This window comes from Scardinius erythrophthalmus (genome assembly GCF_964197995.2).
Source record: "Scardinius erythrophthalmus genome assembly, chromosome: 11".
Taxonomy (NCBI): domain Eukaryota; kingdom Metazoa; phylum Chordata; class Actinopteri; order Cypriniformes; family Leuciscidae; genus Scardinius; species Scardinius erythrophthalmus.
The window spans coordinates 36,565,455-36,637,543 of NC_138231.1; the positions used below are offsets into that span (position 1 = coordinate 36,565,455).

The 72,089-nt window shown below is 38.5% G+C and overlaps 1 protein-coding gene across 1 annotated transcript; it reads left to right on the forward strand.

The window, feature by feature from the left end:
- Positions 1-13,819: 13,819 nt before the first annotated feature.
- On the forward strand, positions 13,820-32,298 carry moxd1 (monooxygenase, DBH-like 1). Its single transcript, XM_081379470.1, has 12 exons — positions 13,820-14,253; positions 15,608-15,754; positions 16,047-16,214; positions 16,669-16,752; positions 21,880-22,059; positions 22,140-22,242; positions 23,427-23,593; positions 24,397-24,588; positions 25,194-25,253; positions 26,475-26,617; positions 30,503-30,671; positions 31,370-32,298. Exons 1-12 carry the CDS (start codon positions 13,984-13,986, stop codon positions 31,529-31,531), a joined length of 1,845 nt encoding a protein of 614 aa, XP_081235596.1. The 5' UTR covers positions 13,820-13,983; the 3' UTR covers positions 31,532-32,298.
- Positions 32,299-72,089: the final 39,791 nt, after the last annotated feature.

Consider the following 72,089-nt stretch of genomic DNA (forward strand, 5'->3'; position numbering starts at 1 on the left):
CACCCTACATCAAGCCCTCTGCCCTTCTGAGGTGCACATTTGGGCTGCGTAATGGCTGATAAAGGTGTCCAGCCATGGGCATAAAATAGATCCTAAATGCCGCATGCTACCGGAGAACAGACTGCCACTCAGACTTAACTGGAGTCTTATTAATTCGGTGTTGGAGTTAATTTTCATCTCAGCGGCCTGAGCGGAAACAGAATGTAAATGACTCACACATGTCAGGTTTGGTCATCTCCTTCTCTCTCTCTCTCTCTCTCTCTCTCTCTCTATTTCTATCACCTCTCTCTTTTACCTGTTTTTTTGTTTGTTTGTTTTAAATCTAATCTAATCCAGCCACTTGAGGAGGAAAATAAAATATGACATCGGTCTGTGTCATTTCAAAATCTGTAATAGGCATTTCCAAAAACATTTTGGTGTCTTCAGGATGAGTTTGAACCAACAGTACACTAAATATGTACAGTATGTGATTCTCATACTAAGTTGCAGTGCATTCGATATTTCAGTAACTCTTTTTGCAGGTTACATAGTAGCATCAAGAGATGGTGACAAATTACTGTTTTTATGGGAAAATTAATTAAATAATTCATTCAAATGATTCATTTTAAAACACCAATTCATGCAGGAACAATGCAAGTAAGTCATTTGAATCATTCACTCAACTGATTTATTCAAAAACACCATACCTTCATGCTTGCTTATTCACTGCAATTAACAAATCATCTGAGTTGCCTCATGGGATAGTAAAGTATCCATTGGATGTGCACTTCAGGGTTACTGTGATATTACCAAGAAAGACAAGTTCCTGGATCAATATATTTTGCTGATCCTGGAACAACACCCTACCCACAACTTAAAAATCAGAGGAAAATGACAGCGGATTAACACTGTAGAAGCACCTGACCCTGGTTGTAAGTCTAAACTTGACTAACTGTAAACTTGATTGGTTAATCCAGTCTCAACAAAGATGTTGATTCAGGAACATGTTGCACTTGGTGAAATCATGTTCACCTATACGGTCTGCACATTCGGATGCAACCAACTGTTTTTATGACTCTGTACATGAGTCAGTACAATGTGTTTTTTTAGCTATTCCCATTGGCAGAGCAAAAATATACAAAGTGAATTGCAATATTTCGTCTGTTATTGTTGTTACTGTTATTAACATCACATAACATTTGCAATACAGCTCCTGCTTCACAGTATAAATATATTTTTTGTTAAAAAAAATTACTAATTGAAAAATAGCATCTAAAAATACTATATTTTACTATAGGCCTATTTAATATTTGATAATAAAGATAAAAGCAGCACATTGGTTTATAGTCTTCTTGGGGCCTTAGGAAACATAAACAATAAAGGTAGAAAAACACTGACCTTCAAAATCAAATACACACACACTATCATCCACACTGCACAACATCTGTTCACATAAATCATTTCTCTCATATAGTGTGTGGCATTATACTATATGCAGTAAAATAATATAATAAATAAATATTGAAATTCTCTTCGTGGCAGTGGAAGGTTTAACCTCATCTCCAGACATTAGGACTTCTAGCATGGAAAACCCCAGCTTATCTGTCAAGTTGGCTAGAGCGGGCAGCACATGTTCCTGTGGATTCAGATGGCCAGTCAAGGAGATCTCTCAGCAGAGAACCCCTCAGACTGACAGTTGCATGCTGGGACATCACTATGAATCAACCCTCACCAATGCTTTGATGCCACCAAAACACGAAAGAAACTCTTGTTCTTGATAAATTGCCTCAAGAAAAAAAAAAAAATTTGAACATGTTGTGGAGGAAGAAAAGTCATAGGAAGAAAAATTACAGCCCTGGCATATTATGTTTTACTCTATTTTTGCCCCTTTGTTCCTGTCACAGAAGTTTGACAGATGTGCTTTAAGCTTGCAAAATTACATTTTGGTCTGTTTTTCTTCACATACTGTAGAAGTAAGATGTCATTTCTGATCAAATTAGGCAAATTAAGTCAGTTACCCGCTGGTCAAATTCACCATCTTCATCTGTTCTCAAAACAGGTCTGGTATTAAACAATGCAGTGTCTCCACAGGATAGTGTTAGGGAGGCTGGTCTATGTGTCGAACTGACCGACCAGTGTCCCCTGGGGCTCCTTTGGTGTAACGGAGCTGATATCTGTTACTGGGGCTTCTCTCCCTGTCAGTTAACAGACAGATAAGCTTCGGCACACTGTCCCTGCTGAGGGCAATCAAACCCTGAGTGGCTTCTCAGAACACTTTTGGACCACACCGGGTTGACAGTTTCAGGGGGAAAGAAGAAGAGGAAAAGAGAGGAGAGAGAGAGAGAGAGAGAGAGAGAGAGAGAGAGAGAGAGAGAGAGAGAGAGAGAGAGAGAGAGAGAGAGAGAGAGAGAGAGAGAGAGAGAGAGAGAGAGAGAGAGAGAGAGAGAGAGAGAGAGAGAGAGAGAGAGAGAGAGAGAGAGAGAGAGAGAGAGAGAGAGATGAAATAAGCTTAAGAAAAAGAAAGGAAAAATGTACTCATGCCAGACATGTTGGTTTCGCTGAACCTGAGAGCCCTGTCATAAACTGACTATAGCCGGTCCCTATAGAAAACCTGCTGAAGGATAACATAGTTCTCTCCAGCTACTGCAGTACAGCTCGGATAGTGTATATGGTATACTGACTGTCTTGTGCACTTCAACTTGATATGTTGATTCTCAGAGGAGTTCTGATATAAAAACATACCTCAGAGACGAATGATATTTTTTTCTCAGAGCACCTAAAACAACTATTTTCTGTAGTCATATACTTTTTGCAATGTAGGGACACTCTGCACCTGATTCATTATTATGATCCATTACTATGTAATGAGAAAAGACTATGTAATCTAAAGGGCTTTTTCACACTGCGCTTGACCCCGGGTTATCATCATTTCACACGTAATTTAAATGCGGGGTTAGCACCGCTTTTTACCCAGGGTCATGAAACCCTTATGAAAGGTTTTGCGTTTTGTGTTCAGTCACTTTTTGTGAATACCAACTGGCTCTTGATTCAGGGAATATTTGTTTAAAATGAAAAGTGTTGCTGCATCACCAAGGGATGGTGTATCACCAACACAGTGATATTTGGAACCTAGAATTGTCTAATTTTTCGAGCAGAGTTAGATAAGGTGCAACTAAACACATTTGACTGTTAGGTGACAGTAAGCAAATACACTGCAAAAATATATATATTTATATATATATATATATATATATATATATATATATATATATATATATATATCTTACTCTGTATTTTTGTCTTGTTTTCCCATAACAAATATCTAAACATTCTTAAATCAAGATAGGCTACATTAACTTGATAAGCAAAATTACATAACATTTTGTTTTCTGAAAAAATGATCGTATGAATAGTATACCAAAAAATTTTAATTCTGTCATAATTTACTCACCGTCAACTTGTTCCAAACCTGTATAAATCTTTGTTCTGTGTACAAAGAAATACAAAGGAAGATATTTTGAAGAATGTTTGTAACCAAACAGTTGTGGGGCATCACTGACTTCCATAGTAAAAAAAAAAAAAAAAATGGCATGATAGATTATTAATTAGCCTATATTTCGTCATAAACACACATTGCTAAACAGGTAATGAACATAATCTAGCAAACATTTATAATTAATTTAGGGCTGAAATGTTGCATATGTAGCGGTCAAACTATTTATTATAATGTAGTTTAAAAATGTAATGTTCTGACTTAATCTTTGAGTTTGTTAACTTAAAAAAACTTGATGTAAATGATTACCGCAATTTTTTGAGTTCTGCCAACTTATTGGGGTTTACAGTGTAATACGTTTATTAAATACACTCTAAATTCTTAGTTTGCAGAAGCACATAACTTATCAACATTGTTGTTATTAATGGCCTACTGTATCCAGTTCCATACAAAATGTGGATTTTATGTGGATGACACTTGAAGATAGTTATATAAAGACAGAAGTCGGTTTCTTTACTCAGCTTCTCTCAAATGATTTTTCATCTGGATTTCATTTATGTTTTTTAGTGCATTTAGTGTCAATAAATGGGCTCTTGAGTCTTTCTGATGAGGCAGTGGGTGTACATAAGAGAAGAAAGAATCTCTGGACCAGACATACCGACAGACATTCATGGTCAAGTGGAGACAGTTATTAAATGATAGGTTATTCATGATTTTTTAAATAGTTAAATGGCAGCAGCTTTCTTTGCACAAGTATGAAAGGTAAAAAAAAAAAAAAAAAAAAATATTCAGTTAATTTCTGCTATGGCATTGAGAAAATTCCAGATATCCTGACATAATGCATCATCTTCAACCCTTCATAACTGAGCTGTTTTAATGGCTACAGAACAAAATTAATGACTCCAGAAATCAGATTCCCACGCAGACAACCAGGGACAGTTTAAGTCGTTTTCTCCCCCACCCATTCACTGCATCTTTCCTGTGACAGGAAAAGTTGTGGTGTTGCTGACCTTAATTTCATCTCCTCATCATGCTGCTATAGATCTCTGTGGAGCGATTCACCGTGCTAAACAACGACTTCTCCCGCATAACTTATCTCCCTCCCACACACACACACCTCGAGAACACCAGCGTCGGCCTAGCAGCACATTTCTACAACTTAGTGCCTGCCAAGAGCATCACTCACAATGAGGTCTACGGCGAATGACTAGTAATAAAAGGCAGAAGGTTTGGCTTCTGGGTAGATGTGGGAGGACAGTGGTACAAGCTGAATAGAAACTCATAGATGTGCAACAAATAACCATTTTAACCTCAGTAATCATTTGCAACTCCATTAGATTTATTAAATTTAACATATATCTGTAAAGAATATTCTGTACAAAAATAATTGTCATTATTGTATATATAAAAAATGTATATATTCATACTGAATATAATTTCATATAGTCACTATAATAAAAAATATATTAATATTATTATCATTATTTAGCTTATTCCTGGTTTTTACAGTTTTTTTGAACATTTTTTCAAGCTTTACAATAAATATTTTTATTTATTATTATTATTATTATTATTATTATGGAGCACATTCCTGGTTTTTATTCTGTGTTTTATAGAGACAATATAGTCCATTAGTTAACTCTGTAGGCCTAACATGCGTATTAAAGAGCAAAATCAATTAAAAATGTGAACTGGTAAATTTGTGTTTCTACCCAAATGCCATGCTTAATTGTCATGATTGAATAAGGCATACATTATTGTTGTTGTTGTTGTTGTTATTATTAACACAGTTCTGGTTTTATACTCTTAGAGACATAGATTAGTAGGCCTAATATGTAAATTAAAGAGCAAAACCAATTAAAGGAGAACTCCGGTCAATTTTAACATTGAGCTCATTTTATTTTAAATTTGGAGTGCTGTCAGTACAGAGAACAACGACAAAAATCGGTGTTTCTGCCTACACCATGTTATCCTCTTTTTAAAATTTGCACCCTGTTGACTTCAATGGGGCAAGTTTTAAACCTGCTTTTAGCCTCTTAACATCCTTGATGTGTCATTACAAGTGCACTGCTAATGTGAGTGATTCCTTCAGAGTGATCACGGATGAATCTGACTGCAGTAGATGTGAAAGATATTAATAAAAATGATGTTATTTCAGCCAGCACACATACCTGTATTTTCTTCCTGTTTTCGGTCGAAGTCCATAGTAATCGATTGTCGAGTTCACGCGCGTGATCATAGGTAACTAAACCTATGCGCCCGAACTCGACAATCGATTACTATGGACTTCGACCGAAAACAGGATGTAAATACAGGTATGTGCGCTGGCTGAAATAACATCATTTTTATTAATATCTTTGTAATGACACATCAAGGATGTTAAGAGGCTAAAAGCTGGTTTAAAACTTGCCCCATTGAAGTCAACAGGGTGCAAATTTTAAAAAGAGGATAACACGGTGTAGGCAACACCGATTTTTGTCGTTGTTCTCTGTATTGACAGCACTCCAAATTTACAAAAAAATGTTAAAATTGACCGGAGTTCTCCTTTAAAGTGTTTATTACATTTCCAAAAATCTTTGGTATTAAATATAATCATTTAATAGGCTATATTAATTTATTATTGAATAATTTATTAATCTAAACAGAAGGCATCAAATAATATTAATTATTACTATTATTATTGAGTGCATTTCTGGAGTCATATAGCCCAAATTAGTTAACGCTGTAGGCCTAATATGCAAATGAAAGCGCAAAAACCAATGCAAGTTATGTGTTTCTACATGCTCTCCTCTGTGATTATATTTCAAAGAGGCACCCTCTTAATTTCTAAATCACTGAGAAAACTCGACCTTATTTCTTGAAAGAATGTCTACACATGAAAAAAGCAACACGGTCTTTGAAGTCTAGAATTAGACACATGAACTCTTGCCCCTCCTTTAGCGCAATGACGCCTTATCAGTTCTGCTTCTTATTTATTCATAATCTGACTTAATGCTTTTGAGGCATTCAGACAATTGATCCGCATCAAAACTCTCCACAAATAAGCGTTTGTAAATGTTAGGACATAGGCCTATATTCAAAGGTAGCGATTAATATTTCATATCAGCCTTCAGGATTAGAAAAAGTAGGCATATCGCAGTAACGCAGATGAATTGCCCCAAGACAAAGGTTTCTCACTTTAATGCTGCCGTTCCCTTAAATATTTAAGATAATAAAGTGCCGTTTATTTTCACAGTATAGATAGAACAACGGGTTTAGCTGAATAGCGACCATTTCGAAACAACTTCACCGAATGTTATGTGAATCAGTCACGCTTAATGGCCACTTTGCTGCCTAACCATACTAGCGAAATAATGTGAAAGCCACCAATTGTGCTGTCTTTGTAGTCTCCTGTAGGAAAGTGCAGACTATGAAAGCATTTATTCTTTCACTCAGCTCGAGCTCGCAGCTCCTCAGAGGAGACAGCGGGCAGCTGAAGGACTGTAATTAGCACCTGAAGGCTAATTCTCACTTGGAGTTTATTTTTCGATTAAGGTAGCACAGTGGTCTTCTAGGTCACAGTGGACATTCATTTGGAAATGGTTCAGATTTGATTTATGCACATGTCTGTATGTCTCATACGTGTGCTGTAAATTCCTTTCTCAGTCACTTAAGTTGAATACTAACAATCAGTGACAAAATTAACAAGCTAAAGACTACAGAAAGAAGGTGTCAAAGAGAACGGAATGAAAAAATGTGCTGATGTTGACTCAATGTTAACAGCAATTACATAATTACCTCTAAACGGAGAAAGCTGGGAACACCTATAGTAACAGCTTTGCGTACGGGTGTTAATGTTCCTTCCCTCTCCAGCTGTTGTGCTCTCTCACCTGCTATTGTGTAGCTTGTAGTGTTACAATGTGCCTGCAGAGGGAGACAGAGTTCATTGTTAACAATTTGATCCTAGTAAACCTACATGAACTTACAAAATACATACAAAACATCAGAGCATCAGAGTTTAAAAAAGAATATAGTAAGTAAACATGAGTTATCCTTCCAGCATAAACTAAATCTTTAGCTTTCGCTAAAAAAGTTAAAACTTCAAAGGTGCATCAGGTGTTTTTTCCTCATTAAAAAAGGGTTGTACAAATATTCATATAGAAATTAATAGTAGCCTACAACCTGTTTAAAATCATGCACTTTCAAACTTAACATAACAAAAAAGCTGTTTTTATTATACATTTTAACTGTACAGAAATCAGATCACAGCTTAATATCACTCATGGTCATGTTCAGACTGCCAGCAAAAATCAGGGTTTTTCATATTCAGATTTTATCTAGATGGAAGAGAAAAAAATAGTAGTAGTTTTATCTCACAAGCCGCAATGACCTTTTTTCTGTGTCGGAAACAAGCTTCATGGGATTTTGATAGTTGTTGTGGTAAGATGTTGATGTGCTATGTGGTTAGTGGATCTCTAGGTGGGGAAATCAACAGAAAATTGTTGGTTTCCGGGACTGGCAAAAGGTGACGGGAGTAAACGAACAGACAGAAGCATATTGTGGTCCGTCTGCTAGTGTTGAGCTTGAACATGGCACTTAACCCAACCACTGGAGTGATGCACAGCAGCTGACTGTGACCTCCTCTGTGTGCTACTTGAAGGACATGCAGGACTCTGCTCATGCTTTCAGTCCAATGGCCAAAAGCATATTTGTATGTAATGCACATAAACATTTACTTTTCAATGGCACAATATAATCAAATAACAATGTTTTTCTCATTCTCAAAACATAGGTAACCGTACTGGCGATTTGCAGGACTTCTGCCAGTTTAGCACTGTGTGAAATGCAAACCCCATTATTTTAGGCCTGGGTAATCTTGCTAGGTGGACACAGTAATAAAACCTCCCAGCATAAGATGTACTATACTAAGCATTTATACACACTCACTGAGCAGCCCAATCTAACCTGCCAGAAAGCCATTGTTTAGATGTTTCAGTGTGTGAGCGGCCCAAATGAAAAACTGCACAGATGGAAAATTGTTTCTTTCTTTTTTTACATTTTATTACCAAATGTTTCTTTAGCATTACATAAACAACCGTTTATGTCCCTCTTCTTTTGTTAACATCACACACTTTTAGGGGAGTCTCATGGGGTACAAGAGTTTGAAATGCATGCACAGGTATTTTCAATTATACGTGGAGAAACAGATGGTAAATGAAGTTGATTGTTGAACATTAAAACAACAGTAGTTCATGGTGACACCATATAAGAGACAACAAAAATTAAAAAGTTCAACTCACATTTCATGTACGAAAGCAGTACGACCGAGTCTCCTCTCGCAGAGAGAGTGTCCCCTGAAAGCTGCTCGTATTTTATCCACTCTGAGGTGATGGAGGGATATGCCTGGAGGAGAGAAATGAAAAGGATCCGAGTGAAAATTAAATGGCTCCGTCTGGCAGTCATCTCAGCGGGGGCCTAGGGTTAATCAGAGGGGGTGAGAAAGAGAGAGAGAGGGAGAGAGAGAGAGAGAGAAACACTAGGAGGACGACAGTAATGCAGACAGACTGGAAAGTATCAGGGAGACAGAAACAGAGCAAGAGGAGAGACTAAGAGAGCAGCGAGTGTGAGACTGAGTCAAAACCAGACAGAAAGATCCATCAGAATGGAAAGGCACAGGGACAGGAGGCATGTTTAGAGAGGCTCGGCTGCCCTCAGAGACCTTTTGAACCGTTCGCAGAGGGTCTGTCTGTGAGTCAGCACTACATGAGGTGCTGCTGTATGTGTGTGATGTGCATCAGTGAAAACACAAGTGTGAGAGTTGAGGGGAGGAACTTTTTCAATCTCAGTATCTATTGAACGTCGCCATAGGTATGGGAATATGTATTTGAAATCTTATTTAATTGTATAGTTAAAGTTATTTGGCCTACAGCTTGTTAAATATACGAGTACAGAGATACAAATTGCAGTTTTTATATTAAGTATAAAGTGTGTGTGTGTGTGTGTGTGTGTGTGTGTGTGTGTGTGTGTGTGTGTGTGTGTGTGTGTGTGTGTGTGTGTGTGTGTGTGTGTGTGTGTGTGTGTGTGTGTGTGTGTGTGTGTGTGTGTGTGTGTGTGTGTGTGTGTGTGTGTGTGTGTGTGTATGTGTGTGTGTGTACGTACAAAATTTTAGCAAAAGAACATAAATATCCAACACTAGGTATTATGTACCACTATATATGTATTAATGTTACATATCATATACAGTGTTATATATTTTCTGAGAGAATGCATTTTTATAGCATTTAAAATAATATTATTAATTTAGATAGATAGATAGATAGATAGATAGATAGATAGATAGATAGATAGATAGATAGATAGATAGATAGATAGATAGATAGATAGATAGATAGATAGATAGATAGATAGATAGATAGATAGATTTAGAATTAAAAATAGAATAAAAAATATTATATACATTACATATTTTAAAAATGTAAATTCACCCTATCTGGAAAAAAACTAATTTTGAAATATGGGCAGATTTCTGAGTTTAATGCAAAATGTAATATTTTACTTTCATTATTTTCCTTATTGAAAAATTGCATTCCACATGCTCATTTTACAAGGATGGGCCAGCTTGCGTCCATGTGCGTATGACAGTGTGCTAATCTCGGTCAGGGCAGCTGCTTCTAGTGAAGGCTACATTTCTTCAATGTGATATATGCTGAAAGTTCAGCTGAGTAGTCAGAAGCCATTATCAGCAGTTTAACTCTGCACAGGCTTCTGAAGTCAATTATGCTGCATATTATATGCGACTGAAAGCACCCATTTGACATAAAGTACTTACAGTGTCTATATAAAATAGCTGTGCAAATATAATAATGTCTTTTGGCCTAATATCTAGGAATATGGGTCAATCATGAAGAAACTCTCAAAACGCTGTTGGAGGCCTCCAGAGAGGAAAGTTGCATCACCTGAAGAGAAAAGTACCTTTTTATTAAAGGGTTTTTCTAATGCTGCATCAGGCTTCTCGATGAGGAAATTAAGGAAAGTTGTTTGTTAACAACTTTGAAACTTTGGTGGAGGAGTATTCTACATTTCCAAAAGAAAAGCAATTTCACGCTTCATTCCAAGATCCAAACACTACCTTATTGGAATTAACACTTATAGGCTACATACCAAGACTCGAAACCTTTGTTAGCACATTAAAACCACTTAATTAGTATGATAGCACATCTTGTTAACAAAACCTCCCATAATAATATCATCAATAGCATCAATAATACCTTTTGAATCCAAAATAGCCATTAAAAACAACAATTTCGACTCTTAAATGTATAACTGCATATAAATACATAGGGGTCTGTTTGGTTTTGAATTCAGGAAGCCGAGCTGACAAAAAGATCTAAATATACTTGCGCAGCATTAATTCTGATTAAAACGACGACGATTTCTGAAGGATATATTTAAGGAAGAGTTGAGCCAGCACGTAGGAAATTTATGTTGGATCCTGAACACGTCGTTGGGAGTTGCAGTCATGCCACTGGGACGAAAGTACAGGTTACCACCGGTTACCATGTTGTTGATGCCATTCAGCTAATCGTTGTACTCTACTGGCCTCTAGTGTCGTCAGATGAAACTACAAAGTAGATATTGTAAATGTCCGTGGAAAATTATATGGAATTAATCAGAGGATCATAACAAACAAGCCTCAGGTGTTTCCAAAAATTTGTGATACAAAATACAATTTCCTAAATATATTATGCCGATAGAAATATCGTTAGTTTTTCGATTATTTCGATAGAAAAATAATTTGTTTTTGTTTTTTGAACCATCTCGATCTGTTTCCAAGACATCCAAACATCCAAAGCCACTGAGCTAACATACACTTACCACTTTTCTGTCCACGAATTGATGTCAACGGCAATTTACATGTATTAAAATGGCCTAAACAATGCCCAGCCAGTGAATCTATTTAATAAAGTAATCCATACTATTTTGTCTTTCTAAGATTCAGATTTCAATAATTTGTCTAAAACAGCACACGTCTATTTTGTCAACACTCTGAATAGGATTTGATGGATGATTTGAAGGATGAATATGACTGACATTTTTTTTCCAAGTGTAGGCCTACTCAATGCATTGTCACCACTAGATGGCAGTCATCTGTCACACATTTAAACCCTTAGAGTTTAACCCCCTAGAATAGAATAGAATAGAATAGAATAGAATAGAATAGAATAGAATAGAATAGAATAGAATAGAATAGAATAGAATAGCTTTTGTTGCCACACAACCAAGGCTAGATGAAATTGTATTATTACAATTATTGGAACTTTCACAGGTAGGCTAAAACAAAGATCTCCAAATCCTTTTAGAGTCAATAATATTACTTATTTTTAACTTCAAACGTCTAGAGATGCAGAGGTCTTTAAGATCATGATTTTGCATATCCAAACAGACAGAACCTGCTAGATGAACCTGCCAACACTCATTTAGTTGTCTAACTTGTCTTCTACTCTAGCACAAAAAACAAGGTACAGTAATTAAACTACAGAAAGATGAGTCACTTGTTTTTCTCAGACGAATATATGTCTGTATAAATATGATGTTTTCCCTTGCTCTGCTGTAAAATCTTTTATTATAATTTCAATCAATAATTCAAAGATGTGCAGTTCCCAGTTGTCTTCACGAATAAATAATGAGCAACCGAGATGTTTACCCAAGTGTGCCGCTCAAGTCCTGAAAAGAAAGAAAGAAAGAAAGAAAGAAAGAAAGAAAGAAAGAAAGAAAGAAAGAAAGAAAGAAAGAAAGAAAGAAAGAAAGAAAGAAAGAAAGAAAGAAAGAAAGAAAGAAAGAAAGAAAGAAAGAAAGAAACCACGCCCTCTCCATGTAATCTAATGGGACGTGAGACAAAGTATACAATCAAATAATTATTCATTTTTAATAATTATTTTTTTTTTTTACAAATATTATTTCTGTCATTTTAGGTAGTTTTTATCATTACGATTAATTCTAGGTTTAAGGAACTCCCATATATGTACAAAAAACTGAAGTTTCTTAGTTACTTAACACAACATTTTAAGGCAGCCAGGTTACAAATTATTTTTAAGTTGAATGAGCTTGTTCATTTTTACAGTGCACACTGATATAAGTTCAAGTGTTGTTGTTTTTTTTTTAAATAAGTTTGTTAGTTTTGTGATGCTATAAAAACGGGGGGGGGGGTTGACGTCATGATTGACAGCTTCTCTGAGTGAAGTAGGCACCTACAGACTTTTTCGGGAGGAAATTGGAGCTTCAACTTTACATTTCCATAATTGTTTATTTCACACCGACATAATGAGTTGTTCTGCAATAAACTGCACACACACACACACAATTGTGCTGTAATACTAAATATTTGATGTCTACACAACAATGTTGCTATTCAGAACAATAACATTGTGTGGTATTGCTTAATTAGCCTATTTGTAAATGAGACTTTTAACTTTTATAATCTTACATTCGCTGGCACACTTCAGAATGTCACTGGATGCGTATGGTTCTCAACCTTTTTGACATTGCCGGCAGCAAAATTGGAAGGCCCCGGGATTTTTCCCGATTTTCATGATCTACTGGAGAGAGAGAAAATATGGAAAAGGATTTAAAATATATTTTTTTCACTCACAAAATTTAACTTGATAAAATATGACATATTCATTATAATAATTCCCAAACAAATGGGATATAATATTTTACTAATTTACATGACTTTTCAAAGTCTAGAAATATGATGCTTATGTTTTTTCATAAAAAAAAGTCTTATGAGGTTCCTCAAAACAAAAACAAAACAGTTAAGAGGGTAAATTAAAACAAGAAGTATAGATTTTGTTGTTTTTGCCTTGTCTTTTTTAAATGAAGTATTCTTCAGGATGCCTCTGAAGTTTGCTTAGGCCCCCTAGTGGGCCCCGGGCCCCTGGTTGAGAACCACTGCAGTAGAGGTCATGAAGGTATTGTTCTCATGTTTTTATATACAGTACACTGCACACTGATACCCTACTGCTTTTTGCATACTAAATATTAAGGAAGTATGCATATTCCCGAAGTGTTGCTGGGCTCAAGGCCTTTTCCACTTACTGATGAAGAAATGAATCAGGCTATCAGTTTTGTTATAATTAGCCTACATTTGAAGATACATAACAGAGAAAAATAGCCTAACCAACACAAGTCCATTCAAGTGATTCTTCACTCAGTACTTGAACTTCAGTTTAATAGTGTATTGTAATCACGCCGTTGATTATAATGGCAGCTTGACTTGTGTCGCGTCGCGTCGCGTCGCGCGCTCGTAGACACGGTGTTCAGCTCTACATGTCTTCCACATCAAAGGGAAATCACACAAGTTCCAACAGTTCAGCGGTGGGAGGCTGCCAGCGCTTGAAAGGATCGTTCGCCTCCAATACACCAAAGCAAACAAACACTCTTGCCCTCGGAAGTTGCATATTTCCATAAACTGCTCTATGGATAAAAAGCGTCCTTGAGTGCCGTCAGTGTTGTTTGTGATTCAGCTCGATATGTCTGAAAATCAGCCTCTTTGCGCTCTGGTTTTCTTAACTTCACTCTTCTGCTCGACATGCTCACAGGGGACACGTTTCGTTCATTCAGCTGCCCTGGATGCGGATGGGAGATACAACATTAAGTGGGGATTTGACGAGTCCACGATAACTTTTGAAGTAGAAGTGGAAACGAGAGGATATATAGGATTCGGTTTGTCACCGACCGGAGCTATGTCTTCGTCTGATATCGTGATAGGTGGTGTGCTCAGCGGAAGTTCATATCTGATGGTAAGTGTGTGCACGCACCTTTGGGTGTGAATGCATCTCTGATTATACACTGCTCACAGTTTAAAATTAGCCTGCTGCATTTTGACTTCTGTAAATGTTGTGCTGGATTGATTATTATTATTTCAGTTTTAAGCAGGTTACTGAAATGATTTTGTCTTTTGTAATTGTATCAATTTTTATGGATCTGTGATGGGGGAAAAAATCATTCACAACATATTTGCTCCCATCCATTTACTGTAGCTTAAACAACAACGATATGTAAAAATGAAAGAAAAAAAAGTTTTTATTTTTATTTTTACTTTCATTTGTTTTACCATCCCATAATGCCACTGTGCATTCAATAGGAAACAACATTAGTCACACGACTGGCGAAGTAACTGATTTAATGCATAATTTTTGCATACTTTTTGCATCAATTCAAACAAGACATTTGTTATGAGCATTTTAAACTTAGTAGTAATAGACATATACGCCAAAACATAGATCAAAATTCATCTGCACTGATTTGGATCACAAAACAACTTTACATAGATACAGTGCATGGATACAGTATTGTTTTATTAATTATTTGTGCCAATAAAGCAGAAATAAAACTGCATGTCATTGTCAGATCATCTGCATTGGTAGTGGTCGCAAAAACTATATTATGTAGTTTCTGTCAGTTTTTTTATTGACATTTACATTTCACTTAAACATAGAGTTTATAATATAATTACACACTTTTCAAGAGTGTGGGCAACATTAAAGACCACTGTCTGAACATTTAAATCTGCAACTAAGTTTGTTATTTGTGTTCTGAAATCTGTTGCAATGAGATCATCAACAGTAACCCACTGACCTGACTATAATCAGCGGCCCGTTTGTGACCTGGATTTTAATCAGACAGTACTCGCACAGTGTACCTTTTCAAATAAAAAAACAGGGCAATATTTGAATGCATCCACCCCAGCTGTCCATATTCTGCACATTATAATCCCCATCCAGCTGTGTCTAACTTTATGATGTATAGAATAGTCCAAGATGTTTATGATTAGTGTTCAGCACAGGGCTATTCATCAGCATTGTTTATTAAAGACTCTTTTATACATTGAAGTTTTAGTTTTGTAAGCATGAGTCATGACTGTTTTTGTTCCACAACTTAGCCGTAGTTCTGTCTGAATGCATTGGACAAAAATAGAGCATTTGTGAGTGCAGCTGACCAAACATTTTGATCAAAGGTTATCAAATGTGAAAGCATGCAGACCAAAACCAATAAGATTCACTCACATGATCCCAATACTCCATCAAAACAGGTTCAGACTTAAAAGATGCAAACCTGAGATGGACTAACTTGGTTTCTCCTCACTCTGCTCAGGACTACTTTACAGACTCGAACAGAAAGGTCCACAAAGATCCACTGCAGAGCTACCAGCTTCTGTACGGCAGAGAGAATGGCACACATACTGTCCTGGCTTTCAGCAGAAACCTCCAGACCTGTGATGACAATGACAAAGTCATTACGGTAGGTTTGACTACATGCATCATTACATCTGGCTCCATAAGTCTAAAAAGAAACAGCTTTCAGTGTCAGGGTTTATCCAATTTTTGTGATAAAGCTTTGTAACTGCACTCTCAGTTGTAATTATAATGTCAGAACATAGCCTTTTGTTCAAGGGAAAACAATAGTATGGTGTTTTATTGAGGAGTTCAATAAACTCAATTCCCTAAAATGTTGTCAAATTATTACTTATATTATAAAAAGCCTATTGCACTTACAGTAAGCTTACAATTACCCATAATTTGTCACTGAGCAGGGCAGTACAGTGAGAGTGATCTGGGCGTTCCATGAGGAGGACGTGGGAGTGTCAGGACCAGTCTACCATGGGATGAACAGAGGCAGAAAGAGTCTGCGATTACTCAACCCTGGAAGCAGCTCCAGCATCCCAGCAGGAACAGCTTTCTTTGACCTTCAGAACGAGGAGGTGAGGAAAGTGCGTGCAGCAGACTGCTGGAGCGTTTGATGAGCTAAGAGTGACATAGAACAGCTTAGCCTAAGGCAGTGTTATTATGCCAACTGTTTTGTCTATTTGTGCATAGTTAAAAATCAAGGTCCTTAATGTCAAGGTTTTGTGGTTACATATGAATCCTTTTAAAATACAGACCCTTTTGCATGCTGATTGGGTATTTTCAGCGAAAACAAGGCTCCTTTTATGCCTGTGGGATACTGCCAAATGCCAGATTTTATAAGAGTGTACATATTTACAACCTCATAACAAATGCTCAGCATTGAATAGGAAGAAAAAAATAGGAAATGGGATTAATAAAAAGCTGGAAGTCCACACTCTCCAGTCCACAATGGAATATTGCTGGTTGTTGCCATCTAGCTGCTATGTTTAACTGTTTTGGGAATTTTGTAAACATTTTTCAATATTGCAGGTTCATGTGCCTCATAAGGATACAACATACTGGTGTCAGATCTATAGATTTCCAGAGCTGAAGAAGAAACATCATGTAATCAGAGTGAGTAATGCCAGAGCATGCCTATCTTAATGAAATCATAATGTTTAAAACACTTGAATTAATTGAAGTCATGTTTTAATCCAGAGATGAGATAGCTATTCCAGAGATGCATGTTTAGGTAAATTATAGCCTTGTACAATTTCTACAATTTAATCAGTGCCATATATTTTACTGGCATCATAATAATGTGGAGTTTTACGTTGAAAGTATCAAACTTCAACAGGTAAATTTACACTAAATATGACAACATGAAACATGAAAATTGTTTCAAAAGGTGATGATACACAGGGCAACTTTTTGAGCAATGCCGCTGGGCAATGTTGCCGTCAACGGGCAACCAGATGAGACATAGGGCCCATGACCAATCTAAATTATCCAGATAGAAATGTATTGCCCATTTTCAATGGGAAAGTGCCCAAGCAACAATCGCTCGACAAGATTGCCCAACAACATTGCTCAAAAAGTTGCCCTGTGTATCATCACCTTAAGAGAGGACCATTTAGGATGAACTGATTCACTAGACTGAATCGGATCCAATGCTGTACAGTACACTGTATGACAGAGAGGATGAGACTATACAATCTTTACTGATTTAATAGCTGATATCCTTAAAGGAACACTTCACCCATTTGCATTAAGCTTTGTATCATTAGAAACCCAGTCATATTTTTGAATGGTCGTGCATTATTCCCTCATTTTCCCCTGAGACGGGAGAAAAACGGATTTCAGTGTTGCAGTTCCTTCTTATAATGATGTAAAAATCATAATTTTGCGTCATTCTAAGCAGGAAGTCCCATAACTTTGCAGAGGGGTTGAGACTACAAACACTCGTTCCTCATTTTTCCAGGGGGTGAGACCCACTCACGCTACAGAACTATTACAGATCAGTGGATGGGACTTCACTTGCAGAAACTAAAAGCAATATCTTTCCTCATTCAAGAGGCACCAAATTCGAAATTTATGTTACATTTCGACTACATACATGACCCACTTTCAATAAAGATTTATGTTCCCACGGATGAAATGCTCCTTTAACTCAATCTGCTAGGAATCACATTATTCTCTATAGGGCACAGCTGATTGGTTCCTCTTGCATCAGCAGCCAATGAGCTCGCTACTCAACTTTTAAAAATTAAAATACTTGGTCAGTGTTTGCTGTAGCAGTGCAGCGCGCTTTCAGAAACCCTCCACCTTCCCCAGCTCCACCTGTATGGATCTGCTATGGGTAATTCATGTATGCTATATTGTACAGCAGCAGCATGTCTTACATGATCACAGCAGTGTGTTTGTGTATGTATTGGCAGTAGCAGGTCCCGTGCTTACTCTGCAGAAGCAATAGCAGCAGCGTAGCAGATCTATTCCGCCAAGACCAAATATATCAACGTTGTCATATCCATTACAATACCAAACACTCAGATTTTCATGACAACTACTGTCATGCTACTGAATAGCTTAAAGGAGAACTCCGGTCAATTTTAACATTGAGCTAATTTTTTTGTAAATTTGGAGTGCTGTCAGTACAAAAAACAATGACAAAAATCGGTGTTGCCTACACCGTGTTATCCTCTTTTTAAAACGCGCGTGAACTCGACAATCGACTACTGTGGACTTCGACCGAAAACAGGAAATAAATACAGGTATGAGCGCTGGCTGAATTATTTTTATTTTTTTATTCATATCTTTCACATCTACTGCAGTCAGATTCACCGTGTTCACTCTGAAGGAATCACTCAACATGGCTGGGCACTTGTAATGACACCTCAAGGATGTTAAGAGGCTAAAAGCAGGTTTAAAACTTGCCCCATTTAAGTCAACAGGGTGCATATTTTAAAAAGAGGATAACACGGTGTAGGCAACACCGATTTTTGTCGTTGTTTTCTGTACTGACAGCACTCCAAATTTACAAAAAAATTAGCTCAAAGTTAAAATTGACCGGAGTTCTCCTTTAACCATTTGTACATAAATTAGATTCCACATGCATGTATGTTTTACCTCATATTGTTTGTTTTTACATCAGTTTATTTTGCTATGTTGTCACCATGCAGTCGGTTTCCATCTCTTTCTGTCTCTCGCTTCTATTTTATGTCTCACCTGCTTATTATTGTCTTTTGCAGCTGCTATTTGTAGATCAGACATGCTACTGAAATTATACTCTCTGACCCAGATGAAAGAGTCTTCCCTTAACTAAGCTTTTCAAGTTTTAGTTAATTAAAGGCAGAATAGGTACTTTAATCATATGATAAACTACTACAATTAAGCTTCATCCTTTCAGGCTAATTTTTCAGATGCACCAACCTTTAATTTAATTTAACTGTTTTAGTCCCAGTTCGTGCCTATGTAAAATTCAGCTGTGGAAAGACAGGCGTGCATTCATCTTCATGAATTCATCACTATGGCTACAGCTCCACGTTTTTAGCAAAAACATAAGCGCCGCACATGCAGAAGTGAGCAGCACGCAGTATGAATGTAAGCCATTTAGTTTTCTGCAATGTTCAGCATGTAGTGTGATGGACACAAAGACTCTATACAGTGAATAGACTTGAGTAGTCCATGTTTTACAAGATGATGAAACATACAGACAAATGCACACTTGCATTCACTAGTCAGTGGCGTGCATACTTTAGTTGTGGCCTAAATCAAGCAATTGTAAATGACTAAAATACTTCTGGAGCATACTGTAAGTCATATCACTTGGGTGCATGTACTGTAAATGGACCATATTACATTTAGCCTCAAATCAACCTTTCATTAACATCAACTGAACACATATCAGTTAAAACCAACAAGTGAATAATTACTGAGACCCCTCTTCACCCTCTCCTTTCTACATACACTAGTCTGGTATTTGTGAAGCTCCAGACTGTGTTAGTCTGATGCCAGCTGCCTCATATAACCACAGCAGTGTCTGAATGTTTCTTGCTCTGTTCCTGCTCAGTTTCAAAGAGCAGATGTTGAACTGTCAAACAGGAGCAGATTTTCCAGACTCTATGCTCTCACTGTCTATATTCAGGCTATATTGTCACTGTCCTTATTCAGTCTAAGCCTCATGCTATTTGATGCCTGATGAGGGTGTACTTTATACAGTAAGATCCCAAATAAAAGGTAGTTCATTTGCTTGTAACAGATTGCATGCACGCTTTGTAGGCATATTGCAGATTATTTACTAATAATAAAAGCACAACTGGTCACCCATATTTAAATTAGACATGTGCTTGTAGTAATTGTCACAAATGTTTGTCATCCAGCTCATTTTCTGGGCTCTGTGATGAGCATTTAAATCAGAATTCCCTGATGCAACATTTTTGAACGATTGCAAGCAACAAAACACAATTTTGTTACCTATACAAAAAAGTGCATCTTTCATACCAACTTAAAACAAACCTTTCAACTGAAGACAGAAGGAAGTTCAACACTCTTATTTCTACTGTAAATCTAATCTAAAGTCTTTTTTGCTTATTAGTATGGTTGAATTAGATCACTGAAGGTCAGCAGCAAAGACATTGGTTAATAAAGTGAAATTAATTACATAAAGTACATTTGTGTAATTTAATATAGTTAATCATACAATTTTTGTGTAAAATTCTGAGATTGCATTTTACTGTTTTTATTCATTTTGAGGAATACTGAATGTTTTCGTGCAAGTGAGATGAGTAAATGCATGTTTACATTTAGTCTAGAACTAAAATAACCATCATGTTTACAGAGTGCACACAACACCTCCTCACTTCAATAAATGTGGAAAAAGTAATAGCATTACTTATTTAAAAAAGCAACTTAGATATTTTGTTGTAATTTAAAAAAGTAATGTGTTACTTTACTAGTTACTTGAAAAAGTAATCTGATTACATAACTCAAGTTACTTGTAACGAGTTACACCCACCACTGGATGGATTAGACATGCTGTTATCAGTTAGATACAATGTAATACTTCTATACAAAATGTTACATGTTCATTTAATTTTGGGATCTCAAAAAACAAAACTGCTCCCCATGGTTAAAAAAGAGGAGGTGGAAGGGAAATAAAGGAATGTTTGAATATTTATCCAGCCACTGTTTGGCCCTGGGTCCCACTGCTTCAGGCAGAGGCCCCTGGAATAGAGGACACAGTTCACTCTGTTGGAAATGCTTTTATTTAGAATTCCAGTTCCGACAGAAGAAGCCCACTGTGAGGAGAAAAATAATTCTAAAATCCCCCACTTCCTACTCCAAAGACATCCGAGCTAGTTTTAGCTCAAGAATCCACACACACACACACACACACACACACACACATAAACACAGATTTCTTGTAGAGGATCAAAATAGAGTGTTTTAAAAAGATAACCTACTTTTAAAAAATCTTTATGGCTGATCCCTTTATCAAAGCTCTGGACAGCATGTGTAGTGGAAAGTGTTCTTATTTAGGATTTACACTTTTTTTTTTTCACAAGGACAAATTAAATAAAAAGTGACATTTACAAAGTTCTGAAAATAAATTCAGCTTTATCATCGCAGGAATTAATTACTTTTTAAAATATATTAAAATAAACAGTAATTTTAAATTGTAATAATATTTCACAAGAGTACGGTTTTTGCTGTATTTTTGAACAAATAAATGCAGTGTGGGTGAGCATGAGAGAAAATCTCACAAACCCCAAACTTGTGAACAATAATAAATATTAAAGGGTTGGGTTATTTTCAAAATGTATGTACAATTTATTCCCTTTGGAACTGTTTGAATTTGCCACACCCATTAACAGGATCGTTAAATTGGAATTTGAATTGGTGTAATCGGAAGTCAAATGTACTGAATTTTGATTCAAAATATAAATATTGATTTGAGCTAATTGTCATACATATTGACAGGTTCAATTTATAATGATATAAATGCACTAATAATAAACAAATAAATGCATTTTATACTCCATTAGTCCTTAATAATAAGGTTTTTCTGTACTGCTAAGTGAGAGGGCTATTTTAATTTAATACCATTTTAATTCCTTAAATTCAAATTCAAACAATTCTGCACCCTGTTTGCTACCTCAGTTCAAAATACAGAAATGAAATTCAAAAGGCATTCTCAATTCAATTCTGAGTGGCGCACAACCCTGCTATTCATATTCCACTCTCTTTGTTTGGTGTTTTCAGATAGAGCCATTGATTCAGAAAGGTCATGAGAATCTGGTTCATCACATTCTGCTCTACCAGTGCGACAGCAATCTGAACAAGAGTGAGATCAACAGAGGACATGAATGCTACCATCCAAATATGCCAGACTCCTTCTTCACCTGCGAAACCGTCCTGTTCGCCTGGGCTATTGGAGGAGAGGTGATCATTTCATAAGTTCATATTCATTTGAAATAATGAGGGTTTCAGATATTGAATGAAAATGATTGTATATATTGCAGGGCTTCACCTATCCTCCACATGTTGGAATGTCTTTAGGAACCTCAATAGACCCAGTCTATGTACAGATGGAGATTCACTTTGATAACCCATCTTTACAAAGAGGTACCATATGTTATATATATTTTTTATTTAATACCCTAACAGTTTAAGGACAAACCTGCCTCACTTAGAGACCTATGACATGGTGCATTTTGTGTCGGTTATTATATTTGATGTATTTGTGGATGAAATAATCAATAATAATATAATAATCAGTGCTATGCATAAGTTTAGACACCCATGCTAAAGTTGACTAAAAAGAGGAATAAAAAATCATCTTTTGGAAATTGAACTTAATGCCTTAATTAAAAAAAATTAGGAAAAATCCAACCTTTAAGGACACCAATTTTCTTTGTTAATGAATAATGTATTGTAAATAAATAAATGTATATAAATAAATAAAAGGCCAGTTACTTCATGGATCCAGGATACTATGCATCCTGATAAAGTTCCCTTGGCCTTTGGAATTAAAATATACCCACATCATCACATAGCCTTCACCATACCTAGAGATTGGCATGGTTTTATTTCAGTTAGCCTAATAGCTAGTTTGATTTGCATTGAGAGATGATCTTATGGAAAGTACTCCATGCCAATCTCTAGGTATGGTGAAGGCTATGTGATGATGTGGGGCTATTTTAATTCCAAAGGCCAAGGGAACTTTATCAGGATGCATAGTATCCTGGATCCATGAAGTAACTGGCCTTTTAAAATAAAAATCTTCCTGCCTCTATGGGAATTTAACATAGGGGTGTCCAGACTTATGCACCCTGTATTTTAAGGAAGAACATTTATTTATTTACGATACATTATTCATTCACAAAGAAAATTGGTGTCCTTAAAGGTTGGACTTTTCCTAATTTTTTTAATTAAGGCATTAAGTTCAATTTCCAAAAGATGATTTTTTATTCCTCTTTTTGGTCAACTTTAGCATGGGTGTCTAAACTTATGCATAGCACTGTAGTCTCCATGGTATACTAGAATGATTTTCAGCCAATCAATAATGAGCTTTTCTGTAAGGGTCGAGCCAACACAATCCCATCCTGAAATCTGGTAAATTGGTGGCTAAGGGTGGGGATGCTTTCATGCTTACTCTTTTTTTCGAACAATCAAGTTTTTGTACGATTCTCGTCACACCAATTCATACGAAACCGCCACCTCGTAACATAGGCATAGTTATGTTTTCCCATGAGATCGGGTTGGTTAAGCCTCAAATAGCTGAGCTCAGAGTTTTGGTCTCTCCACAGGGATAGTGGACAGTTCAGGCCTGCGTCTGTACTACAGCCCCAGCCTGAGGCGCTATGATGCTGGGGTCATAGAGACAGGAGTGTGGGTCAGTCTTTACCACATGCTGCCCCCAGGTATGCAGGATTATATTACAGAAGGACACTGCACACAGGAGTGTCTCCAGGAGGTGAGACCGCAAAAACACAGGAATTATAGTGGTTACACTCCATTTACACTCTATGACATGATATTTGATAGCTACACTACCATTCAGACATTTGGAATCACTATGAAAGAAATCAATATTCTTATTCACCAGGATGCATTAAATTACAGTAAAGACTTATATTATTACAAATGACTATTTATATAAATAAATGCTGTTGTAAAAGTATTTTATGCATACCAAGGCTGCATTTATTTGGTCAAAAATACAATAAAAATAGAACTATTGTGAAATATTATTACAATTTAAAATAACTGTTTTCTATTGTAATATATTTTAAAATATCATTTATTCCTGTGATGGCAAAGCTGAATTTTCAGCATTATTCCTCCAGTCTTCATTGTCACATGATCCTTCAGAAATCAATCTAATATTCTGATTTGCTGCTCAAGTAACATTTCTTTTCATTATCAATGTTGAAAACAGCTACTAGAAACTGTGATACATTTTTCAAGATTCTTTGATGAACAAAAAGTTTAGATTAAGAACATAATTTATTTGAAATAGCAATAGTTTGTATCATTACGAAAATCTTTACTGTCACTTTTGATCAATTTAATGCGTCCTTCCTGAATAATAAAAAAAATTGCATTGATTCCAAACTTTTTTAACAATTCAATGCTACATTGCTGAACAGACGCTTTCATTTTCTTTAAAAACAAACAAAAAAATGTCTTATTAGTTCCAAACTTTTTAATGTTAGTGCAAGTTTCTCAAAACCCAGACCAAAAAATAAAAGTATAACGTGTCTCTCTTCCTGTAAGTCATTAGACAGCGAGATGCCCAGTGGAGTTCATGTGTTTGCAGTTCTGCTCCATGCTCACCTGGCAGGACGGGCTATCAGAACCAGACACTTCCGCCAGCAGGTCGAGCTCCAGCCACTTGCCGTCGATGATCAGTTTGATTTCAACTTCCAGGAGTTCCAGCCGCTCAGCCAGGAGAGGATCATCCTGCCTGTCAGTCACAATCCATTTCAGTCTCATAATCTGCATTGCTCCATCTGAGGGTGAAATTGATGTGTTGCATTAATCACCAGATACAGTGAACCTCACAGTTTGCTTTACTCATTCATGGAAAACCAAAAAATAGGTTCTGTGGTATTGTGCTTTTATCTCTCACAGTCTCATCTGGGTCAAATTAAATATGACATTTACTCCGACTAAATTCTTTACACTGTTCTCAGGATTTAGAGCTTATAGCTGAGGGATTGGTAGTATTGTAGTAGAACAGTATAGAGCGATTATCATTATCTGCTCCAGTGTCCATTTTCAAACACTTTGTATTACCTAAGAGAGGTGTAATGAATTCAACATGTAAACAGCGCACATTGTGCATCTGTAAGACTGTTGTCTATTTAAAAGGGCCTACAGGCGAGAGGTGACTCATATGTGAGTTGTGACCTGTTCTATTCTGTGATAACAATCAGCAAGGTTTTAAAGGTTTATACTCAAATGAGTTTGAATTACCTATTCTGTTTGGCTAACACCCAACAGTGAGCATAACAGATAAGCAAATGTTTTTTACTAACCGCGCATTAACTTTCCTGTTTTTCTGCCACCAGGGAGATTCTCTAATCACTGAGTGTAAATACAACACTAAAGGCAGAATGAACATGACCTGGGTAAGATTAAAGCTTGTGAAGTCTTGTTTAATTTTTTAACAATTGTATAAATGTGTGTCGTATACAGAATTATTTATCATATTAATCCTGGATAATAGCAGACCTTAATAATACTGTAATAGAGCTGTTCAGTCAAGATGTCTGATTTGTAGGCCACCCCGAGCGGTAATTTGCCATGGCTTCCTTTGGGAATTTCTAATGGGATTTTAAAATAGCATTTCTTGATGTATGACTTAAAAAAGTCTGTGGGGAATATTACTCGAAACTTTATCATTTTGTTCACCAACTTAAAGGGATAGTACACCAAAAATGAAAATTCTGTCATAATTTACTCACCTTCATGTTGTTCCAAAACTATGGCTTTCTTTCTTGTGTGGAACGTAAATGATAAGTATGTTCGTTTCACAGAAGAAGTTGTACAGATTTTAGACCAACATGAGGGTGCAAATGATGACAGAATTTTCTTTTTTGGGTGAACTATCCCTTTAAGTTTACAACCTTTTACATGTTGTAAGGTACACAACTACAGTAGTCCGAATTTATCAAACTTGTAACTTTAAGAACCCTAATATAAATATATATATATATAAATATATATATATATATATATATATATATATATATATATATATATATATATATATATATATATATATATATATATACGTAAAAAAAAGTTTTGTTTTTTTTGAATGTTACGTCTTAAATTACACACACACACACACACATATATATACACACGTGTGATTTAAATTGTAAAATTCAACAACAACAAAAACTGTAGAACTATAAACTAAAACTATAGACTTTAGGACTACAAACTGAACAGCTCTATTAGAAACACGTCTTTGAATCTCAACAGCAGGCTCTTGGCTAAACAGTGTGTCTGCAAACAGCTGCAAGTCTGTGGAGATTGATCCAGCTGCTGACGCTTGCCCGTACACATGAAGCCAGTGAGCTGATAGGCTGAGCCGAGCTGCTTTTTCTCTGTAGACAGTCCACAACCCATAAACATCAGGGCCAAATCACTGGTGTTTTGGATTCATATTAGAAAGATCAAGATATATTTGCTGCTCTGTGCATGTCAGTTCAGTTTTGCTCAGTACTGGGCATAATTTGTCACAGGCCTCTGGCTGTTACAATGATTCAGATGCATTATGTCAGTGTAATATTCCAAGGTCTTGACCCTAGTAATGTGGAATGTCTTTTTTTTTTCTACAGGGAGGTCTTAGTACACGCGATGAGATGTGTTTGTCGTATCTGCTGTACTACCCCAGGGTTAACCTAGCCAGGTGTGAGAGTTTACCAGAAATCACTGGCCAGCTCAAATTCATTGGGGTCAAAGAGATTCAGGAGCCTGTAACGTAAGTCTGAAAAACCACCTTAGAAAAGGGCTTCTTTGTTAGTGGTTAATATACACATATTAAGTTCATAACAATGAATAACATTTATTGCAAATGACATTGAAGTATGAGGCTGCACAAAAAAAACATCCAAATTACCTGAGAGATATGACTGTATTAGGCATCCTGAAATAACAGACATTTGTCTGTGACAGGCTGAGACTAGACTCTAGATTTTTGTGTGTAGCCAATCAGAAGACTGAAGGTTCTATCTGCCTGTCAATCATTTTGCATTTAGCTATCCAGCCATATTTAGTAATTGCCAATTGTTACTTTAATATTCAAAAGCGCTACTGCTATTTGCTACTGTTATTTTTGACAACTTTGACAGGATAGAGATGCTACTACTCATATGCTCCATTCACCACCAAGTACAATGTATCTTTCAAGGCGGGGTTTTGGAAAGTCTAATTCATTGGCTAAATATACTTCAGTTTTGACACGAATACTTAACTTAGCTGAATGCATAGCCTATCAAAGTATAATCCGTTTGATAGAGTGCTTGATAGACATCGTTTAAACTAGAGTTGCGTATCCTCTGAAAAAGAAACTGATGAGGCGGAACTACAAAAAATTAGTTTAGAGACACTCGCAACTACGCAAAGTGATCAGTCATAACTTCTGGAGAGAAATAGCACAGAAAATGGACAAAGATGAAACTTTCTAGAGCGCAAGTGTCAAACAACTGTGTTTGCACACGCTATCAACTTTGAAAGACTTCAGATTCATTAGCCACTAATAACTAGAAGAAAAACAACATGCAGTAAAACAATTTGTATTAAAAAACCAGTGTGTTTATGATTACAATAATAAAGAAGAGGATGGAAAGGCGTAGCGCCAAACATTAGACCCAAACTGATGAGTGATATCTTCTTGCGGTAGATCCAAAAGTGAATCAAAAATAAGAAAAAAAAGATCCGCACATGAATATAGGCCAAAAAGCCTGCGGGATTTTATTGTCCAGAGGCCACAAATAAAGTGCAAAAAAGTGCAAGAGTGCAAAACATTTACAGGCTCAACCCTTCATCACTGTTATGTGTTACCAAGCGTACACCTGCGGTCATTTAAACACTGATTACCGTAATCCATGTAACATACCGTAATCTGATTTTATCCCATATACAAATATTTACATAGTCTACATGATTATATATATACATATCACAACAATCCTCTATTCAAAAAACATTTTGTTAACTTTTTTTAAAAATCTGATCATCAATAGGAACATAATTATGCTCATTCCCATTATTGAATATCACAAAAGATTATTCTCATCATCCCTACACGTCATACGATTAGACATTGCAATGCATAATGAAACAACATTTATAGAAAACAATTGAGAGTATATTCCTCATTCATGCCCAAAGGATATAGACATTTTAGGTCAAAAATCCATTTACATTCCCTCTGCAAAAGTCTCCGCTCCAAATACCCACCCCTACGTAACTGTGTTATATGTTCTACTGTATAACAACGAAATTTAATTACGAGATCGAATGGGACATCTCATTAAAATGACGCGCAACTGGAGGTAATGACAATAAGAAATTAAAATAATATTGCAATATCAAGCATGATAACAGACTGTTCTGTACAGTCTGTAAATAAATGGAAGCGGATGGGACCGGAAGCCTTGTACTTTCAAGTTTTTAGACGGCTGGACCCAGTGTTACGTAAATAAGGTGGATACTTTTGGTTTTTAATCTGGTTTCCAAGTTCCAGAACAGCTAACACTTACAGCTCCTTTAAAATGAAATTTAAAATGACAAAAGTAGTACTAAGCAGTAAGCTACAGTAGGTTATGAAACAGAGAGAAACAGGGTGAAAAACAATGGAAAGAAAGTTCAAGGACAATATGTTCATTTTAATGGAACAAACTTGAGACAATTCTTTGAAATGGTAGACCTTCCAATGACAACTTGGTTCACATAAGACTGGTGTCACGTAATAGCTTAACAGCGGTTGATTGATGGCCTGCCGGGTAGTTAGATGATCAAGTGAGGATAAATGTTTTCACTTATCATCCAAATGTTCTTGCTGTCATGTCAGTACAAGAGCTTTACCAGAAGATGTGCCATCTTGCTTCCATGAGAAAGTGCAAATTGTTTGTCCGACCAACTGGAACATCTGGTATGGTCATTGTAAAATGTGTTTGTCTCATTCTAAGAGAGCCAAAAGACAGATGTTATCAAATCTAGTTTGCCCTTCTTGCGAAACCCAGTTTGCAATTTTCATTGCTGAGATAAAACAAATAATCAATCAATCTTCAAGACTTCTCTTTTACATGTTATGCTAAACACATCATCTGTGGACATCATAACATGTTGTCCTGTTGAGTAACCCATCAGTTTAGGAACACATTCAAACATGGTGGCTCTCCAGCAGTCATCTAGAAAGATAAGTGGTTCTTAGCTAATTGTATAGGTGGAACTATACTATAGCTCTTCGAGATGTTATCGCAACCATGGTATAAATCTAAAAACATAGTATATGAGTTTTAAGGGAGGTCCACATCTCAGAGCAGCCGCGTGTTTTCGACTCTGTGGGCGTCTGCTGAGCTGCTGATGTTTTGTATAGATTCCTTTCACTAGTTTGTATAGGGAGAGAGAGATGTGTGGTTTGTTATGTCCGCACATGTTTGTTTGTGATGTTGTGTGTGAGCAGGCGAATGTGTGTTTTGGATGGACGTGGGTGTGTGTGTGTACGTCTAAAATGAGGAACATCTGAAGGGCCCTGCTGGTGGAGTGTGTTTATTCGACCCCCTGAGGCTCAGAGCAGTATTGTGCTCAGATGCTGGAATTAGGGGGATTAAGGGAATAGACCTGGCAACTATAAACAGATTTAGTTTCAAAAGCTCTGCCCCAAGCGCCCTCTGTCTTTCGGTCACTGCTCACACTCTCTCTCTCACACACACACACCTATAAAGCTCACTGAGGGGATGTGGACCCTCTGGCGTATCTGTGATAAGTGAGTACATTTATGACACTCAAACCATCATATATGATATGGGGAATACGGTAAACAGTACCATAATTAATATGTTTAAAATTCATATCTGTATATATTCAGTACAATTTCACAGATGCATTCCTTATTCAAGTAGCACATAAGTTAGAAACATTATATATTACCCTAAAACCTGAATATAAACTGATATTTGCATTGATATGTATAGACTTATAAGCCAAGCATTAAGTGTTTAAAAATTAAAGGAGTAGTTGACCTGAAAAATGGAAGGGGGAAAAAATCCATCATTTACTTACCCTCAAGTAGTTTCAAACCTGTATGACTTTCTTCTCTGAAACACAAATGACAAATGTAAAAGAATTGTGCTGGTTGCTGTTTCCATGCAATTACTCCACACTGAATGAAACTGAAGAATTTAGTACACAACCTGAAAAGTATCATAAAAGTGGTGTGTAGCCTACTATTTAGGTTGGGAATGTAGGTTGTTGTGCTCTAAACTGTGAACAAATCATTCAGTTTTGCAATCGATTCATTAAAAGATTAATATTAAAAAATGATCAGACCACTACTTCTCTCATGAACACACTAAGAGAGCTAGGGATGTCTTCAGTAAATAGCAGATGCTTCATATAATCTAAATTCAAATTCAAAAAAGTAATATGGACAAGTGTCATTTAGTTCAAAAGAGTCATGGAGTCCTTTTTATGTGCTTTGGCATCCTCTTAGATGACAGCTCCAGTTCCCATTCCTTGTAACTGTATGGAAAATATGTATTGGAAAGACTTGGGTGATCAAATGTGGATAGAATTAAGTATGGTTATGATATTAAGTAAATGCACTACACCTAAACCATCTCTTTTGCTTTTTTTGAAGAACTTGGCCATTTGTGATTAAGAGCCCTAAGAAATACAGCAACCTCTCCTTCACGGAGGCCATGGACAAATATAAGTGGACGAGGAAGAGAGGGAAAGCGTTCAACAACATTGTACGGAAACTTCCCATGAACGTCCGCTGCTCCAAGATCGGCCAGGATGAGTGGTCGGTGAGTGATTTTGGTTATGCGGTATTCTTTTATATTCTTTCATTTTAAAGTCGCCCTCAGTGATTGTTTTGTATATGTGGCTAGTAAGGCGCCTTGGATGTATACTGACACCTAGTGATGTGGATGCCGAATAATACAAAAGAAGCAGGGTTTTTTTTATTAAATATGCTGTTCACAGGGGAGGATATTCAGATAATACTATGATTTGGCTGGTCAAGTGATCTTAAACATTCTATTTGTTTCTTTATTGTATGTGAACAACTTTTTATTGTGGAAATACCATTCAAAAGTTTGGCTTCAGTAAATTTTCAGTAGCAAGGATACAGTAAATTGATCAAAAATATTAAGCAGCACAACTGTTTTTTATAGTGATAATAATAAGAAATGTTTCTTGAGCACCAAATCATCATATTAGAATGATTTCTGAAGGATCATGTGATACTGAAGACTGGAGGAATGATGCTGAAAATTCAGCTTTGCCATCACAGGAATAAATTGCATTTTAAAATATATCAAAATAGAAACCTGTTATTTTAAATTGTAATAATATTTCATAATGAAATATTATGCATCCTTGGTGAGCATAAAAGACCCCAAAAATCTGAACAGTAGTGTCCATATGATGTTTTTTCAAGTGGTCAGTATTTTCAAGAGGTTTCTAAAAGGTTGATTCAAGTTGTTTTCTCTGTCTCTAACAGATTCAAGGGATGATCGTCTCTCCTCCGGAGCTAAAGTTAGAGCAGACGTCTGCTGCTGTCGTGACCTGTAGGAACATCTCAGAAATTCACTGTGAAAGTTCCCTCGCTCTGCTCCTCACTGCTTGTCTCTTGCTCATACTGCAGTCCTGCTTTCACCTCTAATGTCTGCTGTCATCTCATCCCATGTACTCATAAACACACATACCAACAGCAGGTTCCACTGGGCCTAGTGTTTTCCAGCAACAGTGAAGCTCAAGATTTACACCTTGCAGACCGAATAGAGTAATTGCACTGTGTGACACATTCTTACTTACCTAAATCAAGTTTATCACTAACACTGACCACAATGTGCTGTATTCATGTAGGCATCATTCATCCTTCTCGTGGAATCTCCTTTGGTTAGTACACTGTGGTTTTGAAAGCCTTTCTAACAAAAGACTTGCATATAAATCTTCAAAATGTCACCACATCCCGTGTCTTATGAGTTAAAGGGATAGTTCACCCAAAAATGAAAATAACATTTACTCATTCTCATGTTGTTCCAACTGTATGACTAACATTCTTCTGCAGGAACTCTCTGTTTTTTTGGTCCATAAAAAGCCAGTGAGGTCTAATATTGTTTTGGACCCCATTGACTTTCATTGTATGCAATGAAAGCAGTTAAAAGTACTTGTCATGCAGAACTCCTCAGAAGTGGTGTATATTTTTTTAATACATTCATCTCATTCACACTGGTAGTTTTATTAAAAGTGAAAGCTGCCTAAAAAATAACACATGCAAAAGCGTTCAGCTCTGCGAACTGTGTTCCTCTCATTATAAGCTAAATGTGTGTTTCATAAATGAATGCTGGCATTATATTCAAAACCATTACATTTTTATATGCTGTCTATGTCTTTTAAGCAATAAATGTTTATTTCTTGTAAATATTTACAGCTGGAGTTTTTAATGAAATGACACTCATGGCTATTTTATATTACAAATGTATTTTAGGTTAACATGTTTATTTATTTATTTATTTATTTATTTATTTATTTATTTATTTTTAATTTTGTGCATTATTAAATTTAGTTTGCTTGTTTGCTTTTAAGGTTTAGTTCATCTGAAAATGAAAATTATTCCTCTGTATAAAACAAAAGGAGAAATGAATGTCCTATATATATATATATATTACTGTAAAATGTAATATATATATATATATATATATATATATATATATATATATATATATATATTAACAGTAATGTAATCTGTTACATTATACATGGGTAATTAATTAATCTTTAGGTAATTAATCTGATTACTTTTGACAACTCATTTATCAAATTGATTTTAATAGAATAATCTTGCAGCATATTAATTTAAAATGCAAAGAGAAAGAAAAGTTATTCCACTCTTTATCAACAATGTGAAGTGCATTAAATATGGCAGACTTTCTCAAACTGGAGTTTGTGTAGGAACTTCGTGGTTCATAAATTGATGAAAAGCTAATCATAAATTAAATCTAAAAAAAAAGTTAAAGAAAAATATTTTAATATAAAAAATCTAGATAAAACTCTTACTAGACAATATTTTATTTGTTTATAATGTGTGTCCTCTCAATTTTCCATGTAAATATAGCTGCCTTACTAGTGGCTGTTTTTCAGAGGTGAACAAAGTAGGCTACACAACTTCCTTACTTGAGTGAAAGTACAGATACTACTGGTCAAATATTACTCCATTTCAAGTAAAAGTTGTAAAGGCAGATTTTTACTTAAGTAAAAGTACAGAAGTACTTGTTTTTAAAAGTACTTAAGTATCAAAAGTAAAAAGTAGCCTAAATATCAATGCATTGTTTTATTATTGTTGCATTGTTGTATGTAATACTTACAGTACCTTATGCCTCTGAATCTATGCCTGCCTTCCTACCCTCATATCAATACCAAATGTATTTCTAGAACACAGTTCCATAGTGGGATTGAATGTGAGATTGTGAATAAGTGCACTCAATAACGTCCACAATGGTTTCGGACACCCAAATGTTGTTGGGTGGCTGTTCCCTGAAATAATGCCCTATTTAGTTTTTTTTGGCTTTTAGTATGAATATGTTAGCCTGAAGCCCCTTTCAGACAGAGATTCCGGAAAATACATGGATAATGTGTCCCGGGATCGTTTGATACTTTGATTGTTTGATACTTTGTTACTGTCCACCTCTGTGTTCAGTTCCACAAAACTGGAAGACTTTCCAAACATACTGTATAATAGGCCTTTTTTATAAAGAAAAAATTGTAAAAGATAAAATTAGGGAAAATCATTGAATTATGAATAATTTACTGCCATTTTGTGAATATAAAGTAATGATGTAATCAATAAAAAGTAACTGTAGTCAGATTCCGAATATAGTCCAATTACATGTATTACATTAAGGAATCTGATTACATAATCCAGATTACATATAATCAGTTACTACTGTATACCTATATATTTATCATTCAATCACCCTCAATTCCAAACCTGTATGACTCTTTCTTCTGTGGGACATAAATATATTTTGAGGAATGTTTCAGTGTTTTTTGTCCATACAATGAAATTAAATAGGATTAAGTGTTGTTTGGAGCCCCACATTTTTCAAAATATCTTTTTTCTGCAGATCAAAGAAAGTCAAACAGGTGTGGAATATTCACTGTAGGGTTTGGAATGACTATGGCGAGTAAATGATTTTCATTTTTGGATGAACTATCCCTTTCAAAAAGGACACAAAAGCAAGTTTTCCCATGCCGAACGATATCTTTGCTTGCTGCTAAATTTAAGTCTTAAGCGCAAAAAAAATTGTTTATCAGTAAGAAAATAAAATTAGATTCAAACGGACTCTTCAGGAACTAGTCGGGATGTATTTTATAGTCCTTAAATTTGAAGCTGAAGGGATGTGATTGTTCTAGATTTATCCTCTGTTACAGCAGGGTACTGTAAGCCCACTGTTAGCGCCTGGGAGTCCCTGGTACAGCACGGAACATCTCTTATAAGGCCTTCGGGCTCTCTCACACACACCAACACGGCAAAAAATGTGCCAATGTGTGCTCGACAATGCCACAGAACGGTTTCCTTCCCTCAGTGTCTCATTCCTAGCTCCCAAGATGTTCTTCAAGAGCGGTAAGATTTGTTACTTGTTTACTGTTTCAGAAGACGCTTAGCCCAATGGCACTAATGATGTGCTAGTTGTGTTGAAAATTGTACCACAACCGTCAAGCTAAGACTGTCTATTTTAAGTCTGTCTCTTCTAAAGATTCATGTCTTTTATGTATGTTTACTCCTATTATAATATGGAAAAACAGAAGTCAGGCATTATGGGTCTTAATAGTTGACGGGCCGTTATAGGAGGTAGCGGTCACAGTTTAGGAGAGGAAGTCACTGATGTAATACAAGGACAATAGCCTTTGGTTTGGGGCTACACTTCTTCTTGTCAACTGGAGCCGTGAAAAGAGGTTTTGTGACTGAGACTTTCCAGGCTTTGGTGTGGGAACACTGATCTTCATCCGTTTAGCCACATCACAGGAACCACAGATGCTTAGATGGTGTCCAAAATCAAATTTTGTAAAGAAACAAGGTTAAAAGACAGATTTTTTAAACATGTATTTGTGGTTGAGTTATTGTTTATATTGTGGGTTGAACTGGTTTATATAAAGTAGAGAGACTTAGTTGAAAAAGTCATGTTTGGTAGTCGTCTTCCAGTCTGAACTGAACTTTAACTGAGGTTTAGATTCTTGTAATGGAACATCACAGAGAGTTGAGAATATGGCAGGGTAATGAGAAAGCTAACACATCCTGTCGTGCCAAGGCAACTTCCTGTTGATTTTGTTTCCATTTTGACTTAAGTCAAGAGTTGTTAGGCTTTATATAAATCTCTAACAACTTTTTGGCCTGAAGACGTTTTGTAATATTGATGTTGTTGACGTTATTAGTGATGAATTATTAAAAATTTTAAATTATATAAGAGAACGAAAACCTGACGTGACTTGTGTGGACGTTCTGTGTAGCTTCACAATATTTCAGATAATGTTAATACCAATAAGAGCCAGCAGAGTGCAGTGTTTGCCAGGGATGGAAATTACTTATGGTTTGTCATAGGGATATTTAAACACAGAGATGTTTTTATTTTGGTCTGATTTGGAGAATATTATAAAGTTTTATCGTAATAAAAATATTCTACTTTTTAATTGATTATAAAACTTACAAAAAAGTTCCACAGTGTTTTTTTGGACATGATACCACATCTTTTTTAACATGTGAATACAATGGTATATAAATATGATACCATTCTTTTTTATTAGCTAACAATAGAGTGCTGTGGCAGTACTATCAGATGGCAATACATGGTAATCTGACATATACCATGGTACAGAAATGAATGTGCCATGGTATTTATAAGATACTGACAAGAATATGAAAACCATGTTACCTACATGGCAAATGCCTATGTAAATCCCCATGGTAGTACTAGTGAGTTGATTTAAATATCAGATTGTTCAACTTCAGTTTTCTGAAGTGACAGACACACCGAATAAGTCTGCCTTTTATTGGCCAGTTTTTCAAGTGCCATTACAGTAGTTCTCTTACGAGAGGTTCTCTCGTATTGCGTAAGTAGCTTACGCATCGGGAAAGTCTTCTTTCTTCGAGATCTGAAGCCAAAAAATTATCCTTAATTTTGTATTCATTGTCAACGCAGTGCAGCAGCCACCAGACCTAGGCAGGCTAAATAAGCGTGCTCATTGGCTGCTCGGCTGCAACTGCTTAAGCCTATCGGTGAGCGCTCTGAACGCGGCAACCAATGAGGGCGCTTCGCGCCCTCCACACCCTTCTAACCGTCAGAATGGGCGTGGCCAGCGTGTATATATTCAGCGCTCACAGGCTAAAATTCTGATTTTCTTGTCTTCAGCGACGCTCTTCGCATCGCTGGATCTTGAGAGCCGCCGCCGTTGAAACCAGCGACCAGCAAGCTTAGGACAGCGCCTGAGGAAGCCGGCCGTCTTCGCCGCCTTCAGCCATCCGTGCCTGCTACGCTATCCGGCGACATATCCTTTACATTATTACTGTTTCTGTGTGTACTCTAAAAGAGCACGAGGCGTTTTTGTAAAAACGCCTCGTTTTTGCGGCTCGTGCCGCGCCCCGCTCAGCAACGGAGACCGCCACCTCTCTGCGCTCTCCGCCTGGGCCGCGGGCACGCCGCCACCGCACTCTCCGAGTGCGAAGAGCTTTCAATGTCGACCCTGCGGGCTCGACTTGAAGCTTTCGACCAAGCTGTCGCTCCGCCTGTCCCTGCCGGGCCGCGCAATAAGAAGCGCCGCTCGCAGCGACCACCGGAGACTGTTGTGACTGAGGAGCTCGCCGGAACCTCTCCCTCGAGCTCTCTCTCGCCCTCTCCCTCCCGGCCGCTCTACCGCCGGCTCTGCCCGCGCCGCCGCCGCGTCAGGAGATGAGGAGAATGTGATAGATACCCGTACTCTCCCTCTGTTCGAGCCGTGCAGTACGCCGCTCACAAGGGATGGCAGAAGCGGACGGTCTCGGAGCGAGTTTCCTCTCCCTCTGTTCGAGCCGTGCAATACGCCGCTCACGAGGGATGGCAGGAGCGGACGGTCTCGGAGCGAGTTTCCTCTCCCTCTGTTCGAGCCGCGCAAACTGAGCCGCTCACGAGGGATGGCAGAAGCGGACGGTCCCGGAGCGAGTTTCCTCTCCCTCTGTTCGAGCCGTGCAATACGCCGCTCACGAGGGATGGCAGGAGCGGACGGTCTCGGAGCGAGTTTCCTCTCCCTCTGTTCGAGCCGCGCAAACTGCGCCGCTCACAAGGGATGGCAGGAGCGGACGGTCTGAGCTCTCTTTACGTTACAAGAAAGCTACTCCGTCCTCGCGCGTCACTGGTGAAAGGGGAACAGAGTGTTTTCGTCCCGCCGTGGCCTGGACTATAACCTCCATTCTCACACATTTCTCAGTCCCCTCTTAAGTTCAGGCGACTGGAATTGTTACTATTGCAGTATACGAGCCTGTTATAAATACACGCTCGCCTGCAAGCAAAAGCCGTCACAAGACATGATACTAATGTATTCTCCCCTGTGGCTCAGTGGCGGAATCCTAGACTGTCAAGCTAGAGACCGGGGTTCGGTCCCCGCTCTCGCGGCAGTTAAAGTTTATGCTGTTCGCTTCTCCGAGCTCGCGGCCAGTTTTTCTTACATACAGAAAACAAGCCCGCTCTCTCCCTCGTTGGGCCGCGCAGATTGCGCCGTTCAAGGGATGACAAAGCGGACGGTCACGAGCAGCGTTCAGCGTGCGCGCCTCACTCACCGGCGAAAAGAGAAGAGTGTGTGTTAGTCTCGCAACGGCTGGACAACCGCCAATTCTCACACATTTCTCAGTCCCCTCTTAAGTTCAGGCGACTGGAAATATTACTATTGCAGTAAACGAGCCTGTTTTAAACACACGCTCGCCTGCAAACGAACGCCGACGCGACACATGAGATCGCTTTTTATATGCTCGCGCTAACTTAAAGCCTATGTGATTCCCCTGTGGCTCAGTGGCAGAATCATACGTTTTCATGCGAGAGACCCGCGTTCGAGCCCAGCTCTCGGGGAAAATAAAATTTATGCTGCTTGCTTCTCCGAGCTCGCGGCCAGTCTTTCTTACTTACAGAAAGCGAACCCGCCCCTCGCACCACACCTTCTCAGGGTGCTCGAGTATTTTTTGAGCGTCTAAACACGAGAGAAGAAAAGACGGTTAAATCCCGCAGCCCTGCGGCTGGACCACCGTCGAAGCTTAACGCTCTGTCAGTCCCCGTTGCCACGGCTACTGCAGCTGTTTACCCCGCAGTCAACGAGCCGGTATCTACCCGCTCGCCTGCGCGCATCCGCCGTTCTCACGGCAACCCAGAAAAATGTCAAAAGAGCATAATGTCTGGTTGCACGGCTGACGCCGTATGTGTTTCTAGTACAGTGAATGTGCCCACGTTCTGTGCTCACCCCTGTACACAAGCACTATACATCCCGTGTCTCTCACAGAGCCCACTCTCATGAAGCAGGCAAAAGCCGCTTTAGTGTTAAAAGTAGGTCACGTGTCCACTTCTCCGTGCCCACACCTACTCACTGCCCGCTCTGTCACACGGCCTCGCACGACCGGTCATGTTTTAAATGTGAGTCCTGTGCCCGCCCTCGAGCGCTCACACATACATTTTCGCGCCTCACACTATATGTTCCCCGTCCAAAGCCACCGGGACACTGTGTGTAAAACGGCCAGCTATCGCTACGTGCGATCCGCCGTATCTAACCACCAAGAGCGCGCGCGCCGCGCCCGCCCCTGAATGTAACTCCTGTGCCCGCCCTCGAGCGCTCACACATACTAACGAACATTTTCGCCCCGACGCCGCCATCGCGCGTCGCGCCTCACACTTTATGTTCCCCGTCTAAAGCCACCGGGACACTGTGTGTAAAACGGCCAGCTATCGCTGCGTGCGATCTGCCGTATCTACCAAGAGCGCGCGCGCCGCGCCCGCCCCTCCGTTTCGAGCTCTCGAGCCCGCGATGCGCGGCGATCGGAGCCCGGAGGCCATTCTGCCCCTGGCTGCACACGCAAAAGCGTGGGAAACTATTCCAGGCGCATCAGAACGGGTGCTAAGCACAGTAAAACAGGGCTATACTCTGCAGTTCGCTCGCCGCCCTCCGCGCTTTCAAGCGCGTATCGAGACCAGAGTGAATGGGGAAGTAGCACATCTACTTCGAGCAGAAATAGCTACACTTCTGTGCAAAAGGGCTATGGAACCGGTTTCCCCTTCCATGAGCGAGTCGGGCTTTTACAGCCGTTATTTCCTCGTTCCCAAGAAGGACGGAGCACTCAGACCAATTTTGGATCTGAGACGTTTGAACGAGGCTCTTATGAGAAGACCGTTCAAAATGCTCACAACCAGACAAATTCTCGCGCAAATTCGCCCGAGGGACTGGTTTATATCTCTCGATCTAAAAGACGCGTGCTTTTCAGATCCTGATAATACCCCGTCACAGGCCATTCTTGAGATTCGCCTTCGACGGTCAGGTATATCAGTACACGGCCCACCTGTCGACACAGCGCGCGCGCTGCATTCGACGCCTGGCCGCGTCCCTCCGGCCGGGCAGCACCGTACCTCTCAAAACATTTCAGAGGCTACTGGGTTGTATGGCCTCAGCCGCAGCAGTGCTTCGGCTGGGTCTTTTACGAATGCGCCCGCTACAACGCTGGCTGAATGCCCGAGTGCCTCACAGAGCATGGGCTTCCGGCGGTATTCGCATCAGAGTGACTCAGAGCTGCGTTTCAGCTCTGAAGCCCTGGTTAGCGGCCGACTGGTACCAGCGGGGAGTGACAATGGGAGCTATCTCACACCGCAAAATTATCTCGACGGACGCTTCCACCTCAGGCTGGGGCGCTCTGTTCGAGGGCAAACCAGCTTTTGGCCTATGGTCAGACCGGGAAAAATGCCTCCACATAAACTGTTTGGAGATGATAGCGGTCGAGAACGCGCTCAGGCGCTTCCTCCCATTCATACGGGATCACCATGTGCTAGTCCGCTCGGACAACATGTCCGTGGTATCCTATGTGAACCGACAGGGCGGTGTCAGATCCAGGAATCTGTGCAGGCTGACAGAACGCCTTCTCGTGTGGGCTTACCGCTCGCTGCGCTCGCTGAAAGCCGCGCACGTACCGGGCCACCTGAATGTCGGTCCAGACAGACTGTCCAGGGACAACATTCCCCCGGGAGAATGGTCTCTGCACCTCCAGACAGTCCAGTTTCTCTGGCGCCTATTCGGCAGAGCGGAAATCGACCTCTTTGCGTCGAAAGACAATGCTCAATGCCTGAAGTTTTAATTTGAAGAGCGAGGACGCGCTGTCCCAGACATGGCCCAGCCTCCCGCTGTATGCTTTTCCTCCGATCTCCCTGTTGCCACAGGTCATTTCGAGGATCAGAGAAACGCACCACTCAGTGCTGCTTATAGCCCCGCGATGGGAAAACCAAACTTGGTACCCAGAGCTAGTGAGGCTGTCGCACTCACCCCCGTGGCCGATCCCGGTGAGAAAGGATCTCCTCTCCCAAGCCGCTGGATCGATCTGGCATCCCCATCCAGAGCGCTGGTCGCTGCATGCATGGGTGATCAACGGATACCCGTTGACCTGTCAGAAGGGGTCGTGAACACGATCACACAGTCGAGAGCCCCCTCCACGAGACGGCTCTATGCGTCTAAATGGTCGGTGTTTTCTAAATGGTGCGCTACTCAAAACCTGGATCCGCGCGCATGCGGGGTCCCGCGGGTGCTCTCCTTCTTACAAGAGCTGTTGGAAAAGGGCAGATCCCCTTCCACGCTCAAAGTATATGTAGCCGCTATTACAGCGTTCGCTGAGACGACGCGCGGCCGGGAAATGGGAAGGAATGAGCTCATTATCCGCTTCCTCAGAGGAGCTAGACGGATGAATCCCCCGCGGCCCCCCTCGGTTCCCTCGTGGGATCTGTCCTTGGTCCTGGCGGCCCTAAAGGCTTTTCCCTTTGAACCGCTTGAATCCGCGGATCTAAAGTATCTGTCGCTTAAAACCGTTTTTCTGATAGCTCTGTCTTCAGTCAAACGAGTGGGTGATTTGCACGCGCTATCTGTTAGCCCTGCATGTCTCGAGTTCGGGCCGAATGACTCGAAAGTCATTCTCAGACCGAGGCACGGTTACATCCCCAAAGCGATTGGAACCCTGTTTAGGGCACAAGTTATTTCCCTCTCGGCTCTGCCAGCATCCGATAGTGGGGACAGTGATAACCTCCTATGCCCTGTCCGGGCGCTGAGAGTTTACATCACGCGCTCCGCCGCTTTCAGGCGTTCAAAGCAGCTCTTTGTTTCCTTCGGCGGACGCACCAAAGGTCTTGCCGCCTCGAAGCAGAGCTTGTCCAGGTGGATAGTGGACGCGATAGCAGCAGCTTATGCCTCCAAACACCTGCAGTGCCCTCTGGGCATCAGAGCCCATTCCACTAGAGGCATGGCCTCGTCGTGGGCCTGGTCCAGCGGAATTTCTATCCACGACATTTGTATGGCGGCGAGCTGGGCCTCCCCGTCAACATTCGTGAGGTTTTATAACCTGGAAGTTCCTGCCCTACAGGCAAAAATATTGTCAGTATAAGTGACATGTATGCTCTGCCCAGCTCCCGTGTGCAGACTACGTTCATATGCTGGCGCTATTCTGGTAACTACTCAGGGTGAAGTGTTTGACTCAGACCGGCTGATCCGTTCTGTTTCCTATTTCCCGTTACGCGCTGTTATCGGTGCTGGCCCGCGCTGCTGGCCGCCGGCATTATTCTCTGCCGCGCGGGAATTTTTCTCTTCATGTGAGACCGACTATGTCGTTTCTCCTACCCTTATGAGTGCTTATGTACTGTATGGGCTCGCTCCGCCGGCCCTACTGTTTGTACTGTTATGTTTATAGACCGGCCGCGCCGCTCTATTTCATATGCTGCATGAAGTGCATGTACTGCGCTGGCCCGTCTCTCCGACCGGCCACATTTCCCAGCAGAGTGTTTTCCCCGGTTCCCTGGGATTCATGGGCTGGATGCTCGGCGCACACGGCGTTGACAAAGGGTTCCCGATGCGTAAGCTACTTACGCAATACGAGAGAACCTCTCGTAAGAGAACGTACTCGGTTACTAATGTAACCTCGGTTCTCTCTAGAAGAGGGAACGAGTATTGCGTAACCTGCCGTGTCGCGCCACGAGCTTTTGCGCTTCAGACTGCGAAAACCAGAATTTTAGCCTGTGAGCGCTGAATATATACACGCTGGCCACGCCCATTCTGACGGTTAGAAGGGTGTGGAGGGCGCGAAGCGCCCTCATTGGTTGCCGCGTTCAGAGCGCTCACCGATAGGCTTAAGCAGTTGCAGCCGAGCAGCCAATGAGCACGCTTATTTAGCCTGCCTAGGTCTGTCGGCTGCTGCACTGCGTTGACAATGAATACAAAATTAAGGATAATTTTTTGGCTTCAGATCTCGAAGAAAGAAGACTTTCCCGATGCGTAAGCTACTTACGCAATACTCGTTCCCTCTTCTAGAGAGAACCGAGGTTACATTAGTAACCGAGTACGTTTTTTTTTTTTTTGTTCCATTCAAAGCCCTTTGCTAAAGAAGGCTTGTAAATGACTAAATCTGCTCCTTTAGTACATTCTGTCCTTGCTCATGTACTTTTTTATTCTTACAGTAATTCTTAATGGCACTGAAACTCAGAATAACTAGATAAAAATATTCCATATGTCACTTTAAGGTTCAATTACAGTATGTTACAAAATAGTCAAAGCATTACTGGAATTCATCCCTGAAGGACATCTGACTAAGACTATTTGCTTTAAATAAATGTCACATCCATTCAACATCCTGGGAAGCTCAGAACACATGATTAGATTTATCTAAATATTATATGACTTCGGAAATAGGAGCTTTGAGGCACAGCACATGCTCCAAACTGCTGTCGCTGAGGTAAAACCCAGTTTGTCTCCCAATCTCGGTTTCCTCATTAGGAGTTTGAGGTCACCGTTCAGAATGTAACCAGAGTACTGTAGTCTGGGACCATGACCTAAATATCCTTCAATAGGCCTAAAACCAAACTGTTTCCGATAAAGGGCTCAGCTGAAAAAAAATAACAAGCTAGATAGCTGGTTTACACTGGTTTCTCAGCCGGTCTAGCTAGCTGAAATGTGTCCAAATCATTTTGCTGTACTGCATTAAAAAATATTTTTATATGATATTATATTATATTGGTGATTATTTTACAGTACAGTCCGTGTTGTTACTGTTAAGTAAAACTAAAACTTTATTTATTATTTAAATCTATTACAAACCGTTTTCACTGATTGAAATAAAGCAAAAAAATATATAATATTATAAACTTAACTTAGAAAATAATGTAAAAAAATAATGTAAAGTTAAAGTACTAAAGTACTAAAATGACTGAAACTAGACTTTGAACATTAAAAATAAAAGGTAATTCAATAATAGTATATAAACAATACTAAAATAACAAAGTACAGCAAAAAATAATATACAATATAAATAATATCGTTTTTTTCAAGGTGTACTTCAGAGTAGAACTCGAATCCAGTGTCATTTGTCTTTGATTCCTGTCAAAATCTCGGTTAGAGCCGGGCAAAATATACCAGAGTGTTCTGCCAGCAATATTTTTAGACACTGTGCCAGCTCACGGGAAATACATTTCTGTATTTATCTTTATCCGGAGGGAAAGGAAATAACTGCAAACCAAAAAGCTACAACTCTTGTTAGAAATGTACATTCCTCCCCTGCCCAATAAAGCGGTTCCTGGCTGGGATTTGCTTACGGGCGGATTCGAGGGGCTCTTCCACAACACATTCTGTCAAATTCATCAAAACCTCCACGGAATGCAAACTTTACTTTGGAGCGATGGCGTCGTCCGTGTTGTAGCAGCTCCGTGTGTGCAGATGTTGTGTGTTTGTGCATATTTGAGCACTGTAAACTACAGTTCACTTCTTGCTTCAAGTCCTGATGCATGAAGGACTGGAGCTTTGAGTTAAGTTTACGATGAGGGTTAGTCTACTCCACCGTGTTTTTGAGTCTGCCAACATGGCCTCGGGATGTTCAGGATTCCTCTCAGGTCTGCAAGGAATGTGGAACATTTGAGGTGCCAATGCTAGTGACGCACACGACTGACGGCAAACATTTCCTTCCACCTGTCCTTTTCCCTTCTGGCTGGAGTCCTGTCCAGAAAAAACACGTTGGATGGCATCGTTTTATTGTATCTTGTTCGGAGGACTCAGCGTTGAAATTTTTCTTGGATTGGGGAGTCAAATGACTTGTGTATTTGGTGTCCAACTGGCTGGATGGTGCCACATGGTGCCAAGAAATCATGGCAAATTGCGTCAAAACAAACAGAAAAATGGATCGAAATGAGTGATGTAAATAGCATCCACCCTGCCAAGTGAGTGACATCAGCTTTGCCAGAGTAAACCATTACGGCCCATGTTACCATGTCAGCAGACACTGTTTGTTGTTAAAATCGCACGGTGGAAACTCAAAACACAGAGCGCTGCTGAGCTGTTGTCAAAATCAGCTTTCTTTCCACTTCCAGACAATATCGCTTTCAGACCCAGGACTCAACTGCCCTGAGTTCAGCTCCTACAAATACATTAACAAATACCACTTTTCCTTTTCCTGTTCTCCATCATGGTAAGAACTGCCTCTATCTGGAGCTTCCACTAACTAACATCAGCCCAGACACAGCACCGCTGTGAAGAATATGCTTTAAAGAGACAGTTCACCCAAAAATGAAAATGCCGTTATCGTTTATTCTCCCTGATGTCTTTCCAAATACTTTATCTCATCCGTGGAATACAACTGAAGAAGTTCTGTAAACTGTCTGCTGCTCTCTTCCATAATAAAAGTGGATTGGCTCTTATAAAAGCATCATAAAAGTACTGTAGTTCACATTTATGCAGTGTATTCTTTGTCTTTTGACATGTAAATACAGTTAGACACAAACAGGGTCTTGTAAAAGCTTTTTGACCTTTCTAATTCTTTTCTATAGACCTTATTCATAGCAGCGCCATCTTTGGGTTGTACTGTTATTTTATGTGTTTTTGGATTGTTCTGCTGAGGAAACACTCCAAAAATATCTTTCCAAGAAACTTCAGTAGACATAAAACTCCAGGCTGTAGAAAATGATAAGTGATCTGGCAGTTTTATACAGCTTTTTCCAGCAGATGCCAATGAAAACAATCTATTCCTCACAGCCTCAGTTTCATACCTGTCATGCTCTGAATAAGGTTTATTCTGTTCTATTCTATGCCTTTAATCATCTCCTGTATCTTCTATGGATCAGTGTAGGTTATTATAGGTAGTTCAACGGACAGACTAAGGGACAGAGGTCAAGGGTCAAAGACCTGACTACACTGAAGCCAGACAGAAGGAAGTTGTTCTGTCCCTCTCACATATATCAGTCACCTTTTATCAAGCACAACACCCAATTCCAAACAAAAAGACATTAATACACTGTTCAGTGCATGTCATTTCTTTTGTGGCACGTCTGGTAGAAAATCCGCTGTACCTATTATACTATACCTTAGCTATTATATTTATACTGTTTTGTTTTGCATCCATCAAGTTCCGAATAAAAAGAAAATCCCATAAGATGAAGTACATTTCAATTTAAACGTTTGTAATTCCCTTACATGTTTAGTAGATGCTTTTATTCAAAGTGGCTTACACTGCATATACAGTTACAGTATATTCAGTTTTTGCATTCCCTGACATTGCTAGCTCCACACTTTACTCTTTGAGCAACAGGAATGCACTTAATTTATGTTATATATACAATTTTTGTGGTTGAGTTTATAGCAAAAATAGCTATCATGATATAAACACCAAAACATTTGGTGTCAAAACTATTTTCACTCAGAATTTGCTTGTAGATATCACAAGCCATTACAAAGAAACACAAGGTAACACATTGAATGAAACGTGATTTTTTTACGTATAAAAACTAATATATAATATGTGACCCTGGACCACAAAACCAGTCACATGGGTCAATTTTCTGAAATTGAGATTTATACATCATCTGAAAGCTGAATAAATAAGCTTTCCATTGATGTATGGTTTGTAAGGATATGACAAGAAAACAAGAAATTGTTAATAAAATTGGCCGAGATACAACTATTGAAAATCTGGAATCTGAGGGTGCAAAAAAATTGAAACATTGAGAAAATCTCCTTTAAATTTGTGCATTTATGGTCACGATTGTGCTGCATTCACTCACAAAAATACATGTTTTATATATTTACAGTAGGAAATTTACTAAATATCTTCATGGAACATGATCTTTACTTAATAGCCTAATAATTTTTTGGTATAAAAGAAAAATCGATAATTTTAATTTTGGCTATTGCCGCAAATATACCCGTGCGACTCGTGACTGGTTTTGTGATCCAGGGTCACATATATATAAAATGAGTCAATAAAAATAGGCCCTGAGCTTTCTAAAGAGTCCTGTTCTAATAACACATATTCACATTTCCCAGATAGGCAAACTCTCTCACACTCACTCACAGATTCCCCCACAGCACAGCATTTATTGACTCTCAGCATACTGTTACTTTCGTCATGTAACGCCTCCGATCTCACGCAGGCTACTCCGTTTCCGTTTTGTGTTTTTTTTTCCCATCTGTCTTAAGCTCTGTCCAGACAGATTAACCGAAACACACGCGGGCTAGAAAGATCACAATTGCGTGTTTGAGGAAGTGAGGTGGCATAAAGCCTGAATTCGACAGGTGAGTGTGTGCGAACACTATACGTCTCACTTACATCCTGAGCAAACAGGGACGGATTGCAAAAAAATGCTCCCTGAGCTCAAACCGTAGTTGCGAGCCGGGCCTATTGACAGACGCTTCGTTCATTCACCCACAAAACGTTGTTTCTCCTCGCAAACCGGTTTGAGCCGACCCCACTGCTGGACATAGCTTCGGCATCAAAAGATATTTTTAATAAAGTGGTCAACAGCAGTTGCGCAAACATTCTAAAGTAGCTTACGAAAACAGCCGCTCGAACGGCCGTAGAGAGAGAAGCCTTCTTATGTCCGCTGGAATGTTCGTAAGGCCCCGTTTCACCACCCTCTCAGACACAGGGGCTCTTTGTAACCGTTCACTGACCACACAGTACACCGGATCACTCTGGAATTCTGGGGTTGTTTGTCCTGCAGCATGCAGGACTTGTTTATTTTCTTTGACATTTTTCAATACAGTATGTGCTATAGGAGTTTGTCTAGCTGTCACAGTTAATCCTGTGAACCTTATGAAGTAAAATTAGAAATAGAGTTTAGTGAGTTTCTGAAGTTAGTTAGGAAAATGTTTGCTTTTCATTTCAGAAGTTCAAGTTTAGCTTCAGTGAATGTGGCGGCTTGCTTTCAACAGCTCTGAAGGTGAAATCTGTGTGGTAGGGACCGATTTCACATTTCAGAGCTCTCACAGATGTTGTGTGCGCGGCACGGGTAACATTTTGGTATTATTACTTTACATTTCTTTGAAACAATGACAGTGAGAGTAAAAAATAATACTAGTCAACATTTTATAGCAAAAAGTAGGTTCTCAGAAACAGTGTTTTCTAACCTTTAATGCCCTCATATTTTGAATAAAATCTCCTTTAAATCTTGGACACGAGAAAATGATTAGAGGGCCCCTAATGTAGGTCATTCACTGATGGATAGACTCTGGATGCTGGAGAGAAACCAAGAGTTATCCAAGGTGAACATATCATTAATGCACACATACATCTTGGTGTAAAAAACTAGCATAAAAAACTTCTAATTTCTAAGAAAAGTGTGTTTTTCTGAATAGCTAGCATTCATCTCTCACCCTTTCACTATTAAACACATTCAGCTAATCTGTGGGTGTTTCTGCTTAATGATTATTAAGCCTGTATTTCTGAAAATCCATAAATTGTAAAGAAAAAAAATCAATGGCAAGTAAAAAAAAATGTGTGTGTGTGTTTGTCCTGGTAAACCCATAGTGTATGTTATAGGGACGAAATGTAATATGCTTGTCCTTTTGTGCAATATCTAAAATCCTTATCCTTGTGGGGATATTTTTTTATCTTCATGAGGAAAACAGCTTATAAATCATACTAAGTGATGTTTTTGGAAAATGTAAAAATGCAGAAAGTTTTCTGTGGAAGAACATATGAAGAGTTCAGATGCAAAAGCCTCTAAGTGCCATCTGAGATTTTCTTCTAAAATTATCATTTTTATCAAGCTCGTATATTTACAGTTTTTTTGGATTGCTTACACACTAAAATTAAAAGTAGTACACTATTAGCAAAACCTTACACTCAAGAAGCAAAACATCAGCCCATATTTGCACAACTATAAGCACATTGTCAACCTCACACTTGTTGCAAAACTCTACACACAGTGATTTGCAAAACACTAAACACACTTAACATACATTACACACAAAAATCTATCATGAAGTCACTTCCTTGCAATACCAAAGCACTGACTGTCAAATTACCGCACCGTCCAACCAATTGGTTCAACACAGTCATCAGGTGTGCAAACACTTGTTTGCTTAATTGTAGACACACCAATCAGGTGTATAAGCACTATAAAAAGCAGCAGTCATTCAAGACGTTTCTTTCCAAGGTGTCTTGCTAATGACAACATTGCCTGCGATGTTGATGAAATTCTCTGGCCAGATCCAGCTAGGCGAAGAGACAATGTCTAGGTTTTTTTTGTTTTGTTTTTTTTACAGTAAACTTACAGTACAATACGTAAAGTGACATTTTGTTACAGTATTATGAATCTCCAGGTCAACATTTTGGGCGTGTTGAGAAATAAATGAGTTTCTTCAGTCTGCAACATTAGTCTTGTGTAGTGTTTGGTGAATTTACATTATATTTGTACTTTGTTGATGGTACCCATACACAAAAGAAATATATTTTCAGAGTATATTTTGGAATATATGCAAATATTTGAAATTGGCCCAATAAATATATTTCACACTTACTGTAACATCATATATTTTTTGTTATATTTCAGAATATTTTTCAATGTATTTTTTTTCTGTATGGGTCCCCAAAAGTGTCAAAAATATATGTGCCATATATTCCAAATACATTGAAATATATTCTGAAATATAACAAAAATATATGATGTTAAGTGTGAAATATATTTATTGGGCCAATTTCAAATATTTGCATATATTCCAAAATATACTCTGAAAATATATTTTAAATAAATTTATTTTGTGTATCTAATCATAGGGAAGTAGAAGTGCTAAAAGTGTTTTAGGTTTATCACAGCAGAGTGTAACTCGTGCGAACAGAGTATAGTAATGTGAAACGTGTGTGTTTCATATGGTAACAAAGTGTGGTTTTTAAACAGAAGTGTATAGTTTTTACAAGAGTGTTTAATTATGCAAAGGATCTGTTGTGTTTTGCTAATTGGGTGTGTGGTTGTGCTAACTGTGTGTAGTGTTTTGAAAACACGGGCCCTGTTTTGAAAATCGTGCTTAAGCAATCCAAAAAAACTGTAAGTTCAGTAATTTCACTTAAATGGTAATTTTCATTGCCATTTAAGTGAAATTACTGAATTTAAATATACAAGCTTGATAAAAATGATAATTTTAGAAGAAAATCTCAGATGGCACTTAGAGGCTTTTGCATCTGAACTCTTCATATAGTTTGTACAGTGCAAAAATCATTATGTCTGTGTGTGCGTGTGCGTGTGCGCATGTGTGTGTACCTACTTAACTATATTTTGGGGACAAATTTGTACCCAGAAGTGACCAAAACCTGACAAAATCTCCAAAAACATCCATTTGGGGACGTCCTCATTTGTAAAACTGGTATAAAAATACCATGTTATGTGTGTGTGTGTGTGTGTGTGTGTGTGTGTGTGTGTGTGTGTGTGTGTGTGTGTGTGTGTGTGTGTGTGTGTGTGTGTGTGTGTGTGTGTGTGTGTGTGTGTGTGTGTGTGTGTGTGTGTGTGTGTGTGTGTGTGTGTGTGTGTGTGTGTGTGTATTCTGGAATGTTATTCTGGAATGTTAAATCTTTCCTAATCCTGATTACTTATAGAGTATGACTTCCTAGTTTATTTTCTGTAAATGACTTCAATTCACATGTAAGATGTATTGCTTCTCTGCGCCTTTGAAATAAACCAGTCATCTGGCGATGGAACTGTTGCTATTCAAGGTGTCTGGAGCAATGAATAGCTATTGAATGATATCTAAACAGAGTTGGTCTGATGCAAGGCCTGTTTTAAACTTCACCCATGATATATGCCTTCACGTCACATACCTCTCTTCCTCAGTTCATCTTTGGCAGCCTAAACAATTACAATGACTTCACCCCCTCTCGAGTTCTGCCGCAATAATAGCAGGGTGTCTGTGCGTTCTGGAAGCAGCCTGTTTGCTTTATTTGAACTGCATTAAATAGGGCTAATACTTGGAACGGTCACTAACCGATCTATGATTAAAGAATGCAGGGCTATTTTTTTGTCATTGCTGGTACTTTGTGTGCTGCGAAGAATTATCCCATTTCCCAAGCTTTCCATTCAGCACCGCGCCAAAGACGTTTGAAACAGCACGTATACACTAATCAGGGGAGAGCCTCGGCTGGGTTTCATTTCACATAGAGAACGATCAATTAAGCCCCTTGATTTATGAGGAAAAACTTCACAAAAATGTCTAAGCTACTTGTTTTTCATCTGGCTATGTAATGTAATCTGTTTTAGTCAGGTAAACTCGGGGTCAAGAGGTCGCACAGTTATCGAGTTCACGCTTATCTTTGGAAATGAAAGTGTGGGAGAAAACATGTTTTTAAGACATTAAAATGGTTCATAAAAGATTGTTTTTCTCTTTTCTGCCTATCAGAGAGAGCAGAGGTACAGTGTCCATACAGGGAGGCCGTAAATCACACTCCCATAGTCGGAATGTCCGCTTTCAGGGCAAACGGCACCCGCTGTAGAGTAAACAGTCCTGCCATTTACTGAGAAGATTTTTACCCTATTCTGCCAAAATGCCACAAAAAAAAAAAGGAATTTATCATGTCAAAAACATCCTCCAGCGCTATCAGACTGGGGGAGAGTTTATCACCTTGTGCATTTCCTAAAACACATATCACCTTATTTCAGTTCTAATTTTTAATATACTTTTTAATCAAAATCAGCTTACTTGATGTGCATCCTATCACTGTTGTTACATATGTATACTTCCCTACTATAGAGGCAAAAACCAGTGTGAGGAAAAAGCAGGGTTATTATAGTGAACTAAAAGTTTCATTCATCCAAAGCAACATTTGTCATCTTAATTTAGTTTAACTTGATGTACTAAAGTAACAAAATAAAATGTAAATACAATTAAAAATTAAGAAACACTCAACAAAATGAGTAAATCTTTAACTAAGATACTAAATAAAAAATAGAAAACGCATTCAAAATATAAAAAACAACAAAAGTATTTCAATATGTAATAGTTATATGAGTAATATGAATCTGAATTCACATTATTCATAAAACAGTAGGCCTAAAGTACCCAAATGACCTTCTACTTCCAGTGAGATTCTGAAGTGTGCATCCAATGGACACTTAACCATTCCATGAGGCCATGGGAGGAGTTGAATGACAGTGAACATAACTAACGCTAAAGGTCACATGACAACATGGCGGATGTAGTATATCCGGATCAAATTCATATTATAGAAAACATGCTTTTTAATTTGGTCCAATGCAACTTTCCCATATGCGATTCGTCTCGCATTTGGTGTGAACAGGCCTTTACATGCTAGACTAACAACAAGTCTACTGAGGTTTTTCAAAACCTGTGTGAAATGACTGACATGAATACGCAAGTTATTTGACCTGGCAGCAACAACTCTGTCCTTGTCTGTAAGTTGTTTGTCAGACTTAGCCAGGCCTTGGAGTTTTTAATGGTTAGCTGAGCGATTTGGCACTAAACTATAAACTTAAGCATCTTGGATTTGTTTTGAAGTGGATTTTGAAAAATGTTCACAGCATGTCTGAAACTGGAGAAAACAGAGATTCTGTAACATGACTGAATGAGGCGAGAGCTCCAGGAGTTCCCCGATGAAAGTTGTGCGTTTCAGTAATGTGCTGTGGTTTACGATCTCAGGGATCAGACTATAGGCTGGGCGAATGAGTGAACTAACTCCATAACTGTTTTTATGCTTCCCAGGGCTCCAGTTATTAAACTCGAAACGAATGAGACCCAGACCTGACTTCTAGACTCCTTTTTATCTTGATCCCCTGGCACTGAGATATAAATCTGAAATGCACAAGCTTCAGAGGACGCAGAGAGGGTATTTCCCAAGTTTTCTGCTGACCTCTACGCCAGGTGTGCACCTTTGAAACAATGACTGCAACATGGAGGTAGATACAGTCACATACAAAGTAGCAGTGGAAAAACAAAATATTTCAGGTCAGCAGCTTTACAGAAGATTACGGGTGAGCCACAGAGATTACGGTTGGTGGGTTTGGACTCTGGGACGGTACACACCTTATGATGCACAAAAACTAACAGGTCTGTGAGAGCCGGAATTCTTACTGGTTGGTAGGTGATCAAATACTTATGTCATGCAATAAAATGCAAATTAATTACTTAAAAATCATACAATGTTATTTTCTCACAGCTGAAGAGTACCTATGATAAAAATTACAGACTTCTACATGCTTTGTAAGTGGGAAAACCTGCAAAATCAGCATTCGGCAGTGTATCAAATACTTGTTCTCCCCACTGTATACATACTCACTAGTTATATACTTACATACTTATGGACTAGTGCCAAACCAAAGACAACCATCCCAATACAATAGAATAACATCATCACATTACAACGGCAAGGGACATAAGTTCAGAGTGCTATCTGGTCACCGTCTGAATCTGACCTACTTGAGCTCACAAAAATACTTGTGTCATTGCATCATGAGAATCTAAATGTGTTTAAAGTGAGCTGAACGCCTGGCGTGAACTCTTGACACAGAGCAGAATAACCGTGACGCAACCCACACAAACCGTGTCTTTGTAATGGCCGCGTTGCTAATAACAGCGCAGCGGAAACGTATCGGTACACAGACAGTTCAAGAAGACAACATCTGCATTGCGGACTGCCTGTGTCCTTGCATTTGAAAGTGTGTGAGCGAGGCGACTACTTTGGTGGTTATTTCCGCCACCCACCGCCGTCGTGTGTGGCTGAAGAGGCCTCAAGACCTCCAGCATGTTCTTGGAACTGTTGCTTAGTAACTTGTGAAATACTTAGAGGAAATAAGTAACTAAACGTGCAGTACAGTGGTAAAAGCAATAGTGATTCGGCCTACTTTTATATAAAGCAACTGTAATCTGTCTGACATTTCTCTTGTTGGCATCACTATTGATAAACCATAGACATATGCACATTCTCACACACACATCATGTAGCCTTCCTGCTCACTTTCGATCTTTCCTCTGCGTCATCATACCACACACAGGTTTACATTCGTACTAAAACACATACTGCTACTAGGCTAGGTGACCAACTGACGCAATCGCACATACGCAAAACGCATTAGTACTTCCGCAAGCAATGTTAGGACGTATGATTTTTACCCAATGTGGTTTCAAGGTAAAACCAAAGCAACATTTCCCTGTTATTATTCAGTAAGCCATGTGTAAAATCGCGACCTAGATATATTAATCATTATATGGTGATTTTGCTGCAGGCTACTGAAACAGGAGCAGACAGAAGCAGACATCTGTTGTGCATCTCCTGTGTGGGCCCATGGTTTCGGGTCAGGTTAGTGATGTAACGGATGTGAGCAAGAACTGTTCATTCATAGACAGCTGATGCCTCTGGGTCTTGGGACTCTAAAAATAGCTGTTTAGATTCAGCTGACTGACTGAGGAATCTCTTCTTTATTTTTATTAGTCTGTTTCGACCTCCCCTGCCGAGTTCACTCTCTTGTCTTCCATTCTTGCTCTCATCTGTTTTAAAGACTATGGATGTCCACCTGAAGATAAAACACTGCTGTGCATTCAGTAAAAAAAAAAAAAAAAAAGAATTGTGCATTTTTGTATTTAAAAAAGGGTGATGTTTTGCTGAGGTAGCAAACAGGGTGTAGAATTACAATTTGTACTGTAAGGACAGATTTACAGTCACTGTTTACAGATCACAGAGGTAGTCTAAAAGTTTCATCGGTGATCTTTAACCTGTGTTGAAGGTGAGAAAGTGTTGAGTGAATGGTGTGGAGGTGCTCAGTGAGGGGTGTGTGAGGAGTGCTGGGTCGTTAAAGCAGTCTAGCCATACGGCACACAGCTCTAAGCTTCCCATAAGGCAGGAAATTCCTCCTATGGGCCGTTCCACACCTGCACAAACATTTCGTGCCGTAGCACGAGCGAAACTCTACTACTGACACCCAAACAGGTCATGCAAACCACACAGACTAGATCTAAGATATGCCTGCACATTTTTCTCATGTAAACACACACAATCATTTTTAGGGTCGTAAAAGAATAAACTTTTACCTTTACTGTAAAAGTAAATGCTAAAGTCTATGTTATTTGCAGTGGTTCACTGCAAAAATTAAAGGGTTAGTTTACCCCAAAATCTAAATTCTGTCATTAATTACTCATGTCATTTCAAACCCGTAAGACTTTTGTTCAATTTCGGAACACAAATGAAGATATTTTTAATGAAATTGAAACATTTCTGTTTCTCCATTGACAGTCTACGCAACTACCACTTTGACGATTCGTAAAACTAATTCATATGAATTAAGAGGTTTAGTACAAATTTTCTAAAGAGACAGTCACTTTATATGATGAACAGATTGAATTTAGGCTTTTATTCACATGTAAACATTCATCAACAAACACATCAGTTGTGGGAAATGGAAGTTCAAGCATGTTCACTTGAGGTTCATTCTCCTGTGTTACGCACGTTCGAGCCTCAGCAAGAACCAATGAGGTTTGTTCTCGCATGTCAAAGCAGGTTCGGTTGAGCTTCTGTTTATGTTCGCTTATATCAATGTTTATGTGTGAATAAAAGCTTAAATTCAATCTGTTCATCATATAAAGCAAACAAGTCTCATCAGAAAATGTTGACGTAACAGCTCAATTCATATGGAATAGTTTCACGATCTCTTTATGAACTTTTTGAAGCGTTAAAGTTAACACAGTCTCACCCCCAAACGTCACATACTGACGCGTCTTGACCAAACGGCAATATACGACGAAAAGGGTACCCCTAAAACGTCCGTATGTGACTATTCGGGTTATGGGTAGGTTTAGGTATGCGTTAGGGTACCGCTAAGAGGCGCTGCTGGTGCGCTTATGTCTTCGTCTCATATGGACGTTTTAGGGGTACCCTTTTCGTCGTATATTGCCGTTTGGTCAAGACGCGTCAGTATGTGACGTTTTGGGGTGAGACCGGGCTGTTAAAGTGGTAGTTGTGTGGACTGTTAATTAACTACATGTACTTAAGTTATGGAGTTAGGGTTTGGTTTAGGGTTAGTTACTTGTAATTATGCATAATTTACTGTTATTACTATAGTAAGTATGTTGTAATGTGTAACGACATCACCTTAAAATAAAGTGTTTAAAGTTCCAAAATTAAAAAAGAACCATAAAACTATCATAACTGTGGTTAATATGACCATTACACTGTATTTCATGTCTCATGAACTCTAGCTCTCCTTGGTGAGTTCATATGAGAAATAGCGATATCTGATTCCGGAACAGATTTCTAAAGACTTCTAAACATCTTTTCAATTAATCAGTTGATTCAGTTCACAAAACCAGTCTGAATGATTCACACACATATTGGATTGGACTCACTGACTGAATCTGGTCTGTTTCTTACACAAGTATCAATGGACTTCAGAAGTGTAACAGTGTATGAGTAGTATGGACTACTTTTACGATACTTTTATGTGCTTTCATGTCCTTTGTAAATCTTGAAAGCTCCAGTCCACATTCATTGTATTTGCACATAAAAGAGCGACCAGCATATTCTTCAAAATATCTTCTTTTGTTCAACAGGAAAAAGAAAGTCATACAGTTGGAACAACATGAGAGTGAATAAATGATGACAACATTTTAATATCTCGGTGGACTATCCCTTTAACTTCATCTGCTACAGTATTCAAGTAATAGCTGCCCATGTGTGCTAAAGTCCTTCTGTTAGCATGTGCAATTAAAGAAATGACATACATAGGAAAATGTACAGTATACCTGTGCAAATTAGAAGCAACTGGCAGTGTGAGCGTGCCAAAGGTTCTTTCTTTAGCTTTTTATTTCAACTTGACTCAATCAAGCTATGACATTATTGTCTTTACATCATGTCAAATGTTAAAACGAATTTGTTGGCTGGTAAAATTAAAAGGCTATAACACACCAAGATCCTGCAAAATGTGTTTTTAAATATTGAAACATAAACACTGCTTGCTATTTTCCTTTACATAATAGGCCTTGCCTCCGTCTCCATCTCCCTTCTATATCTTTTTTTTCTGTTATTTTTTTTCCCAGTAGGCCCTGCTGTGAGTTATTAAGGCACTTGGGTCTGTCTGGTTTTATTTCCAGAGTCTCGTTTTTCTTCAGCAACAGCAGCTGGAAACAGTGCCGCCTGACACGCTGCCAGCTCCCACCGAACGGTTCCTCTGCTTCCCTTTGACAGGAGTGAAGACCATGGCCCAGTGCTGACTCAGAATAAGAGACCCTGAGGTACCAGATATGAAAAGGACGGAAAGGATATAGGGATTCCAGACGCGTCTTAAAAAATCAGGAGATGCTACAGTATGGAACTAAGCCGAGGTGGATCGCCATTACAACAAAATGTAAATTGTGCTGCATTGAGTCCTAACTCCTGCAATAGTGAGTGATCGACATGCTGGCTTAAGAAACAAGTACTGCTTCATAATTAAGTAATGTAGTTAATGTAAGTTAAAATGTTTTAAAGAGCATGATTTGCATCATGAAAGAAGAGCATGAAATCTGGTCTTTTATTGCTCTTCCTTCTCACTCTCTTTCTGTCGTTCTTTCTCTTTCTGAGTCTGGCCTATGGATAGAGGTCTGCATGAGTGTGTGAGTTTATGGTGAGAGAAGTCAACAGGCAGCTGTGAGAATGAGTGTGTAGAGCAAACACACATGCAGTGTACTAGCATCACTTCAGACGTCATCAGGACCAAACATGAGAAAGAGTAAAACCCATCTCATCAAAATGTCAAAACTAAATATTCTGATAAAGATGTTGAATTAGGAATTGGAGACCTACAGGTACAGAGGTGTGCATTTGTACTGTAAACCTCATAGAGAAAGTTAGTGTAAATTGATTTATACATCAGTGTTATTTTGTTTTGTCATTTATAATTTATTTTACAGTCCTGCTTCGCATGAACATACTATACTTATTGTAGTAAAGTGCACATACTGTAAAATAAAGTGCAATCATTATTTTAGTGTTATTTGTAGGATTTATTCATAGGATTTATTCTTTTATTTTTGTATTTTTAGTCATTTTAGCATTTCAACAAACTTATTTCAGTTAGATTGCAAGGCAACTTTTTCAAGTTTAAGTTTTTCATCTAATATTTATATTTTATTTCAGCTTTTTTCAATTAACAAAAACAAGTTAACAGTAACCACTGATTGACTTCTAAAACCACTTTTTGTAATGTCTATTCAAAGCTTTACTATGAATTATCTTCATCTTCAAAAAATGACTGATGAATTGATGCAATTAATTGATTAATTTGATTAATTAAACAGAATTTTGTGCATATACATTATTGTGCATACAACTAATTTACAGCACTGATCAATTTTACTTCACCTTACACTTTTTTACGCGTTTGTCTCAAAGATTCTGATCATCCTTGATGAAATATCCAGCAATCACATGGGAATGTCACTCTCAAACGGACCTATAGAATCAAGGGAAAACATAGCATCTTATTTTCCATCCTTTAAAAAACTAGCCTAGAGGTTTTATCAACTTTCCAGAATGTTCGAAAGCAACAGGTGTTGGAATGCCTGTACACAGGGGAATTCTGGGGCTGGGGCCAATGAATAGGCCCTCAGTGTGGATACTAACCAATCGGGAGCAACAGGACCCCGTACATCATTGTACACTCGCATAGTCAAGTCAAATGCCCAGCAACACACAGTCAACCATGTGTAAATCCTTCATCTGTACACACTACCAATCTTATGTTACAAACAAATGAACATGTGAACTAAATGTCTCGCTTACAAAGACAATTACTCTAACAGAACAAAGAGCAAAGCAATGATCTGATATTAAACTGGAGGTCAATAACTGATATATTTCTCATTTTCTACCTGTTTTTTTAACACATAATGATTTTTTCATTATGATTCTCCAGTAATGACAAATCTGCTGAACAAGCAGCCACCAGCTATCAAGAACAGGACAAACTGCGCCCTGGCCTAAACCTTCAAATCCAACCCTAAACCTTCATGTAATTGTGAGCTTTTCCAGAGTATAAATCTCAGGCTTTTAGCAGCATTACACATATAGGCACGCAAGCACACAGACATTTTGATTGAACCATGGGAGATTCTAATTAGAAACAGACCTGCTTTTCACAAGCTCTCAGTACACGCACATTTTACGTAACTCTCACCTAAGTGCCATAGGTCAAAAACTCTATTGACGAAATCTGAGACGAAAAAAACATGTTGGTTTTATAAATTGTTTTAAATCATACTACAGCTTTAGAGCTCAGCAGGATGTGTTGTGACATCCACTTTCACATTACTTTCTCTCCGAGACCTTCACTGGAGATTCCGTCCACAGTCTCAGTGAGAAAAAGAGGAGCTACAATGATAGATTTTGTTGAGACTGTTGGGGAACTCAGGGGGGTGATGATTGCAGACCAGTGACTTTCCCATGTGGTGGGTTTAGTGAAGGTTCAAGCACATGGTTTAGAATGAGTCATGCCCAGACAGACAGTGCTGCTCTCAGGGGCTCCTTCACTGACACACACAATATGACTCTGGGTCCAAATGGGTGTCTGCCAGACACATCAGCCAGATAGGGCCAGATTCCAAACAGGCCATGTAATCCACCCCATTTATATAATCCTTTCCTTTGTCCCTGGCTTTTGCTGGAAAAGAATCGCAAGTAATCATACCCAAGCTGTATAAATGACAGATTCGCTTATGACTCAGTAGACAATAAATAAATAAATAAAAATAATTAAAAAATTCTTATTTTCATTTAATTATAATTATAACTAATGATGATGATTTATAAAAAATTAATACATTTTTTTGACTGACCCCTTAAACCTAACCATATCACTAAACCTGCCCTTAACCTTACCCATATCCCACCTAAATAGCAGCAAAGGTGTTTTGTAATACAATATGAACATAATGAGTAAACATGTACCTATGTTTTGATGTAAGTACATAGTAGTTAAAGGGATAGTTCACTTTGAAATAAAATTGTTTTAGCTTACCTCAAGGGCATCCAAGATGTAGGTGTCTTTTTTTCCGCAGTAGTTTCAATTTTGATATTTTTAGGTCAAACCGTTCTTGTCTTTCAGTCATATAATGCAGGTCTATGGTCACTGTCTCAAAGAGCATGCACAGAGTCCAAATTAAAACAATTCCCCATCGTCCAAATTAAACAATTCCCCATCGTAAGTACACATTGATGGCCTAAGACACGAAACGAGCGGTTTGTGTGAGAAAACAAACAGTATTTATATCGTTTATACCTCTTTTACACAGCCACGTCCAAGTGATCTGAGGGCGCGCGCGCTTCCTGCTGTGTGACGTGTGCGCAGACTGGTGCATAGATATATACACTAGATGTCGCCTTGGCTACGGCAGTTCATTGGAACGAATGTCTTTAAGGCGACATCTAGTGTATATATTTCTATGCACCAGTCTGTGCACACGTCACACAGCAGGAAGCGCGCGCGCCCTCAGATCACTTGGACGTGGCTGTGTAAAAGAGGTATAAACGATATAAATACTGTTTGTTTTCTCACACAAACCGCTCGTTTCGTGTCTTAGGCCATCAATGTGTACTTACGATGGGGAATTGTTTAATTTGGACGATGGGGAATTGTTTTAATTTGGACTCTGTGCATGCTCTTTGAGACAGTGACCATAGACCTGCATCAAATGACTGACAGACAAGAACGGTTTGACCTAAAAATATCAAAATTGAAACTACTGCGGAAAAAAGACACCTACATCTTGGATGCCCTTGAGGTAAGCTAAAACATACCAACATTTTATTTCAAAGTGAACTATCCCTTTAAGGACACCTAATAAAAAAGTTTTTTTTGTTACACTTTAGTTTAGGGTCCAAGTCTCACTATTAACTAGTTGCTTATTAGCATGCATATTACTAAGATATTGGTTGTTTATTAGAACTTATTAAGCACATATTAATGCCTTATTCTGCATGACCATATTCTACATTCCTAATCCTATCCAATTCCTACCCAATAACTAAACTAAACAATGACCTTACTAACTATAAATAAATCGTAATTAGGAGTTTACTGAGGCAAAAGTAGTAGTATATAGTTAGTTAATAGTGAGAATTAGACTCTAATCTAAAGTGTGACCGCTTTTTTTTACATAATAATAGGCATCAAGTAATGATGCGAGATTTGAGTTTTTCACATTGCAAAAATCAAATCAAATAGGCATGATTCTTCTGTGGGCTTTTAACAAACATTTACGAGACAGAATCGATGAGTTCTGTTTAGGTCAAAACTCACAGCAATGTGAGTGTCAGTGGAATTTATCAGCTTTGTTTGACTGTGAGCGGGAAACACACCTGTGACCAAACATGACTGCCCTCCAAAACCCGGGGTCAAATGCAATGTGTTCAAGATGTCTCTCTACTTCCTCATCTCACTGAATATGATGACACTTCATCACTCATTAGGTGGAAAGTTTGACTCCCTTGAGGCACAATATATTTAAAACGTTTCTGTTCCAGGAAGAAGAAAAAAAAATCACAAAGAGCAGTGGAAAACTAATGCTTCGGTCTAAATCATAATAATCCTAATATCCTATTATCACTTACTCTTCTTAAAATCATCAGTCTTAACTGCTATATATTTTCCATTCAAATAGTCATGTTTTCAGGGGTTGCTTGTAGTAAAATCCAGAGGAAGATGTGTGACGCAGAATGAATGATGATAATAGGCTTTTAATAAACACAGAGAGCGATAGCATACACATAACGTTAACGAGAAACAATAAACAGAGAAATAAGGGGTTGAGGATGATAATCAAAGGAACAGGAAACGGGTGTGTAACTAATAAGAAACCATAGTTGCTTTTCCACCGTCAGGCCGAACGGTTCTTAGAATGGTGAGGAATGGTTCCAGTTATGTTTCCACTTGAGCTATGTTTCCTTGTTCTTCGCACGGTTGGCTAATAGAATGCACGTAGTGACGTTGCCACTCAGGATTGGTCACTTGCCTGTTCCATGGCAGCCATTTTCTCTCAAGCCGGCTAAGCACGTTATTTGAGCGACATAAACACAAATAGACAAATTAATAATACAATTTCAAGAAATATCGTATCATCCTCCATAACGCAGTCGCTATTTATATCTCATTACATAATAACGCCTGACACATGTGTATTACATTCCGAAGAGTTCCGTTATCAGCCCCACAGTGGAAAACGAAACCATATCCGTATTAGCTGGGCCAGATCGGCACATAATGGAGCGGTTAAGCAACGAGAACGGTTTGGCCCGGCGGTGGAAAAGTAGCTCATGACAACAAATGAAGAACTAGAACACAATCAAATACAGGCAATGAAAACCAAGACAATGACACTAAACATGACCGTGACACATGTATTGTCCACATCTATTTTAGAGTCAAAAATACATCCTCCAGAACTAAATTAAGACATAAAACCTATAATTTATGGCACACATTTAGAGCTGATGGGGGAGTTCATTCTAGAATTAGCATATAATTATCTAATTACTCAATTATAGAGCCCTATATGGTGACATCTCACATTTCACTTAATTTGATAGCCAACAAACACAAGTACAAATCCCAAAGTTCATAGTAGAACAAGAGCTTATATGTGACCAACTTAGCCTAAACCGCACAGTAAATGTAAATTCAAGAGGTGCAGTCACAATTACTGTTTTTCTGGCAAATTTTACATGTGCAAAAATTGATTAGGAATTTTGTATGAGGTCTAAACATTTCTCCACTAAGATTTTTGCGTTGTTTTTCGAGTTAGCAAATTCGCAGCGCTGGCCTACAGAGAGCTGCCTGGTTTGAAAATGACTTCTGTGCGAGCTGTGCTTAATACATTGCTACATACTGACAGCAGATTTACCTTTTTGCCTTTGAAATTTCTCTAATGTGACCGCACCTAAATTGTTTTGATTCCAGATTCTTTCATAACTCATATTTCCTGTTTTGACTTAAGAGGTCTGAGGGTAAGAATGAGCTGGAGTTGATCAGATGTTGCCAGGAAGATCTGAGAGGTGATGGAATGAGGGGCATTCAAAACAAAAATATTAAAAAGACTATGAAAAAACTTTTCCCAGCATACTTGGACAAATGACTCAGAAAACACAAGGTTCAGGGCCGATCTCTGGGTGTTTGTTATTTTGCTGAACACGTGCTGTACTGTTTTTTAAAACGCTCATGATCAGTCAAGGCTGAGAGACCACACTACATTAAGACTTTCACCCGGTTACACCCTTAAGACACACAATTGAGCCTGTCTTCTCTTTCTACAGGACTGGAATTTGGGCCTATCACATCTCATCTGATTCAGCAGCAGTGAGGTGGAGCTCAGATTAGACTTCAGCAGGCCAAATGTGCAGCATCAGCTAATAAAGTTCCTCATCTGAACCAGCATCTGCATCAGATTTGGGTCAGCTGCATGCGTAGACTAAACAGGTGTCGGTTTTTCTTGCTCTGGTGATTTTCAGACTGAGAAAGATTCGGGAGGTGTCCAGGGTTCCTCTGAGTGTGGGAGCACGACGTTTCGGATGTATGCTGACATCAATTTTAGAGCATGTTGTCATCGTTTAAAACCATTAATGGTGTAATATAACTGAGATTTATTGATGTATTGTCATAATTATGCATGATGTAAACAGAAAGCCATTGCAATCACATGATGTCACTAAAACGAGGGGTTCTGTGTACTGTAGATGTCATGTGTAATTTATCATGTGTGCTTTTTCTCACAATGGCTATAAAAACCCTTTACTCTGTACAGTACATTTTAATGCTTTACAAGGCCAAATGCTAGTTCTTCCATTACTGAATAAACATGATAATGCTTTATGAACAACGACATCAAGGGTTGTTTACACAGCCACTCTCATTAACTGCGTTATATCCTCTATAAGTGTCAGTATCTTTACAACACAGTTACACTTCCTAATAAAAGGCAACGCTTCAATAACAGAGTGTAGCTGTCTGATATGGGCACACACATCCTTTAAGCCAAAAAGAGCACTGATCATATGAAGACTGTTGATTCTGAATTGGGAACATCAGTTCTTCTTCTCTTTTATTTCTTTGTTCTGAAACATTAGCAGATATAATTAAAAAAAAAAAAAAAAAATTATATAATATTCCAAATATACTATTATTACTATTATATTATATTATATTATATTATATTATATTATATTATATTATATTATATTATATTATATTATATTATATTATATTATATTATATTATATTATATATAATTTGACGGTCAAATGACATTTCAATAATGAATAAGCTCATTAAGTTTTCAGTGAGTTAGTAATAATAATAGAATAATATTAAAGGTTTAGTTCACCCAAAAATGAAAATTCTGTCAGTAATTACTCACCCTCATGTTGTTCCAACCCCGTAAGACCTTCGTTCATTTTCGGAACACAAATTAAGATATTTTTGATTAAATCTGAGTGCTGGCTCACTCCTCCATAGGCTTCTAAGACACTATAACTTGCTGGCCCAGAAAATGTATTAAAGAAGCGTGCAGCGCTTCTGTGTTGCACGTCACCACGTAGGCTCACTATTGGCCGACGCTGGTCATGTGTGTGATACGCGGTGACGTGCACCGACGCGCTACGCTTAAACACTACGTGAAAAGACTCGAGGCCCAGAGAGAAGGAAATGAAAAGTGGAATAAAGTCGTTATTTTTGTTTGTTTTTGCGCACAAAAAAGTATTCTCGTCGCTTTATAAACTTAAGATTGAGCCACTGGAGTCACTTGGACTATATTAACAATGTCTTTAATACATTTTCTGGGCCAGCAAGTTATAGTGTCCATAAGCCTATGGAGGAGTGAGACAGCACTCAGATTTAATCAAAAATATCTTAATTTGTGTTCTGAAGATGAATGAAGGTCTTACGGGGTTGGGACAACATGAGGGTGAGTAATTACTGACAGAATTTTCATTTTTGGGTGAACTAACCCTTTAATAATAATGAATAGCATTTATAAATAGTATTCATTATTATTATTATATTATTAAAAAATTAATTATCATTTTTTATTTCAATTTGTAATAAAAATAATTATGATGAAATTTTATAACATTGATATTGATATTATTGTAATTATTATTATTATTATTATTATTATGTGTTTAAAACACACACACACACACACACACACACACACACACACACACGTCACACACACACACATAAATCATTTACCATTCAAATACCTGCAAACATTTGAAGTGAGAAGTGAATGTTATTCAGATTCTGTCTGTGACCATTAAGTAAATAGGCCGTAACACCTGTAGGTCTTTTTAGGCTGTCAGACTCTGACAGCTCCTTCAGGAAAGGCAAAGCCACATGAATTTACAGGGTGAATGCAATGTTTTGAACTAAATATTCATTGGGCGGGGAAAAAAAATACCAGGTTCCTTTGATATATTTGGATTATCCGCGGTAAAATGGGGAAGGATAGCGGCATATCACGCTATGAAACACCTGTTTTGGAAAAAAATGGTAAAGAAAAACAGTTAAGTCACACTCCCTATGAATGAAACATTTACCTTGGCACATAATGAAACAAAAAAAGGTAGATTTGACAAACAGTACTCAAAGAGTTTTCAGGAAACCAGTTAGGAGTGCCTGCCAAATTACAAAGAGAAAGAGAGCGAAAATGGTATTCCTGTTAAATCACCCGAAAGCAAACAGCCAATGCCAGCTTATTAAAGACAGATAATGACTGTTTGAGTAAATGAAAGGAAGTCAAGTTTCCGTCTCTCTTTTTTTTTTGCAGTCTATTGAATGCCAAATGAACTTAACACCTGGGCAAATTGGAGAACTTAAAAGAAAGAGAGAGGAAAAGGGTTACTTTTTGGAGCCTAGAAGACTGAGTGATCGTGACCTACTCTGCAACTCAATGTCTGAAGGTGGCATGCGAATAGTTATAGATGACTGAAGACATTGAAAGAAAACAGAAGACAAACAGAGACTGTAGGCTCGACATCTGGCAGGGTGGCGTGCTAGATTGGACGTGTTGTTAGTAGGTCAAGACTCGACAGTTGTCTGGAAAACGTCTCTTTTTTTGGGCACCTCTGTGGCCTGCTTTAAAAAAATTCACTAACGTGATTTGCAAGCTATAGCAGCAAGCATAATGATCGAAGTCTCAAGGAACTTGTTCTCATGTTGTTTACTGACATCACCCACATCCTGTTTTCGTTTGATAATCTCATGCGCGGATAATACTGTGTGTCTTATTTTGTACAGTACAGTGATCTTTGCCATGGGAGCATGTTTCTTAAGAATCCTGCCCATGAACCCACATGAATTGCCTTTTAAGGGAAAGTTAAGCACAAAGACGGCCCGAGCTGAATAAGATGCCTTTCCAATGAGGGATTCACCACAAGCAAGCAATACAGCTAAAATAAAGACAAAGATTTTTTGTGCATATCCTGTATTTTCATAACTTGGAATTTCAAAGCAACCCCATTCTGTAACACACTAAGTCTGGTTTGATTGTGTATAAAGTTAACCACTGAGCCTCTAGGCGTTTTATTATGTCTGTCTCGATTAAACAGGACAGAGCAAACCTGGCTAAAAATTAATAAGCAAGTGCGCTAGCATGTAAAGCCCAAGTGAATAATTATGTGGAACAGATTATGTTGTGTATATTTACTTTACACAATGTTTCGAAAATATAGCCAGAAGAATTATGTGTACAGTACAACCGCTAAAAATATGATTTAAACATACAGCTAAAATAAAATGCTTAAAGGTGCTCTAAGCGATGTCTTAAGGCCAAAATATTTTTTGTCACATACAGCAAACATCTCCTTACTATCCGCTAGCTGCCTGTCCCCTGGGATGAGGAGGGGGGAGGGTCGAGCTAGCCTCCGTTTTGTTTGACAATACTTTGAATGTCAACAAGAAGTGACGTCATCCAGCATCGCTTAGAGCACTTTTAAGGGCACCTCAGATAAGTACCTCAGTTAGGGTAATGAGAGTGGAAGAGAGCTCTGTTCATTCACTCCCCCCAACTACATTTCCACCCGGAACTGAGACTCAAACCCACGGCCTTTCGTTACAAGTCCGAATCTCTAACCATTAGGCCACAACTTAAAGGGTTAGCTCACTCAAAAATCATTCAGCAGTTTGTGCAAAGGAATGTTCCGGGTTCAGCACAAGTTGATGTCTATCCACACATGTTAAAGGGGTCATGACATGGTTTTTGTTTTTGTTTTATTATGTTTTCTTCAGTGCAATTATAGTATTATTATAGTTTTTTGGACAAAAAACGTTAAAATTGTAGTGATTTATGACCTTTTTCCACCCTGTTTCTCATCCTCTGATTCAAACAGTCCGTTTTGGGGGTGTTTCCCCTTTAAGAGTTCAGTGTTAACGCCCACTGTTATGATTGGCTAACGGCATTGGCTAAAAATAGTTTTAAGATAAAATACATTACTTACAGTTTGCGGCGTCGTTGGGACCCAGAATAGTCGGCACGACCTGATCTTTAAGCAAAGGTTTTCTGGCAAAGCCAGCATCATACTGCAATTTGTTCTCAAAACAGTCATCCTTGAAATGTAGAGAACACACGCTTAAATTAACACAGCCGTGACTGGGACGTCCGCAAAAAATAAACTGTATCAATTTTTCCCTGACGTCTGGATCGTTCGGTAGCGTCTTCAAACATTTTGTTTGTCCACAGCCAGGAACAGCACATCTGCGTCCTCGCAATCTTCTGTAAACAGACACTCGCTGCACGTCAACTGAACACCTGTGGCGTGAGCGAAATGAGGCGTAGTTGTCTTGCGCTGGAGGCGGTCATATGTAAACGACTGGTACGTCACTTCGTACCGTGACGTCACTTCTTACCATGGATCCCCAACGAGCTGTAATCAGAGCTTGATTAAATAAATGCTTCGTTTATAATGGGGAGGACGTCTTAAGCTATGAAACTTGCAGGAAGTTTTAATGGTACAAAGACCTTTTATATACCAAAAGATCAAGTCAAATTTGGCATGTCATGACCCCTTTAAATGCTAATGCGCTTAATTATCACACACAAATATGTTTGTTAAGCCAAGCTCAAACTTAAAGTAATGACTGATGTTGGTCATATTTTTTTCATTTAAATGTGGTCCCAGAAAAGAAAGTTATAATTTTTTTAGAAAGTAATAATATAAGAGTTAGTTCACCCAAAAATGAAAATTATCCCATAATTTACACACCCTCAAGCCCTTCTAGGTGTATATAACTTTCTTCTTTCAGCCAAACACAATCGGAGTTATATTAAAAATATCCTGGCTCTTCCAAGCTTTATAATGGGAGTGAACAGTAAGTAAGAGATTTGAAGCCCAAAATCCATTCATCATAAACGTAATTCATACGGCTCCAGGAGGTTAATGAAGGCCTTCTGAAGCGAAGTGATGCTTTTTTGTAAGAAAAATATCCATATTTATTACTTTATAAACTATAATCACTGACTTCCTGTAACGGCCGTATGAGAGTCGAGTTCCGGCAGAAGAGTGACCTCTGACCTGACATATGAGGTAGGATATAGGAAAAGCGTAAGCTTAGGTGAGAGTAAACACCTCTCCCAGTTTAAAACAAACAGGGCTGGGCAACAAACTCAAGCTCCTCCGATATTTCTTTTTAAAAATTCTTGTTTTAGACTTATAATTTGCGACCTTAAAACACTTTAAAATGCACCTGCAGACTATTTTCCATTCATGAAGTTTGTCATTGAGGATTTCTATAAAATATTGTGCAAAAATCTCGTCTCGTGAACCCAATCTCGTGTCTCGTCTCGTCACATCCCTAATGACCAGTGTTTTGTTTTGCACTATCCGCTGCGCGTCTGCGTTCATCAATACGTCATGCGGTCACTCTTTGGCCGTAACTCGCGAATGGCTGTTACCAGAAGCAAGTCATTATAGTTTATAAAGTTATAAATATGGATATATTTAAATAACTATATAAATATTCATATAAATATCCATCAATAAATAAATATATAAAATAAATATGGAATTCATTCCCATTATAAAGCTTGGAAGAGCCAGGATACTAGCTGAGGCTAACTCTAAGATTGTGGTTGGCTGAAAGAAGAAAGTCATATACACCTAGGATTGCTTGAGAGTGAGTAAATTATGGGATCATTAAAATTTTACTAAAAAACATGATTTTCTGGGACTACATTTAAATAAAAAATAAAACTTGTTTTGGTACTTTTTTTAAGTTTGAACTCGGCTTAACAAATTGTGTGTGATAATTAAGCGCATTAGCATTTAGCATGTGTGGATAGACATTAACTTGTGCTGAACCTGGAACATTCCTTTACACAAACAGCTGAATGATGCAGATGAGCCATGAATCATCAGCAAAATGCTGTGGAAGACAGGACCCGGTTGTTGAACGGCAGGGCGTAGCGCATTTAAACGGTCATATTTGTGAGGATTAGTGGGCGAGTGCACAGTAGCGGACAGTAAGCTAGCAGTGATAGATTCCTCACCGAATGAGCAGACACTTTCACTCTTTCACCTCATCTCTGCACTGCTCTGACTCATACAATGTCTGTTATTCAAACTTTTTAGTGGATTATGAGTGGGAAAAAAGTTCTGGAAAACCCCTCTCATGCTCCATGTTACCGTTACCTGTATGACTGTACTCTTTTGCTAATCTCCATTTTGGGCAAAGAGACTTTAAAAGACAACAAATGTGTGTGTTTGTATATGCTGTGTTCAACAGGGTGTGATATGTTGCTAACTTAGCTGTTTTGCATGTTCTTTGGCTGATGTGGTGTTGTCCCATACGGTGTTGGACCTTCATTGTTTGTTGATTTAAATGTCAGGTACGGATGCATCAGACCCGAGTTTGTGGCTGAGAGCTGTGTGTTTTTGTGTGTGTTGTGTGTCACCAGTCTGCTATTTTCTCCCTGTTTTGGGGTAACATTCCTGTACTGCTTGTGTTGGCACTGAAGCTCTGTCCTGTACTGGTCACATGAATCAGAGCTTTTCATGGCCGCTGCCGCAGACATCCACCCTTCGCTCTCTGAACGCACTCTACAAGGCCAACGTTACACATCTAAGTGAAGCTCCACAAAGAGCAATTATATAACAGCTAAGAGAGAAAAATGGATGCTGTATACTGTATGTACTTTAATCAACTTTAAATGACTTACCAGTATCACTGCACTAAAGAAATTAATACTTTAATTCAGCATTTATTCAGCACGGTTACAAAAAAATAAATGCTGTTCTTTTGAACTTTCTATTCATCAAAGAAACGTGAATGTATCATGCTATTGATCATGTATCAATAGAAAGCCGATATTTTAAATTGTAACAATACTTCACAACACAATTTATACACAAGTGTGGCTACACGTTTTTAGGGCCACTATATTTAAATCAAGAACAGTTAAACATACAAATTTTAAGTTTATTTCGCCTGTTTATACAGTGAGTCTTTAAGTCTTACTTTCCATAAACAATCCATCTTTGCACTCTGGTCCAATTTAGAAGACTGAAGACCGGGAAACAGCCTATAAATGTACAGAGTTTACTGGTACAAATTTCTCTTGTTGTCAGAGCATCTGTCACTCACAGATCTCAGTCTGTTTTGACCTTTCTAGTCTCATTACGGGTGTCTAAATACACACCGCTTCAGACGCCACATAGGAACAAAGCTATCCTATTTGTGTGAGGTTTGGCGAGGCTTCTGCAAACAGCCGATCTCTCTGAGAGATTGAAAATATGGAGCCACATCTATAGAAGGTTAACTGCTCTGTGGGGGGAGGAGGAGATGCATACCTTGGCGTTGTCTGGTAAAGCAGTAATGTTGGTGTATGTCTACTAGGGGAATGGGCTGTTCAGGGGCCTATATTTGGATCTTTATTCTTTGTCGTGACAGCGTTCAAACCACGATCTGAATTCCAGGAGAAGAGAGGACTCAATAAACTGAGTAAAGTCAGTCAGGCGGCCATATGGAATATCACTGATTGGTGATTGGTGAACAGCACAAAATTGCACTGGTTTAGTGGGAGACTTTCTCTCTGCTGTAAATCGTACAACGAGACACATAAGAGCCCTTTCCTTGATTTTCTGTTCTAGTCTAAAGAATACCTTAAATATTTACTGACCATTGTGTTATTTCTTCCAAGAACTCACATTTTTTTCACCATACAAAAAGTTAAAGTGTTTTGACATCAGTGTTTGCCAAGATAGTTTGAAATACCACTTTGAAAAAAGGAGCCAAACTAAATACACAGAAGCTATATAAGGGTTTATTGTCTTATTAAACATAAATACCAGTTCATTTAATCAGAGTCTATTCTGAACAAAATAATGAACAGAAAAACTAAATATTCCACTATAAAAAAGCACATAAAATGATGCAGAGGTCAGTGAATAGTTTTTAATCGTTTTGTTTAAAATGAATCATCCAAACAAACTGAATCACTGGAATGAATCTGACTTTCCAACTCAACATAAGAGGGAACCGTTTAGGACGAACCGATTGACTAAAATGAATAGGACAGTCCGGCACTTCATGCAGTATTCCAAAGGGGGCCGTTTAGATGTATCAATTCACTAGAATAAATTAGACTTTCCAATGCTGCATGTATAGTCAATGTAGTTTTGACTTACTGCAAAATGGCTTGTTACTGGAAAAGTTACATCATTTTGAAAACAGCGGAACCACTCATGATACTGACAAATGTAGTTCATAGAGTTCTTGTGTCCCTACTTTTAGTGAGTTATTCTCTACACTGCTCAGTAACAACTGATCTAAATACAAACATAACATGGTTACTTTAGTCCAAGACCTCCAGAAACAAAACGTATTTGGCACTGTTAAGTGTATTGGCTACTGTCAAACAGGCTAAAAAGTCTCAGATTTTCTCAAGTTTTGACCTAATTTTTCATTTAGTTGCTGGTAACATTAGACGCCTTCAAAAATGGGCTTGTGGCACGGATGAAACTTAACTGGTCTGTGCATATCCCAGCTTCCTCTCTCAGATCAAACCTTTCAACAAATCAACCACTGTTTCCCACCACATTCCATCCTTTAAATTTCAAACAAAACAACACTCAATACTCGATAGCCTTTTTCACAAACTCGCACAAGCCACCCACCCCATCGTGCCCCTTTACTTGTCTCATAAATCAACCAACCCTTTCTAAGGGACCCAATTTCCACATTTTTTGCTCTCAGAATACCTTAAATGATCTAATGAGCGGTGTGGTTTTTCGTTTCGAGACATGTTATGTTGTACGGTGGGCTCGGGCCAGTCTGGACTTTGAATCAGTTCAGTCTGACCCAGCCGCACCATTTCAAAGGGCCAAAACTACAGCCCGTAACCACCATTAACTCCGTTTGCCGTGTCTGCCACATGTGGTATTTAAACTGAGGCTGAGGGAGGGTCAGTTTGAAGTTTCAAAGTGCGGAACATTCTTTTAACGGCCAGCCAGAAGCCAATTATAGAGGCAGCAGCTTTAGATGAGGCGGCAGATTGGGGGCTAAACAATCTTTCTTAGAGTTTATTTTATGGTTCAGTACTTAAAGCTGCTTGAGCCTTTTAATGATGAGGCTTTATACTTTGAAATATATGATGCAGCCACTCTAATTTATGTCTTTACATTAAACTTTTTCAGCAGTAATCAAGCAGGAGTAATCAAATGTGCAGATTGAGACGATAACCTTGTAATA

Excerpts from the sequence above, each read along its gene's own strand:
- moxd1 (XM_081379470.1), top strand. The coding sequence starts at position 13,984 with ATGTCTGAAAATCAGCCTCTTTGCGCTCTGGTTTTCTTAACTTCACTC. Across the intron at positions 16,215-16,668 it reads TTGACCTTCAGAACGAGGAG|GTTCATGTGCCTCATAAGGA; the intron begins GTGAGGAAAGTG and ends TCAATATTGCAG. Across the intron at positions 22,243-23,426 it reads TAACCCATCTTTACAAAGAG|GGATAGTGGACAGTTCAGGC; the intron begins GTACCATATGTT and ends GTCTCTCCACAG.